Genomic DNA, 72,089 nt, shown 5'->3' with positions numbered 1-72,089 from the left:
TCTTTAAATTCTGACCCAAACAAATTTAAACTAATTTAAGCATTACTCTGTAGAAATGCTTTGGAGGGATGGTTCCAAGAAAAGAAGATGCTTGTTTTTATTGTGTTTACTTCACACCTTTCTTTCCAAAACTACTGTCTCTAGAAGAGCCTACCTGCTGCCCTTTGAAGTCAATGGCACAAACTTTTAAACTTTGATAAAGTTAAACAAGGAGTTATTTCATTTGCAAAACCAATTTTGCTGAGAAATGAGTAATTTGGTATATTTTTATCTGTGATACTTTAAGCATGTAAATACAGATGAGAGGAAATGAGTGTTTCCTTATTCACAGGAGATAGCATATGATAGAAAATACGAAGGGACATACATAACACAGTGATTTTTTTTTCTTTTCAGTTAAGATGTTTCAGGAAAAGTAGAGCTGGGGCTTAATAGCTTAAATGTGATTAATTTCTCTACCCTGATTTTCTTATAGAAAACATCCCTATTTTTGTTTCTAAGTGGTGAAGGATAACTCTCTCAACATTAGTTTTTTCTTAAAACTAATGGTGATTTTTCTCTGCTAATTTTCTAGTGTTATTATGCTCTGTGGGTAAGAGCTGTGGTAGTGCATTTGGTCTGTGTATATTAAGGCTTAGGCTTTATGTTTTAATTTATTCTCAGTTTGGTACACTATGAAATACAGATATCTTCACTGTTAATGTACATTATATTCTTAAGTCTTTGGTAGCAAGATTTTGCACTGCAATTTCAATAAATTTCAGGGGTTGAGTATGAACATGAAGATATGGTGATCCATGTTCTGGTCTTCCCAGGGAGACAAGAAGAGAACAGAATTTTTGTTTACCAAATATATGCCGTGCAGAAAATCTACCACATTTGTTTTTCAGCTTGAAAGGGGCAAATCGTAAGCATTAGAAAGCAAAAAAAGGAAAGGAAGAGGAGCAGCTGGAGGCCTAAACACTTGAAGGTGTCATGGAGTCTTGCAGCATGTTTAGATGTGCAGTGGAGTCTCGGAATGAATCTAAATCGATTTTAAAAAGGGTGTCCCTCTACTTCCACACCTGGAAAAAGAGTTAAACAAGCTAAACGAGTAAATGAGATTTGTTTTAAAAATGGTCTTTACACTTTAGGAGGGAAGTCTAAAGAAGGAAAATACAGGAGGATATAAATTCTGGTGGGATTGCATGTAAAGCCATAGTATGGGCAAAACAAATGGGAGCATTTTTTTCCTAAGCAAGTGGGAAACAGGAGTCCCACTTTAGCAAGAGCCTAGAGTTAATAGGGTGTTAAGGGATCACTGTGATTAGATAGGGCAAATGTTTTGAAAGAAACTGGGCTAGCATTTGAGGAGGGGAAAAATTCATCCTATCAATTAGTTGCTGGTTAAAAGATAAGAAACAAAAGTAAGAAGAAATCATGTGTTGGCTTGAAGGAGAATGGTTACTGAAATTTCTGAGGTGTCCCACAGAAATCAGAATGGGAGCAATGCTGTACAGTGTATTCCTGGGTGATGTACAGAAGGGAGTTGATAGTGAGCTGATAACATTTGTGGGTTATAAACAGTTAGGGAGGGCAGTCCAGCCTACAGCTAACTGTGAAGAAATACAGAAGGTTCTCACATTTCTAAGTTGGCAGATGATGATATAAAAAAGTTCAGATTGGGTGTGAATAATTACAAAGTGCTGCAGATGGCACATCTGAACATGAGGATATTCTCTAAATTGGCTGTAATCAAATGGAAAAAAACATCTTGGAGGCACAGTGGGAAGCTCTTCAATGACAAACACCAAAAATTATTAGGAGGGAAATAATCACACAGCATGTTGGAATGGCATGATAAACCACTGAATAAAATCTGCAATGAACACACATCTGGAGCATTGCATTTCAGTTCAGGTTCTCCTTGTCTTCAAGAAAAATAAACTTACCTCTGAAGTACTGAATATGTAGAAGAAGATAATAAGATAATCAAGGATATGAAGTTGTTTCCATAGGAGAAGACATATAACATCCCCAGTCATGGAGGTGAGATGCCATTAGAACTCATTATAGTAACTGGAGTAGTAAACAAAAGGGAAATTCAGAAGACCTGATCTCTGTTTCTTGCATCAGAAAACAGCAGTCTGGTAAGACAGTATCATGCAATGAATGCTGGGGGGTTTTTTAAACATTTTTGTAGAGTTCCTGCATTTAAATAATAAAGTACAGGTTACTGTAGAGAAGAAAACATATTCAAAGGTAAGACTCCACAAATTCTTGGAAGTTAAGCTTGTTAGCAGTTAACAATGCTAACATTCTATAGATACAATTCTCCACAAGGAAAGTCCTTGCTCATCCCAGGAAGCAGGGGTAGTTTCCCTAGGAAAGGCTTACAGGTTTGTGGTCCTCTTACTCTCTGAGGTGCTGCTGTGGGTGTTTGTTGAGGAAGGGAAGGTGAGCTTGATTTGTATGGCACTGATGCTCTCAATATGTCCGGCGGGATGCAAATCAAGCTGCCTCCCTGAGAAGCAGGAGAGGGCATTTGTAGTGCAGAGGAGGATATTTCCCATGCATGGAGTGGGAATGAAGTCCAGGAAAGGCAAAATCCCACTTAAATGTTGGTGTCTACTCACTGTGAATTGCAGCACTAGCTGCTGGACAAGGTTTGAGCACTCTGTGCTGAGTTGTGCCAAGACTGTTAACTAAAGGAGTGACAGCTTTCCACTGGGAATCTGTGGAAAAATTAATTCAAAGACCTTGCCTGACACATCAAGGCAAATTGATACTACTCTTACAGCTCACCTGGTGGTCCATCTAAAAAGGATCAGAATTTCTCTGCAGGTTCTTCATTAAAACAAGTCTAAGGACTTGTTTTTCATGAAGAAATCCCTTCATCGTTGTTTCAAGTGAAAACTGGTGTGATGTCTTCTTGAAAGTGTAAGTACTTCAACAGTGCCACTTAAGACAGGGAAATGCCCTGGAAGATTTGGTTTTGTTTTGCCCAAGTCAATCTGAGGAGTGAAACCCACGGAAAAGCCTCAAACACAGCATATCCACGCTGAACCATAGCAATATGTGCAGGAGGTGTTTTTTGCATGCCAGTACATCCATGAGTATGTACATGTGCACGGCATCCATACATCTCTCAAGTTCACTCATATTTCCCTGCGGTTAGTCGTGTGCATGACTGTGTCAGCTGTACATACACATGCATGCAAATAAAACAGGATCTCCCTTGGATGCTTTCATTTGCCCTATTTGATCATGAAAAAGGTTGCTTTGTTGCTTTGAAGCCATGATTCATGCTGCATTTAAGCCAAGTACACCTCCATCCTCAGCCTTTCACAATGCTTCCTGATCCCAGTACCAGCTACACAGAATGTGGAAGAAAATGAGCTAACACTGGCACAGCTCATCCTCTTTCTGAGATCCTTAGTCACATCCATTGGCTACCATATAAAGCTATTACAGACCTTTGTGAACAACCGTTTGTTTTCCTGATGACTCAGAAAGCAATACAACTTCCTAGAGAGCAAGATATTTAGGTGGATGATGTAATGCCTTCTAGCTTGTAAGGAACAGCCCCGTTTGTGAAAACCAGAGGGTGCAAGTGCAGCTCATGTTCCTGGATCAGTTCTCCTCTTCTGCACTTGTAAGTGAGTAGGTTCTTGGCAGTACAAGTGTGTTTGGCTGTGTTTTTCTCCTAGGAGATAGCTATGGCCCTTGGAGGAGATTCCTTGAGATGGCTGTGAGCCTGAATATGGCCGCTAATTCCAAAAGCAACTCCAGAATGAAAAATGAGATGGTTTTAAGCTTTCCCTGCTGCAAGGAAACTTGAGAAGCAGTTAAGTGTTTGGGAAATCAAACATCTGTATTATTTTTAATGCTGTTGTGAGGTTTTAAAAGTATGTCCTGAGCGTCCTGCTGCTTTGGTGGGGCAATCTGCAAGCATATTTCATAACAAAGCAGCAATCTCCATATCCTGTTAGTGGCAGATTAAACTGCACATTGAGGAAAAACCCCCAAAACCAAAACACAACAACACCACTAACCACAACAACAAAACCCAAATAAGCAAAAAAACCAACCAAACAAAAAGTCCATATGTTAAGCTGTCTGCTTAGGTATCTTCATCCTTCACAATTAGTAGTCACTGGCTCATAAACAAAGAGTTTGTGATCTCCTGAATTCTTCATAGCTCCATCTTAATTTGGAAGAATAGGTCTGCTTAAATACATCTGCCCTAACACTGGTAGTGTATGACCTGACACTACTCATATTTAAATGGAGGTGGAAGTTGAACATATTAGCTAAACCTTGTCTGCGCTGAGGTCTGTTTGTATGCCTGTCTGCACATCTGTAAAAAATCCCTTTAGGTATATATTAGAAAAATATACATTTTCTTTACATAGATGTGGTTATAAAATTATGCTCTTTCAGATATGATTTGGAAGTCTTTAATATATAAAAGCAAGGAAAAAATTGAGAAGGAAAAACAGACTCCAGAACTTTCAGGTTGTCTTCAGATATCAAAGCTGGACAAAAAGGAGAGAAAAAAAAGCCCTATCAAAACCTATTCTTTTTTTCTTCCTTTGAGGATTAGCTTTGTGCTCAATGCTGCATTTCATGGTTTACCAATTTTTTTTTTCTGTACCTAAGCCAGATTAACATTCACTTTCAGCAAAGTTTCTTATAAATGGAGTTCTTAGCTACAAAGAATACTGAGACGTCACGTTGTCTGAAAAAAAAGCTGTGACTGCAACAAATAAGCCCTCTAGGCAATACCTCTATACCCTGTTAATTAAATTTAGTGGCAAAGAAAAAGAATTGTTGAATTAAGGTAATACTAGAGAGATTTCAGGTTCTCGAGTAGATGCTGGCTTTTGTGTTCTTAATGTGACTGTATATGGGGCAACCAACACACCTTTTCATTATTCTGTTTCAGAAGTAATGGGTCTGGTTGCTGTTACAGAACACAAAACCCATTGTCCCTTTCTTCGCGTAGCCTCTAAGGACAAGAGCTTTGGGGAACGCCGTATCTGGGAAATGCCACCCTGAGAGCAGTTTGTTCAGAGTCTCACCTCAGCTGTGTTGGTTTAGGCCACCTGTAAAAGGAGGGATCCTGCTGTTTGGATGACATCTGTGAACCCTCTCCCTCCTGAAGTTACTTGGCTTACCACTAGTAGCAGATACATCACAGGTCAGGATCCCAGACTGCTCATCCTTTAAAACCATAGGGAGCTTGCTTTCCTTCAGAATGATACAAGTTCAGTTTGGTACATTGTAGTGGTTTGGTCCAAAATACTCATTACTGTTTATCTTCTGTGAGATAAGAATTAGGAGAAATGCAAAGCAGGCACCAAACTTGAAAGAATATAAAGAAGTTTATTAACAGACCTAAAAGAAGGGGAAAAAAAAAAAAAAATTATACCACCTTCAGAACTCTCCTCCTCCCCCCACCTTCCTCCCTTCTCCCACTGACAATGTAAAAAGACAACCCTTAAGATGTTCAGTCTGTTTACCACTGCCATAATAACCTTGTTTAGTCCATTTAGAAAGAGAAGTCTCTTCTTGCTCATGCTATGAAAACAGTATCACAACGAGACAGCCGCCCACTTCCAAATATTGTTCAGTCCATTTAGGAAGAGGAGTCTCTCTGCCTGCGTGTGAGTCCCTTCCCCTGACTTGCAGCTTGTTCAAGGTCACACACAGATAGCAATTGGTTTTCCCGCATTCGAGGGTCCACTCTTGAAGTTTTTTGGGGTACAATTTTAAGGTTGAGCCGTTCAGAAACAAAAACAGAGGCTCTTCTCCTTCCCTGCGAGCAAAGGGTCTTCCTCATCTTCATTGTTAGGACTATCTCTGGGAGCATCTCTAGGAACTGAGGTTTTCTCCTTTGCCATTTGGAGCAAAAGTCCTCATCAGGTTCATCTCTAGGGACTGAGGTTTTCTCCTTTCCCGTTTGGAGCAAAAGTCCTCATCTGGTCCGTCTCTCCCTGTCCAAACTTCTCATGAAATTACAGCTGCGTCAGCATCTGCCTATCTCAGCGCAGGTGCTTTTGCTCATGAGTTGAACACTCCACCCCCCATATCTTCATGAAATTACAACAGGATACTCTGATATATCATAGCTTCACAACAGACTTTCAGCTTTAAGCATCTCCTCTCTCTCTTCCCTCAGGTTTTCAGCTCTTCACGGCAGTAAAAGGGTTAATCTCACCTCGGCCTTGCAGCTTTGCAGCTGGAATGTTGAATTTTTCTTATCGCAGTGGAGAGGGGGGAGAGCCGAGCCGCTCCGGCTGCCCACGGCAAGGCAGTGGGGGGGGTTCCATGGCTGGAACAGGTCCATGGCTTCAGGATGGCCGTGGCCTGGCCCAGCCTGGCCCAAGCAGGGCCTGGCCGGGCCCGCTGGCCCCCACTCGGGGCCCGCAGCCACCTGTGCCAGCGCCGGAAACGAGAGAGAGAGCTTGGGGGGGAGTTTGTCTATTCTTAAATGTGGATCACAGAGGTGGTCACAACTTTAAGTGGCTTAGAGAATTGTCCATATTCAAACTGGCCAGCTGATAGGTTCTGTCAGGTCCCAGAGGAAACTGTAAGCACCCCTTAGCAAGGACATCCCTTCCGGGACTGTGCTTGCTAACCTATGACATACATCAAACTCTCCGGTGCTATAAACTGAAAACCACCAGCACAGCCCATTTGATTTTCAAGGCAGGGGTGTCTAACCACGTTGCAGCTGTACTCAAACTAGACTATTTTGCCCTGTCTTTAGTCTTTTTTTGTTTAGTATTACATTTGTGGTTGAATAAACTTCATGGCTCTTCAGATGGAATCTTCAAGCAAGCTTGTTTTCACTTATCAAAAATTACTTCCTTTTGCTATTAGTGGTCAACCTGACTGGGAAATGTATACACGGGCCAGCAGAGATTTGTTCTTTTCTCATGTTTTTTGCAAGATTCATGAACTGATTAATATATTTACAAAGTAAATGAGATAGGATATGTATGCACAAGCTTTTTGTTAAAAAAGGGGCTAATCAATAAATGAAAAAAGTGAAATTTACTGATTCTGTTCTGTGGATGCTAAAATGCTTCAGCAGCTGGAAAATTCCTCTGCTCCTGCCTTTTAGCATCCACACTGTTCTGAAGCTCTGAAGTAGAAAAAGACGATCTTTTTAGGAAAGCTGGGTAAAGTATAAAGGCATTCCTTCAAACAACAAGCCCTGAAGTACATGGAAACATCTATTTCTTTTCAAAAGCTGTGGCAACCCTGGAACAATAGTTGCACGATAGTAGATGCAGAATGCAATGCTGAAAATAATTTATTTTTAGATAATTAAATAAAATCAATCTCTCTCTTGAGTTCTCATGTTGTAATGTACCAAAGTTCCTGGCTGAACTTGAAATTGTGCTTCCTTCGTTAGCAGACTTTCTTCCCAAGTCCAGGAATGTACTTTGGACTGTATGTGAAACAGAAGTTTTGATACTGCCTTCAGTGGGATCAGCATTTCTGCAATCAGTGTTACTGATTCAGGGTGAACTGAGCGACCATACTGACAATTGCTTTTGTACTTTCGAAAGAGTCAATTTGGGTTTAACATCTAAGTAATGACATCACACAGCTCTGCAGTGGTGCACCCTCAGACTTCTAGCATGGCAATGAGGAATTAGCCTTTCCTTATCTTGGTGGCAGATAGCCATGACAATTGCCTTAATTTTTTATTGCTTATATGACAAAAGATAAGTAGTCTCTTTTTGTATTTGGCTGTACACAGACCTCTGGAATCTCTTAAGTACATGTGTATGAGGACAGCCTTTTAGAGTGAAGAAAAAAAGGTATTTAAGAGGGTTGACTGCATGCTATTAGCTTCCAGTAATGGGTCACAGTTCAGGCAGCATCACCCACAAAGTTACTTTATAGCAAAATCACTGGAGTCAGCAGGCTTCTGGAAAATACCCACCACTATTGTTTAAATGCTTGTGTTCTAGTATTTTTCCACAATCAGTTTTGTTTCTGCAGCATTGTGTTCTCTGTGAACACCACTGTGGAGGTGACTGTTTTGGGAGGAATGAGCTCTTAATTTCCAAGCTGTCCTGGGGGTGTGGAAGAAAGGTCTTTCATGGAAACTACCTCAGTTAAAAATATGACAGTATATAATTGTGGACCTGAGGAGACCTGACACACATTTCATGCCTGGCCCCTGACTGCCTGAGTAAATAGATGCCGTACTTAGCACAGAGAACAAATGGTTTGGGCTGAGAAGGGTGAGTCATTCAAAGCCGAGTTGCTTTTCCTGAAAGCACACAGAAATGCAATGATTAAATAGGCTTTACATTTGGAAAATCCTGCAGGCAAGTCTTTAATCAGTCTTGAAATGCTTTTCCTTGTGCTGCCAGTAGATTTGTTTTGACACAGTGTGGTGATGACTCTAGGTATGGCAGTCAGTTTTAGCTGGTAGAGGCGTATGGGTGACGACTGCTCACGTTACGTGAGCACAGTGTTGGGTGTCTGACGAGTGTGCTCCTTCTGCTGCAGGTGCTGGATTGAGCTCAACGGAGGACCAGCTTTTCCACACAAACTGAGAAGCCTGTGCTGCGTGGGCCGCCTGAATTCAGGGAGAGTGAGCAGATGGCATCCTCCACTGCAGGCCTGATGATGCTATTGCTGATGAACTTAGTTTGAAACACCAGTTCTCACCCCTTGTGGAAAACCACAGTGGTTCATGACACATGGACCTCAGCTGTCCCAGCTTCCTGCTCCCATACACAAGTGTGTGCACTTGCGTGGGTGCTGCAACATTTGACTCAGCTAGGTCTTGCTGGTGGTAGAGCAGGAATTTCTGTGCTGGATGTTGTGGATTACTGTGTATACAGATGATGAACTTGGGTGGCGACAATATCCCAGGGAAACTATCTGCACACTTGTTGGAGAGTGGGTGGGAGAGGGTCAGGGGGTGCTTGCCATGATCATGTGCTATTGCAGTATTCATATAAGTGGTTCGTGTTTATTTTGTTTTTTCTTACTGGTCTAATACTGGAACCTTTTCTGTAAAAATGAAAGGGTAATTAAATCATTACTTATTAGTAATGCCATAATGTTTCTGCCATAATGAAGAAGCGCTTAATTACTGTGTGCTACACGTCACATCAGAGCCTGTCATGTTGCTTTTCTCTGGGAGACTCCCCGGGGAAGGAGTCAGCCAAGTTCTTGGTACATCCCTGCCTGACTGCAAGGCACACGACTCTGAGCGAAAAACACCTTGTTCACCTGGCAGCTACACTCAGGGGGGTTCTCTGTGTCTGTCAGAGGCAAACTATCCACTTGTGTCTCTAACATTATGCATTTCCACATGTAAACTTAATTTTTTGTTGGAGAAAAGATGTCATTTAGAGGAGATGGGTGAAGGGTGATGAGAATCTTCGACTTGTGCTCCCAGGGAGAAAAGAATGGCTGGAGTGGATGAGTGGGGACCTGATTTGAGGCAAGGGGTTACAGGAGTGCCTGGAAAAGCCAATAAGCCCCAGAAATTTGGCAATCTATGTATGGGAGAAGCCCTGAAGCCCTCTCTGCAGAGAGGGGAGGAAGAGGAGAAAGAAGCTGAGGTAAGACACCTAGCTGGAGAGGATGCTCTTCATGGAGATATGCATTCATTCAGACAGGTGCTGGGGAGGGAGAGGGAGATGCAGAGAGAATTCCCCTGTTCAGTTGCCCCAATTCTTGCTGGTGACTTGTTTTCCACCTTCCATGACACCACTGATCCTGCTCTCTGCTCCAGAAAGGCTGTCTGGGGGCAAAGCTGAGCTAGGAGAGAGAGGTATTAGGATGTTTATGCTTCTGGTTGTCAGTTCCCCAGTCCCACCTGGGCTGGCCAGAGTGTTTCTCCCTGGCCACATGCAGCTACTGAGACCTGGATTGGTGGAGGACATCCCGCTGCTGGTGCTGCTCCTGCTGTGAGGCTGTTTCCCACTGAGTGGGGTGGGGGAGAAAAGGTTCCAGCCTCTGGTGGCTGCTGAGTTGATCTGCCTGTGCCATATTGCTACCCCACAACTTGGCTCTTCAAGCTGGTACTTAGCTCTTCTGGGCCCAGCCCTCATCAAGGGCTGAAGAGGAAAGATATTTTTCTTTATCGGAAGTGAATTATAAATAATGTCCATGCTCTGCTTTCCTACTGAAAGGTGTTTAACCCAGCTGCATGTGCCTTTTGAAACACAGGGAAGATGTAGTGTATGTAATCAAGTCATCCCTTGCATGCTTCTATCGGCTCTGTATGTATTTTTAAAAAATTTCTAAGTGGGACACCACCTATCCTGCTGTAATATTCTCCTGGGTGAAATCCGAAAATGTAGAGGATCAGAGCCTTACCTGCAGTAGTTTAATGTAATTCCATTAAAATCAAAGGAGCAGTTCTCATTTATCACAGTGAAGGTCCTCTTGCAGAAAGGATTTTTAACTGCTGGCATCCTCACTGAGCACAAGGGAAAGAAATCCATGGTAATTTGGGGGGAATCTTTAGCCAGTCTACTTTAAAGGTTCTCCCATTTCGGTTGTGCCTATCTGAGAAAAAGATACTGATAAAGGGGATGGTTTGGCACAAGTTTAACTCAACATTGACTTAAGCTGACAGGGCTAAGTAGATCAAGAAGAATAGCACTCAAATTACGACAGCTTCAAGGCTTTGTAGATAAGAAAGAGAATCTAATTTTAATTACGATCTTCACTGAATTTTGAAAAGATCATATTCTTTCATCAGTTCTTAGAAGGACAAGAAGCATATACATGAACTCTTCCACCTTAAGGGTAGGAGCAAACCTGTCTCTTGTTTTAGCCCAAAGCCTGTGAAGGCCAATGTAACTTTTGTTCCTTTTCCTGGAATTATATGGTATAATATTATTGTTGCAAGGTTTTTACTATACCGCAAATGTTGTTGCTATACTGCAAGGACAGTAAAGCAGACTTTGCTAAAAGCAAGTATTTTCTTCAGTTGACTCAAGATATGCCTCCTTCCCAGTTTAGAGGTACCTCCTTCACCCAGTAAGATTTAAAAAAATTAAACTACTTTTAAAATATCTGTCTCAGGCTTTGTCTATAGTGAAAAACTTATAAACCAGAGGTTTATTACGTTTAGTGGTTATAACGCTAGTATTATGTCCCCTGCTTCTATGAGGAATTTATGAAGACATATTTTACAAGCAGGCATCCTGCATTTAAAAATAACCTTGTTTTGCAGGTTTATATAACTCGTTTTAGATACAGTTGCTGTCTCTACCTAAGATCCTTATAATTGTCAAGGAAATGAGAATTTCTCAGGTCTATTATCACTCTTAATTCCATTAAAGATACTCAAGTACCATGAATGTAAACCCTTGTCTGCTGCCAGCCTTTCCTAGGACCTCACCATTCTTAGATGGGAATGGTATGGATGGGAGACCGGTCTGCTGGGGTGCTTGATATCAATGAAGGCTGAGAAACTCCAGTTGAAATAGAGGACTAGTGTTCAACTTTTAGACAAATATACCTGGGTGAAGGTCACCTGTGAAGGAAAGAATCTATGGAGCATGCATGGAAAGGTGTTCAGAAAACAGATGGTTCACTTTTGAAATTGAAGTCCTACCCGGCTTGTACAATTTTACAGTGATTGGAGAAATAGCACAGTAGTGAATTGCCACAGCCAAATGAGAGGATGTTTAATAGGACAAAGGAACAGGGTTTTTTAAGTCAGATTGCCTTAGACTCTGCTAGCATGTAATTTTTTTTTCAGTGGTTAATTAACTTCAGATAAAAGAGATTGTAAAGTCTTTAATATCAATTTCAGTTCTTCATGAAGATGCAAGAACTCAAACATCCTTGATGCGTCCTTTATCAAGCCATGGAAAGTGTGAAAGACTAAACTCTTGATCTTTCAAATAGATCTAAAGTAAAAGAAAACCAAGAAGGTTTTAGCTTTATTCTCTTCATCTGCCCTTCACCCAGAAGCTGTAATTTAGCCACCAAACTGATGGGGATGACAAGCTTCATACAAAATATATATGTTCTCTCATCAGTTGCAATGGAAGGAATATTTGGTGTAGAGGTTTTAATTTCTTTTAATTTCCCAAGGTTTCAAACAGCTCTGTGCAGCTCTAAGTATACAGATACTTCGAACCAAATTTGCAAAACTTCAAGCAAAAGTCTGATTGAGTTTATAAATCTGGTCTTAATGAGGAGACTTAAGGCTGGATTATTCAGATTGTTTTGAAAGTCAAGGTGATTAAAAATTTCTCTTAAAGAAGAAAGCTTCTTCAGCATCTTCTTAATGAAGACCCTAAGTTTGGAAATGCCTGTTTAGGGAGATGGTAAAAGTCAGAAACCAAAGCATCTTTCTCTAATAAAAACAGTTCTTCATTCAAAAGTGCAGGGTAGCCTGGGAGAACACAGTCAAGCCCAGGACCCCTCTTTTTGTGCTGAGCTATGGTATTCACAGATGCTGAGTGAGGGTGTGTGGAGATACTGCTGCCAGTGGGGTGGGAATCAAGCGGATAAGAGCTGTTCTTTCTGGCTCTACCTGGGGCGAGGGCAGGGTGTGGCTTAGCCAGTTTGGTGAGTTGTCAACCTGGTCATCAGCAAGAGTTTGCACTGCTCCTGCCTCCATGCCTTGAACGTTCCCTGCCATGCATGGCACTAGTATGGTGCTCACCCAGATAATCTCCCATATGACCCCCCAGGTGTGGGGATGTTTGTGACAAATGTTTCTTCCCTTTCCACTTTGCTTTTTTCCCTCCTGTCAATTACTGAAGGCAAGATTCAGTCCTCTGTGTCAGTACAGAACATGACATACCCCAGCAGGGCCTAAGGGCTGGGGAGTGATCTGCAGATATATCCAAATCCAAGCCCTGCAGAACAGTTTGTCTTCCCCACTCGTGATTCCCCATGATAATGGGAGGAAGTGTTTTTAGAAAAGGAGTTTCATGTTTTGAGAGTGCCGTTTTCTACGTGCAGTGTGCTAACTGTATCTCTTGAGCACAGGGTTAGAGGGGCTCTGGCATTGTGAGAACAAAGCCTAAAGACCTCCTCTAAAACACATGCAGCTTACTAATAACCACTTTTAAAGAGACGTCATTGCTTTTATATCCTGTTTTCTAAGACTGTCTCCAGAGGAAAACTACATTTACTTCAGTGTCTCGAATGAGGATGAAGGGCTCGGAGTATCCAAATTCCTGGCCACTTGTTAGAACTAAAGGTCTTGGTGTCAGACATCATATCCTAATGGAGTATGAATTAATCATCTGGCTGGGAAAGTCTGGCTTTAGAAGTACGTCACATACTGAAGTGCTTCCACTTTTACTCATCAAATTCAGCATGAAGATCAATTTGTGCATCTGTAACCTCTTCAAAAGTAGCTGACAACAGAATGGCTTGTTTGCTCAGGGACATGGTTTGCTCAGCTTGTTACATGGTATGGAGTATCTGAGTTTACCCTCCTGTCTTGTTTTTGCAGTTATGCTAGGAAAAGGGGTTGGGGAAACAACAGAAAACCTTTAGGCGGAGCAGGATTAAAAATATATACTCTGTGACAGAATTTTAGGATTGAAATAAGCTGTGTTTTATGTCATGCCCCCATCTGTCTAAACTATTTTTGCTCACCTGAGACCTGTTCCACTGCTGGTGTTGGATATGACATTCAGCAAAGCAGTTGCAAAATTTTATATATAGGGTAATGCAATATGTTTTCCCTGATCATCTCTATTTACCATTAAAACCACTGAAGTTCACACAAGGATTTCCAGTTGGCTGGTTTTGAATTAAATTAACAAAGACCTTACATTTCTCTTGAATTCTCAAGCACATTTGCACTTGCTCTCCCTTGCTTAATGTACTTGTTATAAAAGTGAAAAGGTACTGTCTTTTCTTAGACTTGTGAATATAGCTGAGAAAAATGGGGGTAACCCAACAGACAAGAGCTTTCAAACTGCAGAAACTGAAAAAATTCTTGTTTGGTTTTTTTTTCTCCCAATTATGTCAGTTGGCTACAAAAACATGTCAGCTTCTCCCACGTATCTTGCCAGAGGCCTTATGACAGCTAAAACAATGCTGTTGCTGTTTAAATGGATGCAGTGTTTTCAACTGTTGAGAACAAATAATATTCATCACCCCACTAATACTGATAGAATCCATAGAAGGGACCACTGGTTTACCAATTAACTGCTTATTTTACAAGCCTGTCTCAAAACAGCCCCAACACCACTGTCCACTTTCCAATATAATCTTGTTCTAGCCTGCTGACAACATTTGAGACTGAGTTTTCTGTCAAATTGGAGAAAACATGGACTGGTAAATATGGAATAAATGGGATTTCAAACAATCCAAATGTAATGATTTTCACTAGCTGATGAGAAAGAGTTTGCCTATTATTAAACAAAGTTTGGACAGATTTGCTAATCATATCTTGCATTGCTGCAGACTTGGTCTGCAATTTGTGTCACCACAGAGCCTCAGACACCCTCGTCTCTGCTGGAGGAGTATAAACACACAGTGAGGTTTCCTTAGCATTTCAGTGCCACTGCACCATCCTAAGCATATATCTCATGACCACTTGCAAGGCTAATGTCAGAATTTCCAGTGACGAATAAGAAGACTCTTGTGCACAGAAGGCAGAGTATACTCATGTACCTAATGCACAGACTCACTCTAGAAAAGACTTGAACAAAGTCTACATTAATAGGATGTAATAAAAGAGGAGTGGTGAAACAGTGTGTGACTGGTTGCATGGTTTCTGATATTTCAGAAGTGATTAAATATAAAAAATCATGAGAAAAATATAAAAACCATGAGAACATTTTTGCTGAACAGAGCACATCAGCAACAGATCAGTATTTCAAGCAAAACAGAACTAATGAAAAAAGAATCTTTGGGACACTTCTGGGCAAAAGAAACCAAGGGGAAAATATTAAGAGTACAAGAAGAGTTATATTATCCTACTGAACTGTATTTTGTGATGTTGCAGCACAGAATTGAAGTTGGTGCCAATTCTCTTCTTGTTTCTTAGAAGAGATTGCTAAGCATTTGAGAAGAGTTGGTTCAAACTGATTTGAAAAAGTTAACTTTTTCCTTTTCTGGAAGTTGTTGACGTTTTGTAAACAGGTCCCAGTAGTGTTTAAGTTTTCCTGCTTTTTTTTTGTTTGTTTTGTTATGTTTTGTTTTGTTGTTTTTATTCCTCTGTTTGAAAAAAGGTGTGTCTTACTTTACTACTCCATAGAAAAATTATCTTTTAACCTTGAGGTATATGTATTAGTTTTATTTAATTTTAGCCTATTCAGCTGCAAAGCAAGTAGAGTGAATCAAAGCTGTTGGTTTAGATGTTTTATAATTTGTTGGCTTCTTTCTAAAGCCAATAACCCTAACACTTCCATAACACTTTCTGGCTGTGCTAGTTCTCAAAGAAATAACACACTCATGCTGCTTTCATTGATCTTTGGGAAGGCTGCAATGATATTCTGTTAATTTTAAAAGCTATTAAAAGTTGTACTATCAAATTATGCCTTAACCTTATTGATACAGATAACAGAGCCCTTTCTGCCAGTTGTCATTCCTCTGTTGTGTTGAGGTGCACCATTCTGAAATGGTTCATAGGAGGCTGCTCAGCTACGAATGTGTGAAATGGATGCAATGACCCAGCAGGGCGTCTGGGGAGCTGGCTCTGCTACAGGGCTTTGCATTTAGCCACTGTGGGAGAAAACCGCTTCTGGATGCAATTATCCCGGTGCTGCGTGAAGTCTCAGCAGTCAGACAGTCCTGCTTCTACAGGAGCCACAGTCTCTGGAGGTTTAAATCAGTGTAGTACCATGCTACACTGATTTACAAAGACAAGGGTATTGCTCCTCACGAGCCTGGCAAGGGTACCGCTTGGCATCCTGGAGCCCAACAGCATTGGAAGGAGGCAATCTGGCCTCAGCTCTCCAGGAATGAAGTTGTTCCTTCAGTGGATGGGAACAGTTAAGCTCACTTGCACAAAACATATGTTGCTTGCATAAGATACATTTTGGGTGAAAACTCTGCTTTTAATTATAGACGGTTGCATAAAATGTCAGTGATTAAAGCCCAGATTTAGCAGTATTCTTGGCCTGAAGGATACCAGCCAGAAAGCGTGTTTCTCCTCCTGTTTACTCCTCTTGGAGCAGAATTTTTCCAACTTTATTAAAGTTTTCTATTGAAGTGAAAAAAAAATCAACCAAAGAGGAAAGTAGCATTTCCTCATCTATTCTGTCTCTCAAGTTTTCTCAACAGTGAAATTTTTCAGGAGCTGAGCAGGGCGGTTTTGAAACAGGGAAGACTGGAGATCTAATATCTCATTTCAGAGCAAGAAGTCTAGAAGTCAGGTTTATGTTGTCTGAGGCAATCTCAGCCTTTGGTTTCCTTTTGTCCACAGGCTGAATGGGAATGCCCATCCTTTAAAATCACCAGTTGCCTCTGATAAGTAAAATTCCTTCAGTAATTCTCCAGAGTCTGAGATAATTATATCCAAGGCAAAACTGGCAAGGTCTGAAATGTGATCAGATATATACCCAGCTGAGCAGGATCCACTTAAGTATTTGTTCTGACTTAGCCATTGTCATTCCAAAAATACTGCCATGGAGGAAAATATAAATATGATCCCTTCTTTTTTAGGATTGTTACCATCTGTATCATAGTTACCAAATGTTTATTGCTTAACTTGCATTTAAAATTAACCGAGTCTATGCATTGCCTGCCTTTACTGTAATCATAATATAGTAATCACAGCTCTGTTCACAGAATGTGGTCTACTTCGATAAGCATTTTGCTTCAGCTTTGAGTAACGTTTTTTGACAAGTGCTATTTTTGCCACTTCTTCTATAAATATATAGGTTATTATTATTCTGCTGTAGTGATTCACTTCTGCACTCATTTCTCTGGAAGTACATTGAATTACACCAGCTGAGATTATGGCCTCTACTGTGCTTTTCAGAATGTTTTCTTTTAGTCTCCTCTATTTTTAGGTCAATTACTGAGTTCAAATCACATTACATGACTGAAGATAGCACCTGTCCTTTTATTTATATCCTCATATTTTCTGAGTTCCTGTTGCTGCTTTTTTTGATCTCCCTTCTCCATATAACTGCTTCTCATTATGCTATTTCCTGACTTAACCTAGATTACACAATATCTGTGTAGATTCAATAATCCCTTTGAAAAAACTAATTGGGCAGAAAATGCTAACAGGAGACCTGTGGGTTAACCCCAACAAAGGCAAAATCCTCAAGCACATAAGGAGGATACTTTCCTTTTTAAATGAGGTGATTAATGCTAAGATCCTATTTTACCCTGAATGCTGCGCATGAATTACTTTGACAACCTTAATCGTGCTTTAAGGAGTACTTCCTGGAAAGCCAGGTTCTGGCAGATTCTAAGAAGGATCCTTATCACCAGGAGGGAACACAAAAGGCTGCCTTCCCTTCCTAACCTCCAGTTTCTGCATTTCTTGAAAAGTCTGACAGAAGTCATTTGATTCACAAGGTGGTTGCCAGCTAAGCGTTGCCAAATGTTGGGGAAGTGGGGAAGAGCCACGCATGTGGCTCTGGTCTCTGTCTGCAGTCAGACTCGCTGCTTCTGACAAATGTGGAAAGCGAACCAAAGCAGCAACCATCTGACCCTCAAAGAGCACTCACTTAGAGTTACCAAGTTTGTACTGTCAGATGTAATGGCCAAGAGCCAAGGCTCTTCTGTGTGAAGTGCCCAATTAATAGCTGAATGACTATTTGGAGATCTTGGCATACAGTTAGGCTTTGTTATCATCTGACCTTTTCAAATCTAATTTGTTATATGTCATACATAACTTTCTTTGTGTAGTGTATTTTTTGTCTTTAATAATTATACTTTATCCTTAAAAATAAGCAGTACTGATATATTTATGGCAATAAACTAGATAAACTATGGGTGAAACTGGAATTACTCACAAGTGTGGCAGGTTTTAAGCATATTTCTAACATGATTTATAGAGATAACTTCACATGCCCAAAGAAACTTAAATTTCAAGAAAGGACAGCTCTAACCAAAAATCTGCTCTTGCACTAGGATGGGCTGCATTTTGATTTAGGTAATTTCAGGCTACTCAAGCATCAGAGTTCTCCACATCAGTATTCAGTCTATATTTTAAAATGATCAAAATAAGGCTATCAGTTTCTTGTGCTCTATCTTTCATTCTGCATCACTCTACGTATAAAATGCCATTCCTATGGGTTTCGAGCTGGAATTTGAGCCGTGCCAGACTTAGCATAACTTCTTGGATCCCACAATGAAATGGCTATTTTCCCTGAGAGGAAAATAGGAACAAAACAGTAAGTAGTAGGTGAAGAATTTATCAGTAATAGGCGAAGTATTTTTCCCAAATATGGCACTGAATTTACACATTGGGAACATTGACTCCAATTGCCTATTTCTCAGCAACATTAGCAGCTACAGTTTTGGTTATGAAGATGTGTCTAAGATTATACATTAAGAGTAAGGTTGGAGGGAGTTATGTGGCAAGAGTTAACAGTTCAGTATGAGTTTCTGAAGAAGTGCACTGCTCTCATTTTCCAGTCAGTTTGAACTAAAACAGCACCTGAAGAACATTTATGATTATGGTGTTTTGAGCTCCCAGCTCTGGTATTGCTGGTACTGCTGTTAATTGTGTACTTGGGTTTCTTTTCACTTAGTGCTGATTCTTGGCCCTGGCAGACTGACTCACTGTAAATTTACTGAGAAAGAATTATTTCTTTGTCCTCAGCAAATCTGAATAATTAATTTTTATTTTAGTCATTATGCTCCTTAGCTGACAGCCTCTTCATGAAAGAAGGAAAGAAAGGGACATGTTTAATTAAAACAAGAAAGTGCTGAAGTTAAACAACATGTCAGTCACTCTGATAGTTGAATAACATGCTATTTTTTCAGGGTTACACACTTGCCTTATCAGCACTATTTACTGTACCGCTAATGCTCCCAGAACTTCTTTTTGCAGCAACGATCTGCCAAAAGCTAAATAATTTGCAATTAGCAGAGAGGAGGCTTTATATTTGCGCCTTGAAAATATTGGTAATAATTCCCTGGCCTGGGAAGTGCCAGGAATGGAAGCCAAGGGAACACCCAGAGCAGGGGTCAGAGCTGTGCCCTGGGCAGCCACGTTCCCCACACAGGTGTTCCCAGTGCAGGAGACTGAAATCTCCAGTTCAGCGAGGTGGTGCATTATCAGCACCTCATTAGCTGCTGTCCTGCAGGGGACCTGCAGTACTTGTGTGGGTGTTATGACCAGTGCCAAACAGGAGGTAGTTTGTAGTTGCTTCAAGGTGCAACAAAGATGTGTGTAGAGGAATTCACTGTGCTGCTTATGAATGAGCATATTTTTTCTCCCTGCTTGGCATTTCCTTGGTCTAACAGTTTGGCCTTTGTGACTAAGATGCTCCAGAATATTGTTGTCTTTATTGAAGATCTAACAAGCAAGAATTTAATCTGTACTGGCTCTTCATGCTCAGTCTCAGATTTATGTAAATCTCTTTGAAAGACACAAGGAAAGATGTTTCACATCCCAGGATGTCTGCTTCAAGAGCAAAACCGGAAGTGAATAAAGGAAGCATTAAAGGGGTTAAGCATTAAGCTAAATTGTTTAAAAGTTTCAATGTAAATTTGAATATTTATGCACTTTTAAGAAAACAACAACAAACCCCTCACCCAAAAAACCAAACCAAAACAAAAAAAATCCCAAAAAACCCCAACCAACAAACAAAAAAAAAACCCCACAAAAAAACCAAACCAAACCAAACACCAAAAACAACACTCCACATGATCTGTGCATAGAAATTTATTTAAAATGTATTTAAAATGTCTGTCCTGAGTAAACATGTTTCCTGGCCTGGCTTCATGTGAATAAAGCATTCTTTTAGACAAGTCACTTGATGTGCTGAAAAAGAGTCTAAACACTCCTTTTCAGTGCTTAGTATTGTTACAGTGGGGATACTGCAACACGTGTATAAGACAACGAGGCCTGTGGAAAAGAAATCTATACGTAGCGATTCTTGGTAGATGTTTCAGAGATGTTTATTTCTCCAGCCGCATGGCCGGAGCTCTGCTGAGGAACTGCGGCAATCACGGGACCCGAGGGTCCTTGCCCATGCAGGGGAACACAAACCAACCAATGGGGAACGAGGCTGACCAGGGGCAGGGAAACCCCATGCCTCCCGCCCAGGGCCCCTCTCCCAGGACCACATGGCAGGGGGGAAGGGACCCCGACATAGTATATATGTGTTTATATTTCCATCATGGATAACTGTACAGAGCTCATCACTCTGATCACAGAAATTACCCAAACTGGAAGCTGATCACTTTGAGCAGGTCCCGCTGCTTATGCAGAGCAATGCACATAGCAGCATCCTGTTTTCAGGACGGCATCCTCCCAGCCAGCAATGGTAGTTTGGTGTGCTTTCTCCTGTTTGGGGACAAAAAGCGGTATGTACAAAATTCTCATTGGTGCCAACATTAGATCATTTCTTCTAACTGACTGGGTAGTTAGAATGGCTGCAAAATCCATCTGTGCCAGGGTAACTGGATTGGGATAGAACAGGACTTGCCTAGGGCGGAAGTGCAGGGTGCATAATGATCTGTGCCAGTGGCTGGAGAGGACGTGTTTGGTACGGACATTAATGTGATGGATAGGTTGAAAGAATACTGAGAACCTTCAGGATTTCCAAATCAGGAAACCAAATTACAGTGTGATGTGGGTGAACTTAATAAAAAAATAATGATGCCAGTGAAACTGTAGACCTTCTTCATAGCGCTCCATCAGAACTGCAAAAAAAAGATCTTAAAAGGAACAGAGTATCAGTGTAATAAACTTTAGTGCACATTTCATTAGGCTTGTGCCAGAAAAAACAGCAGGATATGCTGTAGCAGTGATTCCGTTTCAGAATGGCAGCTGTGCTCCCATCTTGTACCAGTAGAAACTCTCCTATTCCACAAGTAAGGCAATAAAACCCATAACCATTAGTCTCTTGTCCAAATCTCTCTTCTGACCCTAAGCAGATTTCTGAAACAACCGTGGAGAAACCTGTATGACCAGCCCAGATTTTTCATCAAATCCAAGAGAATGCAGAGGAAGAAGACTCTGAATGGATCCTTTGGCCAAAGTGGAGTTATCTCCCAAGTGGGAGAAAAAGACACTCTTTAGAGCAAAATTCCTCCTCTTCTGAAGGTGATGCCTAAGTTTTTTCCATTGACTGGAGGGAGACTTATTGTTATAAATGTCTTTGCTTTAGATGTCTAAGATTGGATGAGACCACCCTACTTGAGGAGTATCCAGTAAATATGCTCAGTGAAGCCTCCTCTCTAATACCAGGATGAAGAGCCCACTATATATGCCTTGAAATATATATTGGTTGGGTGCTTCTGCAAAGTCTGTAGAAAGAATTCTAATGAGTTTCTAAAAACTGGACCTGATGCTTTTAAAATTATGTCATGTACCTTTTGCTGTTCAGTTTCAATGCATTAAATTTTTCAGTTATTTTGCACTGCTAAAAAAACAGTGAAAAAAATGGTGCAGTCATATGGTTCTTACCTACAATCAAGGGTACCTGAAGGAAATTAATTTGTGTTTGTTTGAATGCACTGAATCTTTCCTAAAAAGACAAAATTCACAATACATTTCCTGATATCCTATACATCAACATTTATGTTACACTCATTTTTCAGTGAAAACAGGCTTTATCAGTCCTGGTCATGCCTCTGTCTTAATTTGTAATGATGTTTTTCAAGGCACCATAATCTGAATAAATTGATGAAATGTCCCTGTGTACCTCAAAAGCACCTTTATCTTTTCATTACAATATAGGTGCTCTAGAGCATCCATCCACGCCAAATTAAGGTCCCGGATTGTAAAACTGACTTTACCATCTGCTTTGGGCATGGAGTTCAACCAAAAGCCTTCAGAGGCTACCCCCCATCAAAGAGTAGAATCTGTCTTCTAATACAGAAACTTGGCCCCCAGACTGGCACAGCAGATGAAAGCACAGGAATCAAAGGCAATTTGGGATTCAAACATATTAGCCAGAAGGAATAGATTGAAGAATACAAGAGCACATTTCTCTAAGGCTAACATGTGCTCTGATTTGTATCTTGCACTTTATCTCGGTGAGACTTCACAAGCAAGGTATGTGCAAGTACAGAATTTGTTGCTTTGCATTTTGAGCTGTACTTTTGATTCAGTTGGTGAGAAAGTCAGAAAACAATTAAGGAAGCAGTTGTTTGGGCTGGTGAAAAAGAACAAAGAAAATTATGGTGACAAACTAAATGCTCACATGTGAGCAGGGACAGATAGTCTCACCCAAATGTTCTTAAAGAGCAGGCAGAGATAATTACAGAGGCATTATCAATCATTTTTGACACCTCATTAAGAGCAGATGAATTGCTAGTGGACTGAAGGACAGAAGAGCCAAGAACAGCCAATAGTTAAGTAGGTAATAAACAGGAGAGACAGATGTGGACCTTTGAGGCAAGCTTCAATACCCAAAGAAACTATAAAAGGCTTTATTCCTATTGCTATGGCTTCCAAATGTACAGGTTTCTGTGCCTGTGGGAGAAAATACTCTTGGGTCCAAAGAGAGGCAGTAAGATGGGCAGGAATATGTCGAGCTCGTAGTTGCTGACTGAGAAGTAAGACAACCCCCACTCTCCCCCCAGCCATTCCTCATATGTCACCACCAAACATTACATTTTATATTTAGAATATATTCGGACAGAATACCGAACAAAGAAACAGTTATGATCAATAGAAGAATCCAGGTAAAGGATTAGACACATGGTTGCCCAGTGATGGTTAATCTAATTTAGGCAATCCTTGTACTGGGGAGTGATTTTGCATACTAGGACTGGATTTAGTTTAGTAGACAGAAGCACGCAAGCATAGAGGCTAGAGGTACAAGAATGGGCAGCCATATCCTGGCAGAAATAAATTAAACCATGCCCTGAATCTTCATTTTTCTTTCAAACAAATCCCAGGCTGAATTACTCGCATTGTTTTGGAGCCCTTGAATAGCATTCCAATATTTCTTTCCACTATGGGGTAAATTGTTTTGCTCCATTGATTTAACACAGCTCTTTTGGGTATTCTTTGTTAGGATATGTATGAATGTCCATTAAGAAAGAACAGCAACAGTACCATTAATAACCTGTGGCAGATGTTAAACTAATATAAAGGCAATGATGCTATGCTGATATATGCAAGCTAAAGATCTGTCCTACTGAATACTCTGAGAAGTCACTTGCCAAACCATATTATCTGTGCTTCATTGCCTTATTTTCTGTATGCCTGAGAAAAGCCAAAGAAAATTAGATCCTTCTTATACCACTCACAGCCAGGAAAGGATCTGTCATCATCAGTCATGAAAACACTTGAAATATGGATGCAGTGTCTTCATTGCCATGGTCTTCCACGTCTAGCTTATTACCTTGCTTTAGAGGACAGAGCATTTTTTTACTGTGCATGGGTTTCAGACATTTTTGTCAGCAGAGCATGGTGGGGTGGTGGAGAGGATAATGTGTTTTACTGCAATCTCTTCTTTGATTTAGAATTTTATTTACTTCATTTATTTTCAGGTACTTGATTTTTCTATGTATGTCTCACTATTATGCATAGACCATTAATCTATTCTGAGACCTCCAACTTTCAACTTTTGGTCATTCATAGCATTTTCAGTCATCTTTTGTAGCTATTGTAGTCTTTGAACTGTATGTTACTAGATTTTTTTAGAAATGTCAGGATATGACATTGGCAAGTGCCAAGTGATCCTCATTTCTTCCTCCAGAAGCCAGCAGACAACCAGGTCTGTGATGTGAAGTCTCACTCTTAGTTAGGACTGTTTTAAGCCCTTATTTCATTACAATTGTAGCTACTGTTTTCATTTTGTATCTAGGATGGGCATTAAACTAAAAAGTGCAGTTGCTTTCAATTATACTCTAATTTTCTGTTTCAAGATAGCTTTCATTTTTTGTGGCATCACTTAGTTGCCCTGCCCCCTTCCCCGCTGTTTTCTGCATTCAGAGCTTTTAACCACTAGAGAGTTATGCGGGGATAGGAATTAACAGACGTCATTTGCCTCTGCTTCTGGTAGCAAGACCAATTTCACTTAGTGAAAAAATTATGTTCTTACAAGTCAACTAAAAACTTCTGTCTATGGGGAAATTCTGGAAGAAGTTGCTGAAATTAATAGGACGCTCTTAGGGAGGTGCCACAGAGAAACCTTTTGTAGGCCTAGTCCTCCCTTCTCCTTCTGTATCTCTCAGTCTGGGGTTGGGGTTGCCTTAAGAGAGGGGGCCATTTGCTAGTGAGATGGAGGAAAGGCAGCAGACACAGACTGCACCAGCAAAGATAGCATTCCTGCGTGGAAGGGAAGGGTGTCCCAGCCCCATGAAGTCAGTACTAACAGGAGTCATGAAGACTCAAGTTAGGAGGGAGAGACAAGGACCCTGGCACCTCTGACACAAACCTGGCAGACACTGAAGGGTTCCTATGATGCCCTTTTCTAATGCCATGGTTAGGCTGAACTTGCCACAACTGTGGGAAGGTTGAGCAGCCTTGGGGTGAGACACCGTTGCGAAGGCAGCAGGGGAAACAACACAGATCCTGGGAATCACTGGTGTAGCTATAAGTGAGTGTGCCTTCATGGCAAGCAGGAGACAGGCTTTCCCAACCTCCCTTTAGTGAGGATGATCTCTGTGCTTGTTTGATGATGGGGTTTTGTTAGCTTCCATCAAAATGAATAGAAAGAAATGAAGAGCAATATGTGAAAGGCACGCTGGTTTATTGCGTGGTCATCCAAGATGCAGAGGTGAAGAACTATGAGCAAGGGCAGTGGGGGTGGTAGCCTCATTCTTCATTGTTTCCTCAAATTAGTTAGAAATCTTTCCTCTTTGTTAGCAGGAATTTCAAAGTGAGGGCAGCCTGCTCCCATACAAAGTATCCACATGAGCCAACAGGCACCCTTTTGGCAGATGAGGAGGTTTCCTCTTACTTAGCAGCTGAAAAATGGAATCTGATGAATTAAACTACCTCTTGTAATTAATCAACTGGCTTATTTATGCCTCCTAAACTCAAATTTGAAAGCTATCTGGAAACCTGAAGTACCTTGGGGATAAAATAATGGGCATTAAGGTTATTTTCTAGCAAATGAAACTTTGGGAGTCTGCCAGCAGTAGTCAGGCTTATTGGACCATACCTAATCGAAGCAGGGAAAGGCATGAGCTGAAGTCTTCGACTACCTGAAAGTTAATAGAGTGATGAGCAAGAGTGACCTCTCTCAAGATGTGAGATAAATAATAAATGGCCAGAAAAAGAGGTAAAGAGCTAAAAATAAAGTCCAACTACACTGTGGTCCCTAGTAGCAGTGGTGAGGATCATTTCGCATTTCAGTGTCTCCTCCACTTCATTGCAGGGAAAAATGTGTTCACAGAGCACCTCACTAAGCAGGTTTTTTGCCCCTTGCTGTTCAGCTCCAAGCTCTCTGTAATGAATGAATCAGCATTCTAGCAGAGCCAGGAGGGGAACTTGCACATCTTGGCTGGGAGCCATATGACACTGAGGAGTGTGGTTGGTCCTTCACATCCACACTGGGAAATTCCACTGACTCTGAGGAAGCAGTTGCCAAGCAAGGGCTGTGGTATTAGGAGGTGAAAATGTATTTGTAACATCTCCTTTTTAGAAGGGAAAAAAGAGATGTCTTCAATGAGAAATAGTCTGAAGAAGGTGTTGAAGGGGTTTATTTGACTCATGCTAACAAACTCTGGGACAGAACAAATTGGTTTTAAATGGAGGAGCTGGACACACAGTCCAACTGACCTGAAAGAAACCACAGGCAAGGAGTAGGTCTGTAGAAGAATGTGGGACTTTATGAAGCCTTGTGGTGAAAAGAGAGAGATGTGGGGGCAGGTTGCTGAATCCTCTGACTGCTGCCTTCAAGCTCGTACCTCAATGTGAATGGACACACACATATAGTCACATGAAAGGCATTTACTGAATTTGACCAATGTAGGGAATCCATTTTCCAGATTAAAGCAGTTGAGTTTGGTGACTGAGTGAAATGTGACAGAAATGTCCAAACCCCAGGGTCCAAATCTGAGCTGAGAAATAAAGAGCCCACCTCAAATTGCAAAGGAAGGAGTGACTTAAAAGGGAAGAAACACAGAATCACAGAATTGTTAGGGTTAGAAGAGATCTCTGGAGATCATCTAGTCCAACCTCAAAGAAAGAAAACATTCTGCACAAAGCTATTGCTTTTAAAAGAGAGTAATAAGATAAAGCTGTCCCCCTTGCTATGCACTGAGTAACAGCTCTGAAGGTACCTTCAGTCAAGGAGCAGGGGGAAACAGATTAGATTCATCAGAGAACTGAGACTGAGCAGCAGGGAGCTATGACAGGAACTGCAAAAAGGGAACAAGTCAGAGGCAACACACAGAGACAACGGTCTCTTCACAAATCCTCCTTCATATGAGAATTTCCTGTGAGTGGCTGTCAGGAAGAAAAGACAGACAGGATAATGTCGAGTATGATCATGCTGGGGATGTCAGAGCAATGATACTGCAAAACTTGGGGGAGAGAGAAGAACACTGAAGCAAATGGCAGAGTAGGGCTTTGGGAACATGAACTCGGAGGAAAGCAATTCCAGTACAAAGGGAAGCAGTGTTGTAGATGCACAAGCATCATCTTGGCTCCAGCAAATGCATTTGGGAATAAACACAAATGGTAAAGGCCATTCACCTTGGTTGCATTAGCAATCTCCACAGTTCACAATAGTGCAGTTTTGATTAATCAGTTGTGCTTGCATGTAACAAGGCCCAGGCCAACATCAACTTCCACTGGAACAGATCCTGCATGTCACTGCTGATTTGCCTGTGTGTTCCCTCCTTTGCCTGCTGACTTGGTCTTCACAGAGTGTGGGTTGAGACATACTGTGCTTGCCATACATATTTGTCCCTTTTTATTTGATACTACCACCAGGATGCTTCCCTCTGCTACTGCTATTGCAGGCTTTGTTTCACTGCAGAAATAATGCACGTCCTTGGGTTCTTTCCTCTTTCCATCACACGTCTTCTGTGTCTAGTCTCTGAAGGTGTTTTTAAGCACAGTGCTCACTCAGCATCTTCTGGCCTATGTGACATGTGAGAACAGAAAAAAGATATTTACTATTGACTCTTAATTTGGTCTTAGACAAGAGGTGAAAGCAAGAACCACAATGAAAGGCAGAAGACACATATTGGAAAGATAAAAATATTTAAGTTAGGCCATGTGTTACATGCATAGGAATCTAAGGTCCTCTTTTATGTAAAACTTCATGGCCATCTGGGTTTTTTGAAGTTGCTCAAATAACAGCTTCTGATGTCACCTACAGTGCCATTTTTTCACATGGCCACTTGTTAGCCTATTTCAAACATTGTTGGCATTTTAAGAGGCTTACTGGGCAGTTTCTAATTTATTTGAACTGTGTAAATCAACGAGTCAGAGGCTTCTCTTTGGTATCAGATTATTCTCTGTTAGTCTACTGCAAATTCCTCTCCTCTTTTCCATCACATTGTAACTACAGTCTTCCATTTGCAGGGAAATAATCTCACACAAGTAAAATTCTATCCAACTCCCAAAAATGCCAGGAATCTTGAACTAAGCTTTGCTTCTCTTACACTGCTTCACAGTCCATCTCTGACAGAGATGATATTTTTCCCAGTGAACGAAATAATGAGAGGCTTTCAAATCACTTGATTAATTTTACAGCTTTCAAAGCCAGCACTGCATCCCACAGCACACAGGAAGGAAGTCCCAGAGCTCTGTGCAAATTTTCCATTGATGCTGTTTTCACCTCCTAGCACTGAGCTGCAACAGGACCCAGCCCATTGCTCCTCCTGCAGCCCTCTGATAATGCCACTGGCGACACTTTTGTTCTGGAAATGTGACAGCCCCACCTTAACTTCAGATTGTAGTTTATAATCAGAAGACACAGAAAAACTGCGCCACCATATTTTCCATGTGTCACTGGTGCAAAGTTCAAACTGGCTTTTTTGGTTTGCCCTCGGTGTGTGGAATGAGCCTGTCACCTTTTGATATCAATCAAATGGATCAGTCCTCATTTGTAATGAGCAGGGAAAAAACTGAGAAATCACTTTCACTCATTTATAAGCAATATCCAAAGATTGCTAACAAAGACTGGATGAACAGAGCCTGGACTGCCTCCCTGCACTGCTTGCTCATCAGCCAGTGTGAATGTGTATTCTGTGCATGTGAAACACAATGAAAACACATCTGCTCCTTTTCATGTACACCACAAGTGTGACTGTGGCCCATGAGGGCCTTTTCCCAGTGCTGACAGGTGGCAGAAATTGAGTTGGTTGCAAGACCCTAAAAGTTAATGAAGGCAGACATCTGCAGCAGAGCAGTCTGTAGCTGAGCCACTTAGAAAACTCCCTGTGCAGCCAAGAAAGAGAGAAGACACTTCTGTGGAGCCTTAATTTAGATGTCTATTTTAGGGTGGGCTGAATCACACTTTGATGCCCATTCAGTCCTGGCCTCCCCTGGTCACCATTCAGCCCAGGTGACCTACATTCAGGTGAGTGATTCCCACCCCTGCTTTACCCAGGCAGATGAAGTGCCACTCCAGAAGAGCACTTTGGCTAGGTGATGTCTGTAGCGGAGCCGGCTCTGCCTTCCCTCTTGTAATCATGACTGCTTGAGAGGTTATTTTGGGGCACTTGGGAGCAGTTCAAATTTGCTCTCCCCAGTCACAGGCAGTTTCCTCTGTCTGGTTGTGAGCTCCATCAGCTACTGCTACTGGAAATGCAGTTTGCACCCCACTGCATCAATAAAGGTGAGTCAAGCACAGTAAGGGACTCTAAAGGCTCATTTCATTGATGTTTGCTATTATTGAGTACATACATAACATTCCTGCAAGCTGGAGACTGCTGTAATAAGGCCAATCTCAATAATATGGAAAGGCATCCTTCCAGGGAGAAAACACAATGGCTCACACCTCTTTCACAAATTGTTTCTTACTTGAAAGTTTCAGAAAACAAAGTTCTGTTTGCAGGATGTTTTCCTGGTGTTTCTTCCCTGCCTGGAGGGAACCTAGGGACAGACACAGACAGCTCTTCTCAGTTCAGAAAAAGAATACTGTGATAACTGTGATAACCGATTCAACATGCAACAAAAAGGATGAGTATGACCAGTGTTGTTAGAGCACAGACATCCCCACAGGTGGGGGTAAACCCTATAGGTAAACCAAAAACATAATCTCAAGTATAAAATCACCCTCACATGCCCATGCATTGGACATCTCCAAGAGACCCAAGTGGTAACAGGAGGGAAGATCTCAGAGTGACTCTTGTCTGTTTAATCAACTTAATGCTTAAGGAGTTTTTCTTCTACCACACCAAGCAACTTCTGTCTGACTAAAACCTATTTTTCAAGGCATTTTCTTCTTAACAGAGATGAAAATCAGAAACAGATTCACCATCCCTTTTTAAAAATTTGTTTCAAAGATTCATATCTCAGTGTTAAAAAAATGGTGGGTCTTCTTGTCCTACAACCCTTTCTGGCTTCCAAAATTTGAACTTGATAACCCCTGTTCTTGTTTCTTGCTGAACTCTTCTCAATAGATTAAGTATTCACTGTGCCCTACCTTTCTTTTTTCCCTACTTCAGCTGCTATCAAGCCACTTCACAATAAATAGCTCAAACCCTCTACGAATAAACCATTTTCTCATACTCATCAGGCTTCCAATCATCTCTGCACATTTTCATTTTCCAAAATGTTTTTCAAGATGCCTGCATCAGAGCTTCATGCAATAATTCAGTTTCAGTGAAATCACTTCCCTGCTCCTACTTGTTTATCTCATGTTTATGTAGCTGGGCATTACATTTGCTTGTATTGCCAGAGCATCACAGGGGGATTCTGCTTTCCCTCTGGCAACTCTGAGACTCTTCTCAGCATTGCTCCTTCCCCAGCTCTGCAGATACAGCCTACGGCCTGTGTAACTCAGCCATATTAAAAAGCTCTGTTTAATTACACTCCCTACACCTAAACTCCCTACATCATTTCATATAGTTATCATGTCCTTATCATAATTTCTATTCCAGCAGCACATGTGATATTAAGAGATTTGTTTTAAATTACAGGAAAGCTGCATTTAATTCCAGATCACTGATGAAATTGGTTGGTCAACACTGTTTCTAGTACATACCACCATGGGATGCCACTAGAAACACACTCATTCAGAGAAAATTTCATGTTAGCAACAGCTTTGCAATCTGCCATTTAGAGACTTCTAAATTAATCTTATCCAAGCTTTATTGACACTAATTGCTCATTTTTGCAACCTTGCCATGCAGTTGCTCATTTTTTAAAAACTCAGATTATCCTATGCCAGCAAATAGTACACATTAAACCATAGAAATTTTTTATGTCTATATGACAGTGTTTATCAGCCAAACACATAATTCATAGTAAAATCAGGCTGTATTGACAAGATTTTTTTTTTTTAACAGCATCATATTAACTGTCATGAAATGGTATTCACACATTTTACCTCTATTTACATCTTTGTTAATTAAATCTTGTTAATTTTTCTCTTATTTTGCAAGGGAATAAATCAGGATAGAAAGGTGATTGCCCATATTAACCCATTTTTATCTTTTTACTGTACCATCACCAAAGGATTGAAGCAATTGGCTGTATATTTTGATGCAAGTTACTCAGGTCTGATGATGTACAAACATTCCTCTTAAAGACATGCTAGAATTTTTCTTACTTTCCAGTGGACTGGAAAACATTTGAAGTGGCATAGGCTTATCACCTGCTTTTCTCCAAACACAGAATATTAATATCTATTGTCAACTTCTTTCTTTTTTTGTCTATTGAAGTTACGAACAGTCCTATTTTCACTTTGCAAAGGTGGTCTTTTATAACTTCATTTGTTTGTACTCTGACTCCAAGAGTCCTTCTTGTGCTAAACCTGGCAGACCTTTTTTTCTGTAATTTCTTTACTTTCCTTCATGTGTTTTCTACAGTGCTAAGTTCTAACTGGTAGCTGTGGTGTACCCCTCTCTAACACTGTTACAAAGCACCAACCCTGTGGTTTACATTTACTTCTTTACTTACATTAGGAGGTTTAAAGTAGAGAACAATTATACCTGTATAATAACAGCAACCCAGAGGGCATGAAAAGAAGATTAACACCATTTCCTCTGTCACAGTCTGGAAGAAAAGAACATCTTAAACTTCTCCTGGTACCCCAGTCTTTGACTTTGCTGGATGCCTAAGCCAGGTAGAGCACACAACACTAACTTACCCTTAAGAGGACCAATGGCCTGAGAGCAGGAGATTTCAGGCTTAATATAACACAAGTTGGGAACAAGTTTCTGAGTTGAAACCATCTTCATGCTCTCTGCAGCCCTGACCTGCTGTAACTCTACTGAAGACATTGAGGTCAACATTTTAGGTTTGTCTCCTAAGAAAATAAAAATATTGCAAGGATCCTGGAGCTTGGAGGCTTGAGCATTTTTTTCTTGTGGTTAAGAGTTCGTGTAGTGGCTGTTAGTTTTGGGTGACAACTGAGGTGTAGTGAGCTGTGCAGAGCAGCCATCATATTTAGTGGGATGGAGGGGTTGGTAGTCAGGATCACAGAGTAACTCAGGTGGGAAGGGTCAGGAGGTCTCTGGCTCAAACCCCTGTGTAAAGCAAGGTAAGCTTCAGACCACGTTGCTTGAGGGTTTATCCAGCTGTGTCTTGAAAATCCTCCCAGAGTGGAGACTGACTGCACAGCTTCCCTGGGAAGGATGATTTGCTGCCTGACTGTCCTTGCAGTGAAAAACTTTCTCCTTAAATCTAGTGAAAATCCAGCTGTCTGTGGACCACCTGTCATGCCCAAATATGAACAGCTTGGTTCCATCTTTTCAGTGACCTCCTTGTACTCACCAGGCAACTGCTGTTAAGTCATTCCAAAGCCATTGTATCCCCTGATGGAAGAAGCCCACCTCTCTCAGCCTCTCCTCACAAGGCAAGTGCTCCTGCCCTGATCATCTTGGACGTTCTCTGATGAACTTGCTCTGGGTAATCGGTGCCTTTCTTGTGTTGCAGGGGACAAAGCTGGACACAGTACTCTAGACGTGGTCTAACAAGTGCTGAGTAAAAGCTTTCTTCATCTAACAGCTGTTTTTCAGCCACAGTCCTTTTGTTTCCACAGTTTTTCCAGATCCCTTAAGTGGATTTCTCGTACCCTGCCTCCATTTTTCATGTCATTGCCACTTCAGTACAATTTGTTGCCCTGCTTTTGAAACTCTCATACCTCAGCCTTGCAGTTTGCCTGAATAATCAGTATTCAGAAACAACAGTGATATTTTGAACAGATGAGCATGGATCTGGTTTTGCTAATGCTGGCTGCTGTGGCAGACTATACAGCAGAAAGCAAAGAAAATCAAAAAGTTCTTCTGTCCCTTCCCAGAACAGAGAGTGACAATAATGGATCAGTTTCCTACAGCAGCCATGGGAGCCTTTTCTTTGCTAACAAAGTATGCCCTCTCTTCCCAGCCTACAGCAATTTGTATCAAGGAAAGCCTCTCAGCACTGCCTTGTTATTTATTCTGCCTGCATGGCCCCTCAGTGCAGTGGCTGCCGCCAAAGGCAGACTCAGGATGAGGCATTGCCAGAGAATGTTAAAAGCAGAAAAAGTCCCAGAAGCCACACAAATGGATGCAAAAATGTACGTTCTCTTCTCACTCCAGGAAAAAAAGCAGCAACTGTTAGTTGTACACAGGCTTCACGGGGCATTTAGGCTAAAGAGCCCTGAAAAGTCAGGGGAATCATTCCAGAAGTTGTGAAAATGGATGTGATTCTACACACAGAATATTGAACATTTCATTTTATGAGGGCTGCCTGCATCACTTGCTACAGTGGCCAGATAGACCCCTTTAAGATCCGACTTTTCTATTAGGCAAGGAGCAAACCTCAGCCATGGCCTCCAGGTTGGGGAGCTCTGAAGCAAATATGCACAGGAGCACCCAGTATGCTACAAAAACTGTAATTAATACAGGGATTAGGTACCCCTGCAAGGAGAGGACAGAGTACATAAAATTCAACAACTACAACAAGGCAAATTTTCATGGCATTCTAAGCTTGTTTGTTCTTAGAATTTCAAATTACCTTACCTGCCTTATTCCACATGCTCTGTCACAATCCCTTCTCAGACCCAGCCTTCTCTGTCCTTCCCAACTGGTGATCCTGGAAACCACCTTTCTTTCCCAGGGTCTCTCAGATTCTTCCTGGTAGCGTCCATCTTGGGTCTCTCCACCTGTGTGCTCTGAATCAAGAGCCACAGGGCAAACAAGGTTGAGATTCATCAAGCCAGTGGGAAGTTGTGCAAAGACGGAGGTTTTAGTGCTCTTTGACAGTGTGATTTGGAAAGTTTTCTGGGGGTAATTGGCAATCAGTTATGGCACTTAACAGCAAGACCACATATGACCATGTTGGGGTGCCTGTGGAATAGGTGCAATAAACACACGAAAATGAACCCATGTGATCAAAATCTGCAAGATATCCTGATGTGCAAATAGGAGGACAAGCAAAATTTTGGGGTTCTTATTTCTTATGAGCATGTTTTTCCCATCCTTCAGCTCAACTCATTCAACTATTTTCCAAAAACAACACTGTTCTCTCATCTATGATATCTCAAGGAAGTAGAACACAAAAAATAGAGAAGCTGGTGACATGGTGATTGGGATGCTCCATTTTAAATCAAGGCTGTTGGGCACTTTCAATACCATAATTAAGGATAATGCAAACCATTTTTGCCTACTGGTTTGCTGTGGTAGATCAGGATTTTCCTCAAAATCTGGAAGAATCAGTAATTGAAAAGATTATGTAAATCTGGTCAGCATATCACCAGCCTGGGAATGTATTTAATTTTAATCACTGAAACATGTATATTGACAGTTGTAGGAACAGACTGAAAGCTCATTAAGGTCTGTTCTAAACTGGGAGCTTAAAGAGGAATTTAGACCTGATCCTCATTTGCCTAAAGTAGCAATGAGGTATTTCAAGAAAATACTTTGTTGAGAACAGTGAGGAGAGAAACTCTGCTCAAATGAAATGGCTTTTTTATGTTATAAGATCTATTCCATACAATCCAGTGCACATAGAAGGTCATTCAAGCTCAGGGAAATATTTTTCCCATCACACTGTTGCTTGTATCCAATTTCTGGAATAGAGCAGTGTGCAGTGGTTGTGCCAACCACTGGGGAAAAATGTCTGCCCCAAACATGCACAGTTTGAATGCATCAGAACGCTAATAAACAGCAGGAGGCTGTAACCCTCGTGTTACAGAGGCTGACCCAGAGACACTGAGTGACTGTACTTGCCAAAGGTGACAATGGGAATCAACAGCAGCACCAGGCACTGTCTCACGGACTGGTTTATTGTCCCTGAAACTATCAGTCTCTGAAAGGACATCTTTCTCTCTGATTATTTTTTCTGAACATGCTTTGCTTTTTAACGGGTTGTGAAACATAATCAAAGAACATGTTCATTACTGATGTTTGTCCAAGAAGTTTCTACTAACATCAGCCTCTTTTCCTCCATACAATGCCAGTTTCACAGATCCATTTGCATCACATTGGGGAAGTCCTATTCATGCATCATTTGCAATATGAACCATCTGTTTTACTCAAAACAGAGATAACAGACAATGCTGTCTCAATACTGAAGGGATTCATTTTTTAATCTTTGTGCACATTTGTTAAAATAATCTACCTTTGAATTTCAAGCTAAAAAATACTGTCAGAACATACACTGGCCTGCAAAGATCATAGTGATTTAATTAAAAATGTATAAAATGTCAAAGTTGGCTTAATGCCCCTGTGGGAAGGAAATAGGGCCAAGTTTCCACCCGTCTTGAGTACATACTGGCTTATATGAATTGCACTGGAATGAAAACAATTTTTTCAATCAGAATTAATTATAAATTAAAGTTAATTAAGCTATTTACCTTTGATGGCAACACTGGCCCATACAAAACTATATACAATCTCTATTGTAATGCTGAAACTGTTCTATGGTCCATTCTCAGGATTTCATGTCAGAGGAACCAGTAGCTTCCTTTTCAGCTTCAGTAGAGTATTAATATATTCACATCTACAATAGTTATTCCATCTCAGCAGAGAAGTAGCCAATTTTTCCCTAATTAAAGCCTCATTATACCATCTTAATAGAAACACATAGCTCTCTTCCACCTCAAAACACTTGCTAAGTTTTAACAGTGCCCAAGGACACTCCATAAATCAGTAGTGGCAGTACAATTAGTACTGAGGATTTCTTGGCTCTTAGGTCTATATTCAGCTGCTAAGCCAGCTCTCAGTTTCCATCCCCTGCCCATTCTTTTTGGTCTATATCAAGTTTTGTAGGTCATAAATACATGCAATGTCAAATGAAGTACCCCTTATCACAGCCTGCCCACTCACTCAACAAAAAATATATGCAGAAAAGAAGGTGAATGAATATTCCTTGTCAAGGAATAAACCATTGTATATTTACCAAAAGATATAATGTGATATACTTACACCCTGAGGGTTCATGGGCTATTTTCTTCCCCTTTCTGACAGTATATTCCTTGTGGTATTCTGACAATATAAACTACTCTAAATAGAAAACAAGGAGCTAGTTGATTTTTTTTTATAAATGTGCCATATTTTTATTTAACATCCAAGCAACAGCTTCACAGATGGGGTTGAATTGCAAAGCAAGCTGTTCCCTAGCACCAGTGGAAAGACCTTCCCAGTAACATTAAAGGGAGATCTTCATGGACTTAAGCTTGTCCCTGGTTAACCTGGCACACAGTACAGCAGGATGGCTGCATCCCTCTTACTGTGTTGGTACCAGACAACAGGTTAAGGGATGGGAAGAACCACTCATGTCTTCTCTCTCTGCACCCAAACAGGCATAACCAGACAGATACATTTATTGGTATTAACTCTCAAGGTTTTCTTCCCTTAGATTTCTTTGCACCACCTGTTTCCACATTTTGTAAGGAACTATTTCACAAGGCAGTGTCGTACAACATGCTTGGTACTACTTCTCTTGGTGTCTAACCTAAACCTTTCTCTTACCTATTTTCTGCTATGACTGTGCATTTCTTTATCATTCTCTTCTCCAATTCTACAGCAAAATAAACTTTCCTTAGATATTGAAAGGCTCTCCTTCGTGAATGAACGGTGTGGGATGATCATGTCTCTGTCTCTGCTCATAATGTCCCTGAGCATGGAGCCCAGGATCCGATTTGCCTTTGTGACTGCAGCAGCACAATGGGGACTCGTGTTCAGCTTGTTGGCCAACAGGACCCCCACAGGAGAATCTACTTCTGCACCAGTCAACATTTCCTATAATTTTCTTCCAGGTCCAGCTACCTGACCTAACTCTAATAATGAGCAAATCTTCTTGTAGTCTCATCTTCATGTAATTTTAGATGCTCTTTCTTAACCTCACTTTCAAATCCTGATGCTAGGAAAATGCTTATTTTTAAATCTATTTTGCATTTAAAACCCCCCATATTAGTACCTCACTCCATCTGTCATCTCTATCAAAATTGGCATTTGACTACTGCATGTTTGATCTTGTTCTATAGTGTCCTTTGCTGTAATTTTCTTTCCAAAAGTCTTGGTGAATTCCAGGGGAGGAAATGCTCTCATCATCTGCACTGGGATTTTGTACAGAATCAAAATGAACAACTGTTCTCTCTTGTGTAGTGACACATTAATGCCAAATTTCTCTGCTTCATCTCCACAGATCTTCTTGGTTCTCAAATGACCCATAATCTGTGGAGCAGGAAGGATGAGCTGAAAGCCCTGGTACAGCAAAACTTTCCTGAACCCTACAGATTGCAGTGTCCCACTTGTGTAATCTGAAGATGTCACTGCTACATGGATAAAAGCAGCTTAGTTTAGAAGCATAGAAATGTTCAACTCATTAGATTTACCAGGCCTTCAACTGCCTTTCAGATGTGGTTCAAAGTGCTAGCTCGAATCAATGTCTGTTGGTAATTGCTCTGACATCCAAAATTTTTACTGAACCAGATATTATTTTGAGTCAAAAGAACAATTTTCTTTTTTTTTTTTCCCACAGGCACAGAAATGAGACAGATGCCCACCTACCCACTGACTCTTTCCCTTTTATTAATTTGGTGTTTTAAGGAGTGAGAGTCGGGGTGAGGGTGTGTGTTGGGCTTCTTCTCTTCTTTATCCATCTGGGTGTCTCACTGAGAGAAACTGTGTTTTTCTCCTCTAGTATATAACTGAATAAGTTCTACCTTCTGTATTGTTTTCTTTCAGTTCAATAAAAAGGATTGAATAAAATATGACATAAAAGTCTTATGATTATCTCATATGGTTTTTCAGACAACTAAATGACTGGTAAGACGTAGAAGTGAATGAGGAGAGAGCTCACTTTTATACCACAGCCCTCAGAAAAGTTTATTTTTCTGACAGAAGTTAAATCTGCATTTTTCTGTAAGGCTACCTTAAGCATAACCATCTTAAAGGGCTTATATCATGTTGTAGCTTCTGGGTATTTCTGTATTGTTGTCAGAATAAAGGTAATTCTGATGTCATGAAATGCCAGTAGCACCATGCCCAGCATAATGCAGGTAAACTAAAAGCAATGTAACCTTTAAAAAAACATCAAGCTGCTATTTAGCTACTGCACATATTAGCTATCTGGCACCTCAGGCTAGAAAAGTGGATGATGCAAGTGTCTAACCTTTAGTGCAAATATATTTGTTTGTGAATTTTCCAGGCTTTGTGACCTGTGGCTTCCTAACCAAACTTACCTTCCAGCACAGAACAACATGGATGGGATATTTTTCAAATCACGGGGAGGAAAAAAAGAAGGAGGTTTGGCTAGAGAATGGGAAACAGAAAAACCACATAGCAGGGAACAGGGAAAGTGATTCAGTCACTGCTTAATGAGAATGGGAGACATGCAAGGAGCTGATGCAAAGCATGACAGCAAGAAATATAAGGGAAATATAATGGAAAGTTGTTACATCAATTTAGACCTAGTCAGGCACCATGGACCCCATGCTTTTAAACAGCCTGTGAGTCCACATCCCCCTTCCTAATGTCCAGTCACCTGTAAGTTGAATATTGTAGGTTAAATAAATACGATTGTAAATGACAGCGTTTAGCTGTCTAATTACCTGTTTGTCCGTGTAATTTATTTGGCTTGCAAATCTATCTCCAGGAAGGTGGGAATAATTTAATTACTCATCAAATGCAGGAAAACTTGGCAGGCACAGGTGCTGAAAGTGTTTTCAAGCATAGTATAATGAGGTATTTTATTCAGGTAGTATTCTGACTGGGGGTTCCTTGATGGATTCTCAGTTGAAATTACAATGTATTGTTCTGCTCCATATTTGTTCAGCTCCATATTCACACACAAAACATATACTTGTTTCAGCTTTTAAAAACAACCTTTTTAACCAAAGAAGCATGCAAGATACTGCATGCTTGTTTCACTTGAATGTTTGTGCACACCGTGCTTTTTTTTGAGTCTGAGCAGAAGGCAACAGCCTATAATTAGTAATGATGAGAGATCTATAAATATGTTTAATATTCTTTTTGTTTTCCAGGAGATTGTGTGACTTTTGGTTTTCTTTAGCAGGAGAACAGCACATGATTCTAGTAAATGATATTAATGACAGACTCAGCCCTGCTCTTCAATAGCAAGAGATACTCTCCTTAAGACAAGGTAGGATAAATAGGAAAGGCATGTAGCTATGTCCAAGGGAGATTGTGATTGTGGAAAGTCAACTGTCTTTGGGCTTTGAAGTGTTTCTTTATAGGAGTGAAAAACTGAAAATATGAAAATGGAAAGTCTCTGCAGACTAGTGGGATGTAGGCAATGGTTGTTGTGCAATTCATTTAGTACTGGCAGCTGCCTTCCAGACCCTCTCCTGCCAGAACAGAGATGAGTTTATAGGGGAAAGGAACTTAATTCCCACAGTGGCATGTAGAGGTGTGGAGAAGCATTACACACACTTAACTGCATTATATCCTGCTTTCCTTATGTGATAATCCTCACACTATGCATATACGTAAATAGGTATTTGTTTTTAGCACAGCCTCCTTATCAGAAAACTATTTTGAAAGTCCCTCCAAATAATTTTCTAACTAGCAATTTATCTTCTTTTGATATAATGATGATTGTTCATGCAAATGCAACGCGAGCTGAACAGCGATATCTCTCCAGGATTAGAGCTGCTGAGTGTCCAGCCTGGGAGACCAGCTACAGTAATACCAACACATCCCTAAGCAGAAGGATAGCACCTGGCAATGCACAGAACACATGGTAACTCTAAACCCAAGATTACAGCCTTCTGCACCCTCCTTGTTCACCGTGTACACATTGGTGGCTCTCTCAAAAACAAGCCTGAAGCAACCTGACACACAGATTAGGAACCCACTACCTCCATCACAAACCTCCATTTCAGATGTAGGCAACCTGCAAGGCTTGTCCTTCTGTTCACATCTGTAGAAAAACACTTAATGGATTTGAAAAATGGAGGAGTTCTTTAAGACCTCTGTCTTAAGTATTCATAGTCCTTGGGACATTAGTTTGGAAAAAGTTCATTGCCACCAGTCTAAAAACAGTTCAGTTATTTTAAAGTTTTAAGTAGTCCTTTCTCCTGTGCCTTTGTAATTAACTGTTTATTTTATATAATTCACCTTACATCATTTCAGTTATATTTGGCAGGTGACCAGCTCACAATTGTTCCAGACTTTCTCTGCAATTTATGGAAATAAGTAAAGATTTCATTATCCACACACAGAGCCCAGTGGAGTAGCTCAGGCACGTACCAGAGAGAGGTAAAGATGCTGCAATTATCCTGCTACAAGGCATGAGGGCTGAAAATCTTGAGGTTGGGGACCTGCAGACACCTCCCCCCGCCCCCCCCCCCCCCCCCTTTCCCTGCCTGTGCTTTCAAAGCCTGCTTAGGATGGGCATCAGCCGTGCTGCCTTACACTGGGAATGGGACAGTGTCATTGAGAGCATCCAGGATGAAGTGCCAAGTTTCAGCTAGTTTTGGAGTGACACCAACTGCACTCAGACACAGTTCTCTCATTGCAGCCTGTCTGGTGCCTGGCTATAACCTGTTAGAGTATCCTTTCCAGCTTGGGTCCCAGAAGGAACCTGTACACGCTGCTCTTGTGCATCTCCATGACAGATATACTCAGCATGGGCTGGGTTTTTTTAATTCCAAACTGCTTCCAAGCTGCTGTGTAAAGCTGCTATGTGTAACACAGTCTGTCTGTCACTGATACCCAAGAGCATCCTGATCCAATATTGGAGGGGGCCGTGAAGCTTCAAAGAGGTTGACCAGAGAGGTTGTGGAGTCTCTCTCAGTGGAGACACACAAGAAACATCTGGACACAATCCTGTGCCATCTGCTCTGGGACAACCCTACCTGAGCAGGGAGGCTGGACCAAATGACCCCACTTTGGTCCTTTCCAACCTGACCCACTCTGTGATTCTGTGATTCAGTGAAGTCAGTGTTTGTTTGAAAAAATTCCAGGCAAGTAAAAGACATCACACTGCAGCTCACTTAGCATGACTATATACCATTACCATGACCAGGGACATTTTTTGCCATGATCTCAGTGATGATCACCTGCCAGTGTCACTGGGAATATGGTACTGTCGTGGAAGTGAGAAAGACACAGCAGAAAAAGAACATTTGAAGGAAATTACGGTAAGAGAGGAGCATAGGTTATAACATGTAGTGCATAAACGTGAAGTACTTGGCACTGTCTGCTGGCACGCACAGAGACTTACTGTCCCCAGTCCAGTGCAGGTCTGGCTGCTGGTGGTGGAGCAAGAATTCTCCTCCCACTGGCACTGGCTGCTGGCACCTGGTGAACTGGTCAATCTGACATCAGGAAATGGCAGTGACAGATCAGTGTTTGTGCCTGATATGCTTACAGCCACACCAAGCCAGCTGTTTTCCACATGTCTCTGATATTTGCTCTCTCCAGCTCATTAGCTGGTGGTCAACACAAACAGCAGTGGTATGAGGCACAGCTCTGTGTGACACTGCTGGTCTCATGTCTCACCTGCTGCAGGTGAGGTCTCATGTCTCACCTTCCACTGATGCCAGCCCTGCCCATAAGGGAGCTGTCCTGCCTTCCTTGGCTCCCAGGCAGCGCAAAGCCCAGGGAGGTGGGGCAGAGTCATCTCTCTCCCCATCTGTGTGAGGCTGAATACGCTTACCATAGCCTGAAACTTCACTCTAGGGACACCAGGAGCTGCACAACAAGCTTGTTACATGCAGATAAGGCAAAAGTCACATTTAATTGTGCATGAAATAAAAATGGACCCCCAGGTGGAGGTGGCAGGGTCAGGCAGCTGAGCCAGCCTTAGTGGGGCTCTGGCACTGCATCCTAATGCCAGTGCAATTTCCACAGCCTCCAGCTCCACAATCACTCCTTTGATGTGACTCAGTGATCTTTTCAGGTGGGTAATTCCACAACCTGATCTGCTTTAGCACTGGAAAAGGTTTTTATACCTGACCTGAATCTCTGCTTCTTTACACAGAGTTGATGAGCCTTCATTTTATCCCTCACAGCTTTGTGTAAGGGAAACTGCTTTTCTCTCACGTCTTTTCACATTTCAGATGTTTTTACAGCATTATTATATTCGTGTGGATTTTGGCTTTTTATTGAAGTGATATGACAGAGGGGAAGAGAGGGCATACCAAGAAAAGACTAGATAGAGATCTCCATATTAAATTATGGGGGAAAGTGAGCAAATATTTAGTGTGTGTATATGCATATGTTGAAGTAAATACTTATAGGAGGATGCTGTATTTTTGTATTCATAACAGAATACATAAACATACATAAGTAAAAATTGATTTTCATCATAAAAATGTTTCCTTAGTTAGCTGCTCTTTTAATGCTACATGAAAATTCTTCCCCCCTTAAAAAAATGGAATTCTGAATGCAGCCAAGCTCAATTAAAACAAAGTCTCTGTGAGAGAGGACCAGGGAGAAGTTTACTCATTTATATGTCACTTACTGAGTTTTGTGAGCATTTTTTTCAGAGCAGCTGATCCCAGAGCAGGATACTGGCACAGATGCCTCAGTGGCCTGATCCTATACAGCAGGCTTTATCTCTCTGCTTTTAATCTAATTTATAGATCATCAAGAATACAAACATTATCTGAATACACGGTAAAGGAGTCACAGAGCACAGCAGTGTGGGCCAGTGCATGAGCAGAAGCCCTGTAATCTCCAGTGCCCATTTGTCATAATGTCTTTAGCTCATCTCTGTGCTTCTGCAGCCAGTAAAGCTGGCTATCTCTAGGCACCCTACCAGACACCAGATACCCAGTGCTTCCCACAGGCGTGGGATAAGTGATGACAGCTTTGGCAGTGGCTCATATCCTGATCACGCAGAGGTAGGGGATGGCACAGCCCTGGGCTTTACTCATCCTGACCCTGCATCTCTGCTCTGCACAGAGGACTTGTGCCCAGATACTTCTTAATGGGTGAATAGAGCTCAGACCCACACTAAAAATGGCTCAGGCATACACTGGACAGGTGCTAATGCTGCTGTGTTGGGCTTGTGCAGGCTACACATTTTGTGTGGCCAAGCAGGGCTTTGGGTCGCAGATAGCCAAAAGTCCACCACCTCCCTCGGGGGGCCAACTGCTGACCCATGAGACTGCTGACCACTTTCCCCTCCCCTTGCAGAGTTTACCAACAGAGCCTCTCTCCGAGGCAACTCATCTCTATGCTCTTAGCTGATCTTCTCAGGGTTTACACTGCAAAAAAAGGTCACAATTGCGCCATTCCCTGGGTATGAAGAAAACTCAGTGGTTTTCTTTCTGTGAAGCCTGAAAGGCATTTCAGATCTTGAGCTGCTGGAGAGCCAACAACCCTCCCCATGATTTAATTTACAAAGGCACTGACTTAATTCCCAGAAGGCAGTGATAATGCTGGCTTTAATCAAGAGGGCTGTGCCTAAGAAGAATAAGAATTCCCCTCCAACTAATTTTTACTGCCTAGTTACATGAGAGCAGAAAGCCCTGCTGAGAGAGGGTAGGAATGGTCTCTCCCCCCCGCCCCTGGTACAGCCAGATCTGTCCTAGTGGGACAGATCCATGACTGCTTCCCACCAGCTTTACTTCAGTGTAAATGTACTGACCAAAAGAGCTCATCTCTTCAGTCTCAATAAGCTTATTTTACCTGTACTTCCTGCAGCTAGTTCGTGTTTTAATGCTACAATGCTAAGCCTAAATGACAAAATGATCAGAGGGGAAACCTGGGGGAAAAGTAATGATTTCTAGCTACTCAGAGTCTCCATTCTGAGGGAATCATTTGCTGTGTTTGGAGGTGCAGGTTTCCCATATGGCAGGGAGATAGGGGAGAGCTGGCATTTCCAATCATCAGCTTCTGAAAGGCAAACTGAGTGCAGCCTGTCTGCTAAAATCTGGCGAGGACTGAATTATGCAGAGAAGAAAGGAGGACTGTATCATTTGCACAGCATGCTATATATTTTCTTTCTCTGTGTTCTCGTTATGCCTCAGCAGTCTTCTCCACCAAAATACTGAAATACAATCCTTCCTTCTGAGAAAACAGTGAATAATTCTTTTCTAGATAAATTCAATCCCAGGAAAGCCACGGATCTTAATGGCAGAGTAGCTGATTGAGCTAAGTCTCAATCCACTTAATGGCCAAATAATCCAAAGTCTGCTATTAAAATTTTCATCAAATGATGCTGGCAGGGAGAGACAGACTTTTTATAACAGTTATTGCATGAGACCATTCCCTTAAAAACAATGCTTTTCCATAGCCAGCATGCCTCTCTGGCTGATTGGACCTTGCATATTGCTGCAAGTGCCCCTCCTGTTAGCACTGTGGCAAGTGAGAGCTGCTGGCAGCGTGTGGGCCGGCCAGCAGCGTGTGGTGTGTGCAGGGCAGACGGCTGCTGTTGTCAGCCACCTCCAACGCCTCTCCCACAGCAAATGTCACATAAGGGAGAACTGGAAAACACATTTGACTTACAAAACTATTCCCATTCGCCTTCTGTAGAGCCTGGTGCTCTACCTCCTCTCTGCTAGTGGCCTGTATTTACTTTTTCTGCCTTCCATTCCCACCCCACACCAAGAGGAAGGTGACCATTCAGGCCTGGGCTGACACTACACCTACTTTATTACCTGTTTTCTGCATTGACAAATGTATCTATATTAAGGCATCTTAAATACTATACAAATATAATACATCCATTATGTTTTGTATTTACTATTTTAAGTTTTAAATTTGTCTATATTAAATATTTATTTTCCCTAAGGTTGATGTATTCCTCTGTGATTTTATCATCCTACCTGCATTTCTCTTGTTTCTCCAATAATAAAAATTGTCAGAACTGAAGGGAGAGTTTGGCCACTTAAGGAATGGCTTCAGTATTTCTAAGAGAGCTGCTGAGAAACAAATTTGTATTTGATATGATTCCATATTAACAGAAGTTGACCTTATCTGAGCACAGCCTTAAAAGGAAAGTCTGTTCAGTCTCAGGCTTGAGAGTACACAGACATGTGGACCTTATGTAAGTAGTAATAAGTGTTTACAACATTGGTCAGATATCTTCATTGTTCTTAGCTGTACTTTTGCAATACTTTTGTTTGTTCAATTTCCTTTCTCTACTGTAATCTTAATGTAGTCATAATGGATTTGATTATATGTTGTTGTTCTTTCTTGGCTTATTACAAACTGCTGGCAAACAATCCATGGCTCAAATGGACTCCTGCAAAATTGGCTGCTTAATAATGCCAAATAACAAACAGGTCCTTGGTGAAGAATCTGTAAACTGAACAAAAGGACACATCTCTGCAGTATGCTAAACAAGCCTCTGCCTGCAGTTAGCAGCATGACTGACAGGTGAAGATAAAGGGCAGCAGTAGAGAAAACAGTTCTTTGAAGCTTACACAAAATCCCTCTTTCTACAGAGCATGCATCACAAATGTAGCAGAAATGCTAGGGACTAGCACACAGGATGCATGAAAACTTCTTTGGCATGACCTGGATGTCTGATTTCAGCCCCTCTTAAGAATAACACCCTTATCCCAAACTTAAAACTATACAAAGCCTCATAGTCTGTTTGTGCTCTTCTCCTTCTGGGAGCCAACAGTCTCGACACAAGATGCCTATTTGTGAGTCATTGGATAAAAGAGACACCAACGGGTATCTGTCTGGGATTTATAACAGCTCTGTGAAAAATCCAGATCCTCATTTCCTTTCCATTTTTTCAGGCACTTATAACAAGCTCACTTTTGGGTCAGATGCAATACTACATTCAATCCTGGGATTTTATTTCCTTTAAAAAAAAATTTTAACAAAAAAGTTAAAATAAAGCATCTATTTATTAATTTCACTTCTGAGACAAGTTTGACACCTCCATCACTTTCATCTGCCATCTCTTGCGTTATGCTTGGCTTGTAAACACTTTGGGCCAAAGACAGGTGTGCTCTATAGTGTTTTCGATTGCCACAGTAATAGGAATAGAAAATAGTAATTATAATCTGCTGGTGTTTGTTCATAATAACAAATAAATGCTGAATGTTTCCTCAAGTGAAAAAAACCACCATGTCTTGCTTTATAAATCCTTAGATTTGAACTAATCACTCATGGAGTCATTTTCTCTGCATCTATGTGATTTAGACTTGCATCCCTGTGGAGGACACCTTGCAAGCACAGACCAAAGTTTATTTGGCAAAACAGAAGCATGTGTACTCCTAGTGCTGGACTGGGCCTCCAGGGAGCAAGTGATGGTTGCCCAGACACAGCTGGGTGACTCTGCGCTGATTAAATTGAGGGGTATTAATGCTAACTGTTTCTTTAATCTGCTCTCATTCATACTGAGTCTGAGCAATGGTCTGAAACATCACTGCACTCCCTGGAGCAGAGAGCCCTCTGTTAAAGGACTGGATTATAGGTCCAAAGAGGAATTTCTTCAGCCTTACCTCTCTGAACCAGCCAACACCAAATCACGCATCAACATAAAACCACAGCACACTGATTTTACAGACACTGATACATTTCCCAAACAAATCCATGCAACCTTTTCAGTTTTCTCCAAGTCTTAACTGAGTTGTGTTATTGTGGCTGTAAGCAGCACAATGTGTAAATATTAAAATGTCACCTCACAGGAAGCGGAACTCTGTGAGACACCTGGCCATCAGTAGGACAGAGAGAAAATCATAGAATGGTTTAGGTTGGAAGGAACTTTTCAGGTCATCTCATACAAACCCCCTGCAGTGAACAGGGACATCTTCAACTAGTCAGATTGCTCAGAGCCCCATCCAACCTGACCATGAATTTTTCCACAGATGGGGCTTCCACCACCTCCTGGGCAATCTGTTCCAGTGTTTTATCAACTTCATTGTAACAGACTTGTTCCTTGTAGCTAGTCTAAATCGACCGTCCTTCAGTTTGAAACCATTGCCCCCTGTTCTATCACAGCAGGCCCAGCTAAAGTTTTTCACCCATCTTTCTTGCAGGCCCCCTTTAGGTACTGGAAGGGGCTGTCACATCTCCCTGGAGCTTTCCCTTCTCCATACTGAACAACACTAACTCTCTCAGCCTGTCTTCCTAGCAGAGGTGCTCCAGCCACTTGATAATCTTTGTGGTCCTCCTCTGGACCTGCTCTAACAGGCTCATGTCTTTCCCACACTGAGGCAATGTAGACATGTAGAAGGTCATTGTGACATGTAGAAGGTCAGAAGACTCAGGTAGTTTCTTCCTATTTAAAATATTTTGGAATAGAGGTCAGGTATACAGTCACTTTGAAAAGAAAATCACCCAGATCCCGGGATCTGAACACACTATCCACTGCCATACAATGCTGGCACAAATGCTGGCATGTTCCTGTATCGCTAGAGTTTAGCACATAGAAACAGCAAATGTGCCATGACCAATTTTATTCAGCAGCATTTACAATCCCTGATGCTTTTTCGCCACACACAGTAATTTCTTACCAAGGCTGTCACTGGAACCTGCAGAAGCTGAGTTTACCTGGCTGCTGAAAACACTGGAAACAGACCAAAAGAACCTTTTCTTCTTACAGGGATGCTGGAGACCCATCTGAAACACAGAACTTACCTTTTTAGGCGTGTCTGTCTGGATAGTGTGTTCCATCCTCCCTGTGTGTGCACAGTCTTGTTCTTCACATAATCAAGGGTAGGTAAAGAGCAGATGACCCATGTGGCTGATCTTTGCCCAGCATAGCAGCTCATGGTCCTTCAGCCTGTATGGGGTAAAGTTATACTCACTGACACTCAGTGGGAAAATTTAAGCTTCTTTCCATGAGATTGTTACTCCTTCACCGTATTTTCCTAAAATCACAACCAAGAAATCGTACACAGTGTTCTACGTATATACAGCAATGCCTAAAAAATGCAGTACTGAAAAAAAATGAAGATCTTCTGTCTCAGAAAATTTTCTGCAAACTTTGCCTGTTCTATTATTTTCAGCAACTGTCATCTGATCAGAAGTACAGCTTTACAGACTAAAATGTATAGAATTGAAGGAAGCCAGCATATGCTATTTTAGTGATTGTATTATCTAAAGTAGGACTTCCATCTGTTTCAGACCTAATTATTACATCATCTTTATGTAGCTCAATTTACAATGAGTGAATTAAATGCTTATGTGAGTGGTTCATACAATGTGAAACACAGCTGTGTCATTTTTATAGACAGAACAGGGCAAAATGTTCTAGACACACTGAATTTCATTTTTCTACTGTGTATACAAAAAAACCCCTTTTGTAGCAAATATTTTTCTCACTCTCTTAGCAATACACAATTGTATTTTGGAGAACCATACAGCATATACTCTTACTGCAATAAAATCCTGGATATTTTCATCTGCCAAAGAAAAGACCATGAGCTTAGTGATCAAAACAGCAGTCTCTTTGAAAAGCATTCAGCTGGTTCTTCCTAACCTAGTTGTTGCCAAACAAAGACAGATTAAGATTAATTGCAGTAATTAAGCAAAGAGACAGGCTACAGCATTAGTAGAAGCAATGTATCACGTTCATTGTTCCCAGATACTTTATTCAACAGGAAAACAGAAAATCACATGAGCTCTAGTCAACGTAATGCAAATTTTCTATAAGGATTAACTCTTCAGCTGATACCAGTTACAAGGCATGTGCATGCATAGTTTCGTATAGCATGTCACTCTTCAAAAATCCCCTTAGCTAGTAAAAGTGAGCTAGATTTAGAACATATTTTTTGACTAGATTAGAACCCTCTAAAATACTTTAATGGGAGCAATTTTTTTTAAACTACCTATTTTTTACTTGCATTTCAAATTTCATCTGACACACTGTAGTGAAAAGAGAGGTAGACTATAGTTTAGGGTCTAGAAAAAGCTCTTGTTTCAAACCAGATAAGGAATAGCCACCATTTTATCTTTGCTTTGCTTATCCAAGATTTTTGCTTGCTTTTCAGTTGGGGTTGGGTTTGGGTTTTGTTATTGCTTTTTGTGTGTTTACTTCAGAAGACATGCACTCTGCCTGAGGCCAGTTTTGGTCACATCAAGGGTTCAGGTTACAGTGTCACCAGGCTCCCAGCAGGACACTGCAAATTAGCCATATTGCAATCACAAGGCTTGGCTGTATATCCATTCTGAAAGCCAGGGTATTGGTTGTTGTTTCCTCAGAATGAAAAATGAAGGACTGCTGGATCTCTCAAATACACACCCTATCAGGGTAGAAAGCTAGATTTAGAAACTACGTTCATATTTAGGACATTCTAAGGTATATAAATAGTTTTTGACCAATAGTTTACACACTCAGCATAAATTCCATGTGCCTCCAAAGCTGCTCTCCCAGGACTTTTCCCATCCATTTTGTCCCCACAGATCTGGACATAAAAGCAGTCTCTGCTTAGAAAGACACAATCAGAGATTATTTCAATTAAATAAAAAAATTCCTCTTACGTCCACTTCAGTGTGGCACAGACACAACCTGTTTTGCCAGGGTTGGCACAGCTTAAGGCTTAGTCATTAGTCATTAGGACAGAAATACACACGTTAAGAAATCAATAGGCAGTTTTGCAAGCAGAAAGGTAGAAGAAAATAAACAGAGCTGTACTCTAGGAAGCAGTGATATGTTTTTGTCATTTAAGCTTTGAATTGGAGAGTGAATCTGATGGTGGGAAGAAAACATTAAGCACAACTGAGGACGGGAGAATGTGTCCCTTGCAAATAACTTCCCATGAATAGCTGCCTGCTCTGACATCTTTTGATTGAGCTATTCTAGAGCTAACCCTCTGCTTGTAAATACTGATGCTAATCTTGTTTCAGAAATGTTTCATCTTGGCAAGGCATTAATAAACACTGTACCAGAAATGTTTGGAGTCCAGCCAAGCACAAGGCCTTGCTACAACAGATCAATCAACAGTGGAGGTAGGTGAAGACCAGAAGGATGTTCAAATGTGGTCTTTGAGAACATTTTGATTCAGCCAAGCCCTGGCTTGGCTTTCCCTTTGCACGAGAAAACTTCACCTTGTGTAAATGCTCACAGAAAACAACTGCTAGTTCACAGGCTGAAGTTTGCTTGTTGAGAAAAGAAAATTTGATTTGGTGGAGAGAACAAGACCCCTATAGTGCAGTCATCCATCAGGACAGTACAGGTAAAGCAAGGGGATACCTACTCTCATTCCAGCTACAAATTACAGGAGTAACCATTACAGACCGCTTACTAATCACATATGGAAAGGGGGTCCATTGTATAGGCCAAAAATGATTCATGTTTGCAGATTTATAAGTCTCCTTCAAGGAGTCAGGTTTTCAGGAACCAAGATCTTCAAGACAATCTCATTCTTCTATTGTTTCAGAAAGCCATTATGTATATATTACAGTCTGTTAAATAACAACAGAACTACAGGAAGTTGGCTCTTATTGCAGTGAATTATTACTACTATTACTTGCATTGCTGTTGACAAAGATTGGCAGCCTGGGCTAAGCAACTGGAGACAGGTCCCCTCTTTGTAGACAAACTCAGCTCTAAGTATCTTCCACTCTCAATGATGTATTAACAGGAGAGAGAGAAATAGTACTTTTCCTTATTCAGTGCATAGATACCATTGAACTTTCACCACTTATCTGAGGCTAAAGGCTGTCCTCATTTATGCCAGATGAAGGGTATTAATAGCAACAAGTGTCACTGGATGAAAGCAGTGAGTGAGTCTTTGGTACAGCCTGTTATTGATAAGACTCTGATCCCCTGCCCAGCTGAAGAACGAGACTACAGCTGCCAAACAAAATGCTTTTGTTTGATGTGGTAGCTGCAACCATGGAGGGAAAGGTGCCAAGTATGATTCTGAAGTAGCCTTTTAATAGCAGATAGCTAAAATGAGAGGTTGCTCTGAGTGGGAACATAACACACATGGGGGGAGGCAGTTTTGCTTGATGTGTGAAAGCTTACTGTTTATACAAGCTGATGCACATGGCATTACATAATTGTAATTGGATGCTTTTTTGTCTCAGAAGACATCTGAATTGGAGCCTAATCATTTGCATGTGACATCCTGCAACCCTTATTAACAAAACAAAAGTTCTGAATTGTACAAAGATATCAAAAATCCCAAAGAGAATTTAGTAGGAACCATGTTCACCTTTTCTTTCCATAGCTTTGCCTTAGACCCCTATAACCAGCAGGATGTTTACAGAAATATCCTTCAGAGTAAATTATTAACCATGCAGACAGTAATGTTGTGATTCTGTTTCATTCCAATAAAAAGAGAAATGTGCTGCAGGATAAAAGTCAACAACTCATTACACAAGTCACCATCTAGTGGTATGTAAGAACATGAACTACTATTCTTTAAGTTTAGATGTTAAATAAACCTTGGGGTCTTAGGGACTTAACATCTTCGGTGCTGCTCCAAATGAATTTGTGAATATATATATGGTACATATGTGAGTATATATTATTTTACATACATGTGCAGTATTTTAGAGGTATGTATTAGTATAGAGAGATATTTTAAGCAAATTTGGTGTTACTCTATGGAAAGTTTAGTTGAAACAAAGTTTTATGTCATGTATTTAAAATGTTGGACCATAATGTTGGAGGTTGTAGGGTACATGTTTTTTTAGCCTTTTTCTCTTCTCTGTGTGCATTTATATGTGTGCTTTTCTTTATGTGCATCTGTAGCCGTATTCATGTGCCTGTAAGTGATGCTCCAGAGCATACCACGGAAGGGGTCTGTATTTCTTACTACCCAGCCGAGTTGCAGTGGCAAACTTGTGGTTTACTAGTGCTATTTGATAACTGCAGGAAGAAGTGACATCTCCCCCACTGCAGCTATCTGTTCAGAGGGAAAGCTATTAGGACTGACAGAGAAGCTCATTCTTGCTCATTATATTCCCAGCCCTTACAGATGAGGCAATTTTTCACTCTTCTCAGTTGTGATAAAAGCTGAGGACAAATACAGCATTATACTCTATTCAGCCTGTATCTAAAAATGTTCTGAATTTATTTATCTCTGAAGAAAAGCTGTATGCAATCCAGCACTTTTTCTCTCCCCCAGTCTACCTTTCCTATTTGCATTTATATTTAGCATTATTTCACTTGGGGCCAAATCTTTGAGACACTATTTGACTTTTACCAAATCTTTCTTCCTGCATTTGTCACCATATGAGGTTTGTCCAACAAGGGACTAAATTAAAAGTTTCAGAGAGAATGTCCACTAGAACTTCCTGATGAACCAAAACCACACAGCAAACACGATATGACATCAGATAACAAAGGTGCAGTGATGGCGAGCCATAACATTTCTGTTCCTGGACTTCCAAAATGTCAGAGGATACATGGGGTGGAGCCGGAGGCAGAGAAATGAGACGGGCTTGGTGTAAGGAAGGATGATCTGCAAATAAACAGCTAAGATTAGTACTTGGCCATGTGCAGCACTTGTTGCTTGGACTCCCACAGAAAGAGCAGTATGACCTGTCACAGAAGCCAGTACCAGGTGCTAACAAAGGCCAACTCACCCTTTTCCCCACAAGGCTGCTAAGAGCAAGAATTTGACCATACCATGCTATTCCAACTATCCTCTACTTTGGGGAGATATTTATTACGGAGATCTCTAAAGTTAAGGCATTGTGGTGAGAGATCTTTCACTGGTGAGCACTGCAGTAATTGAGCCAGACTTCATTAAAGACAAGAGCACAAATAAATGACATGAAACTATCTTATAAAACACCAGGTGAGCTTTGGGAATGAGTCTTTCTAAACCCTAGTCTGCAAAGGAGGGACTTTTAAACACTTTTACAAGTTTTCAGTTCCTGCCTCCTTGTATAGAACTTGGAATAAGGGGAAGATAGAGTACTTTCTATGTGGACTCATGCACTGGATTTGGTTCCCTCAGTGGCAGGATACTACACATCAGCTTAGTCACAAGACCTGCCTATACCACTTATACTGCTTTAAATGCAAATAAAATATTTTACCTTAAATTGCTCCATTTAGGTAATGCATTTTAGCTCATGTTTATTTTAGCTTAGGAGCAGGCATATGGCCACTTACTTCAGCTCAGCTCAAAAGGGGCTACTGCTTAGATCTTGGTTGTCTTCTTCAATTTTAAAGTCTGCCTGCGTAGTTCTCTGTGGAGTCTGGGAAGGGGAAGAAAACTGAAAGGATAGGGTCTTGGACTCAGTAATGTCCTTGCCTCAGATATCCTAAGAGCCCTGATTCCAGTAGGAAAAATGCAGTTTCATACTTCCCCAGGTTATGTACTAACCTTAAAAATTCAATTCAGTTCTCTCCTGAAGGAATTTCCTGACTTCCTGTACTATTTTCTTTTTAAAGCCATGCACCATTACAAGTGGCCAAAGGCACCTCTTGCCTGATGCCTACTTTTTACCCGTGCTTTTAAAAAATGGCTTTTTGCAGATGGCACCTAAAAGGCAAGTTAGAACATTTGAAGTTGGGGCTTTGTAGCACAAACATAGAAGAATTAGGAACCAAAACACTCCAGAAGAATAGGAAAGAACAAAGTGGATTTCGGAAATGCTAAGGCCCCACTTCAATTACCGGAACAATGAGGAAGACAAATAACGAGGATAAGCCGTCAGAACTCACGTGGTGCAAACTGGCATTGATGAGGTAAATTCAGGGGCACTACATTGGTTTTCACCACCAAGGACTGAGGACTGTTACTAGGAGGGAATATGTAACAGCTTTGTGAGGCACAGATTTTACTTTCTGTGGAGAATATTGTTTCAGTCTCTCCCACGGTTTGTCAGTGACTTCTCCATGGTGAGAACATGAAGAAATTGTCAGGTCTATTAACCTTAACAAATGTAAATATGAACCCAAAATGTGGAAAAAATGCTTGAATCTGAGATGAATTTCATTCTAACAGACTGCACAGCTAAACAGTCACTTATGCAGCCAACCCAACAACAGCAGCCACTGAGAAAGAAAATTGTTCACCCCGTTGCTTTCAGGTTGTCCTTCCTTCCTGTTTCTTATTTTGGTGGCACCCCATGTAACCAGCTGCACTGAAGGTGGTTGGAGTCACTCATGCAATTTATCCCAAATAAATTACCTTGCAAATGCAGATCTTTCTTCTCCAGTCAAGAATGTTGCTCACAATTTTTCTATACAACTGCAAACAAATCTTACCCACCAATTCACTCATAAAGCTGCTGCTAGAAACAAGACATATGCTCAGTTCTTGCAGCATCTGACTGGAACCAGGAGCTGTATCCCCTTATTTCTGTTCCCTGAAGGAATGGCATGTCCCATGTCCCCTGTCCCACAGGGAAAGAGGTATTCTTTTGCCTGATAGAGACTATTCCTGATCATGGGGAAGTGTATGGCATCAGAATAACACAAGTGCTGCAAGACTGTTTGGAGCATGACTTAGTTTGGGATGGAGTCCATAGTGTTTGCATTTCCCATGAAAACTGTTGCAATAAAAACAAGTAGCCAGAAAGAGACTTAGCCCACATTTCCATGTCTGGACTTATACAGGAGGGCCTGAGGGATCCCCTTATACTGGGTTGGGATGCCAGGAGCTGTGTGAAATGGCCTATTTCTCCACATTGTGAAAAATCTTCTACAAAATTTCTTCCTGCAGAGGACCATTACCCTGGAGAGGTTGGGATGGGGCTAGAGAGAGAATTCGACTAGGGAATTCTTTACTTGGCAGATCCCTTGCATTTCCTGCCAATGTACACAGACATGCCTGCAAGAAACACAGGAAAAACTCCCGCTAAGTTTCAGTCTGTGCTTTAGGATTGGGCAATACTTGCAAAGCAACTCTGCAGCCCATCTGCAGCTTAAGGAAGAGAGAAGCCAGTGTTTGGTTAATGCTCTCAGATTCACTTCTCCAAGGTCCAAATTCATACAGAGACAGAAAGCTGTGCACTGCAATTTTTAAGGAGTCAGAGGCTGGGTTCTGCTTGGTGTTCCCATGGCCCAACTATGTACTGAATAGGAGGACTTTCAGGTTCAGGCCTACAGGCTGTACAAGCTGAAAGTGTTCCAGCCCAGGGCTGTCCACCTATGTCGCTGCATCTCCAGCTGTGCCTCTGCTGTCTCATCAGCAGCATGGCACTCACTTCTGCATCTCAGCAGCTTCAGTACCAACCTGATGTCCCAGGTTAAGCTGCTGGGCAGAGAGGATGGAGTTAATCTGAAGGACTGGGTACTTGTGCTCTCTCGGCTCTGTTAGACAGGTAATGCCTTCCAGCCAGGGGTAAAAGTTTGTCTGTCAAACCCTCTAAGTGCTGGGGCTGTGGCTGAGAGCTGGGGTCCAAACCTGGAGACAGTAGATGCTGAAAGCAGGTAGAGAGACTAAAATTTTGTCTTTCCCTTGGCTGGATCATCAGTTACCTGTGAAGGTGGGTTTCAGCCTCCAAGGTCTCATTAAGGGTTCAGGCACAGGTGTTGAGCATTCAGGCACTGGCAGGAACACATCTTCCTCATAATGCAGGGTAGCAAGAGAAAACAGGATTCCCTTTGCTTAACAACTAAGTGTACTAGGATACTTGCCCAGACAGCAGACTTTGAACTTCTGAGTGAGAAAATAAAATAAATAAGAGAGAACTTGCCTTTATATGCAAGAATATTGATAAATATTTTCCATACCATAGTGGCACAAATCTCAATGGGACAAAGATAAAAAACAGGGCTAGATTTGCCAGAATAACTTTAAAGCATACACAGACATTAGGTTCTTCTATCTCCATTTGCATTTGGATCCAAAAAAATGTATATTTACTGTTCTTTTCTTCCCTTAAAATAAGTCATTTAAACATCAATGGAGATTTTGTTTCGTTTTGGAGCTTTCTTGTGTTTTTCAGTTTCCAAGTCAGAGGTAAAATGAGTAGCCCTTCATTTTATTCAGCATGAAATGAATTACAGGAAAGTGGGACCTGTAGGAATAAACCGTCTTCAGTCTGTATGTTCATGTAAGTGTAAAATGTATTGCAAGGCAGATTGCTTCTCCAATTTCACTACACATTTGTAATAATAAAAAAGTGGACTCTCAGGAGAAGTAAGCCATGAGCTGTGTGATTTGAACAGCTACATTAACACACAAAGCAAAAAAGGTGCAAAAGTTCAAGACAGTTCTCTATTAATAGAAAAATAAAACAGCACCCAGAAATGCATAAAAGGGTAGTAAATGAAAGATTGGATGATATACATGGTAAGAGCAAATCTAGACAGATTTCCACTTGAAAATTAATAAAGGCTCCCAGTTGCAACTAAATCAGGGGAAGGGAAGCAGAAATAAATGAGCAGAGAGAGGAAGGGAGGAGGGATCATACACATTGCAATGTACAGTTATTGATACTTGGCTGAAATACAGTGTTGGAATGAATGAGAACCGATACCAAGGTTCTGATTTACAATACAGAGGTACAGAGAACATTCCATTGGTGTTTGGTAGGAGGGAAAACTAATGCCTGAGTCATTCAGGAAGCACTGATAGTCTGTTTATAATACTCACATCTGTCACACCACTCTCTGCTGTAATTACACTCCCCTTGATGGGAAAGAAGAAGATTATGTACATTCCCAGGGAAGGATGTACTCATGAATCTGCAGACAACATTCAAAGAACAATCTACTCAGAACTTGCCTAATTCAAGGAGCAATAGAGCATACCGAGCCACTGAGCCACATTTCATCATAATAAAGCTAAAAAAAAGAAGAGACATACTTAACACTGAGTAGACCTTTGATAGTAAAGGAAAGGAGATGGAAACTGGAGGAAAATACCTAACTAATACGTAAATAACTCCTTCTGGCCTGTCTGCAAGTAATCGAGGCTGGGTCTTAAGGACAGAATAGAATAAAACATCTTAGAAAGAAGTCTTGCTTGTTGAATGCCTAGCAGAAAAAAACCCAAACAACTGTATATCTGTAACTCCCACTTGAAAACACCAATCTGAAAATGTGTATCCACCGTGGAGCAAAAAAATAACTTTTAGCACTCAAACATACAGAATATTTGCAAATATTTCCTGCTATTTACTCTACTTTGAGACAACTGAAAACAAGCTATAGCACTTCCAACTTAAACTTGATACTCAATGATTATATTATAGGTTGTCCATGTAGCTCAGCCTTAGAAAAAGGATATAGAGAACCAATAGGATTCTATGCTAACGATGAATCTGTAATAGCTTAGAGTAGCTTGTTCTCTTCCACTGATACCATCGGTGTAACAGCAGTGCCAAGGAAATGACAGACTTGAGCCTTTGCAAGATAATGATCACATTTACCCACGTTAAGAAAGAAAAAAAAGGATTAAGGACACATGGTTTTAGCAGTACAAGCAAAATATCATGTTACTAAAGCTCTACTAAAAAAAAGGCGGTGGTGTGGGAATGAAACTGGAAACAAATATTACTGCTGAACTAAAACCATGGCGATTTGGGCGATCTGTGACTTGGTCCCTTGAGACTTCCTCTGGCCTCCACACCTTCCTGCAGATACCTTTGCAAAAAACAGCTTAGAGGTGCAGCTACACGGCTCCACATTTTCCTGTTTCAAGGAGAAAATCAGACAGTACCACCTCTTTGCTGTTCCACCTTTGTCTCTCTGTGGAAGCATAAAAATCCACCACACACCAGAAACTGCTCACACATCTTCCCAAAACAGACAGGTGAGCTATGCGGGTGCAAGGGCAAAGCTGGAAATCAGTATTTTCCTCTAGATGAAGGTGATGTGACCAACTCTGCAGTGTGTGGTTAGGGCATGAGTCAAGACCTTGAAATGATGTATGTTTAGTTTCCAGTGGTAAAGCGCTAGGCCTTTCCCTATCACCACATGACCATGTAATGTGATTGTCAGAGTCCTGCGCCTTGAAAAATTAGGGAATTGGCCAGCAAAATGGGGATATGCAGACAGGCACCTGCCACATGTGCCTTCAGGACTGCAGATGCACAAGTACGACATTTTACAGCATTGTTTTTAATTTTCATGCCAGATCCCCAGCATCCCATATGGAAAGGGTTCATTGTAATTAAAGAGTACTCCAGCTGTTTCCAAGAGAAACTCCAGCTTTGCGGATTTGCTCTGGTTTATGCATACTGCATCTGAATTAATGTACACTTAAACTAATAGGGGATCTTATGTGTAAAGCATCACAGAGAAGCTCATACATCCTCTTTGCATCCTGGGAGAATAACCTATTTACATCCCTCAGTCTTTTTTGTTTCAGACATACCTGCACAGGAGTTTTACTTCTCTCAGGCTTCCATTTGCGCTTTGGCCCTTATTGTTCCTCTTCTCTCCTGCAGCTGGCAAAAGAAATCTGTGGCATCTTTGTACTTTGTGCCTTGCCTATAAGATCTGTGACAGTGTACCATGTTTAAAGAATTTTAGGCCAGAGGGGGTCTTTAGCTCATCAGCTATTGTTCTTCAAACTGCTCTCTGAGTAACTTGCCACTGGCAAAAAATGTCACATCTTCAGAGAACATGCCTGCTCTGGAAGTCAATGAAAGATGGAGAATCTATCATTTCACCAGATAGTTCATTTCAATCACTCCTACCAGAACAATCTATGTCTTGTTTTTTGAATTTGCTGTCCTTTACCTTCACATTCATGTTTTTTTCTGTACCCTTACTAGCTAGATTAAATACACAATTCACTCACAGTATTTTCTCCCTAGTATGTGAGTATTCTGTGACCAAGGAGTTACTTTTCTTATAAATTCATTCTGTAGTTCCCAGCACCAAATGCATGATCAGCCTTTATACTGTTCCTTGGAGAGAAACAAGTTAGATCACTTCTACTCTCTTTTTAAAATTCATTTAAACATGTTTGTTACCAAAATAAAATCAGCTAATTACTCCCTGGCTAACTATCCTTCTTGACTGCTTTTATAGTTTCACTGACGTGTCACAGTGTGCTGCTACCTGGAACAATATGCCAGTAGTTAAATCAAGTATTAACCAGCAGAGACTGACGTTAAATAATGTAAAAGTATTCCTAATTTCAGCTACTATCAAGGAGAATTCTGGACTGCTGGTAACAGTAGTTACCAGAAAAGTTTAAATCTGCCGGCCATTTTTAGTACTTACACTGAATGACATGCTCACTGTGATGGCTTAGTTGAAAAAATATGTTGTCTAAAGCACAATTGTGCACTTTTGGCATAGCAGCATTCCAGAGCTAGCAACTGGGTGGAAATATGAAAGCACCCACGTGACCCTTTTAGGTTTCCCTGTAAAAGTCAACAGCCAGAGACAGCTTCAGAGGCATTCTCATCTCCCTGTCAAAGTCAAGGGAGGAGAAGTCTGCATGGTCTGAGTAAAGCTGAGGGTGCTGGGAATACCAGCTGTTTCCTCCATCACTGGAGCTCCAGGGACACTGGTCTATGCTGAATCTTGTCTCTCATAACAGCCCTCAGCCTTGCCAGGTGCCTGCAGGCAGGTCTAGCTCTGGAGGGCAAGGCTGTCATTCCCCCAGAGAACGTGTTTGTAGTTTGTTGTTTTTTTTTTAAACCAGCTTCATTTCGTTGATCCTGCTTAAGGGCAGGTCACTACCCACAGTTACATCAAGAAAACTGGGAAGGCAGAAAAATGAAAGTGAGAATGTGGGAGATGGTGGAAGTACCTTTAACAAAAGAGCAAAAAGTTATGTTAGATGAGACTCAGTTATCTACACAAAGTGGTCGGGTTTACCAGCTGTACCATGAGTCACTTTTAACATCAGAACACCTTAAATTCGCTATGGGCTTATTCTAGTACGACAAATGGTTTCATTCCTGATGATAATGTTGAAAGCAAGAGTGTATAGACAAAGACAACACAAAGTCATCCTGAGCAGCATTTATATTTGAAATCTCTCTTAACTGCTGCCTGGATTATTTGAAGAATATTACACTGTCATTCTGAACTTCTAGTTCTTAGATTTCAATGATAGTTTAAAGATTTACAAAGTTAGTCCTAGCCCCAGGGACAACCACCTGAAAAAAAAAAACAAAAACAACAAAAAAACAACCCAAAAAAAGCCCCAAAAACCCAGTAAGGAACATTTACAAAAACACTGTTTCATACCACCTAATTTTTCTCCAATGTACATTTGATGCCCTCATCTAAATAGTTCCATTGCCATAAAATTCAATTTTTAAATTTAAAAATTATATTTATATTTTCTTCAGTTCATTAATATCTGTTTGTGCACAACTGAAACTAACTTATTTGAAGTGCTGTCTTAAGAGAATTGATATTCAGCACCTTTTTTGTAAAATGTCCAAGTTTGTTCACAAAAGAAAAATGTTTTTTCTAGTCCTGCATTTCTGGTTGGATTGAAAAAAATAAACTTCAGAGATATGAAACAACTATGAAGGGAAGGCAGAATGTTAGTTTATTCCAGAACACAGTTTTCCACACATGGCACTGAAGTGATGACAAGTTGTTCTGTTTGCAAGCAATTTGCATCTGGATTTTTCTTCGGTCTTTCAGAAATGCTTAGTATTTTCTGAACATTATTTTAAGGAAAAAACTTTCTATATTTCATCAACTACAGCATTAAATCTTTTGTTATTCTAGTTTTAAGACATTGTAAAAGTCATCATTATAATAGAAGAGTACAGAATGAAGTATCAGTTATTCAAAATGTCTTTTCATCATCCCTATCTTAGCCAAGTAAGTAGCTGAAGCCTAAAATACGAAAACAGCTTCTAATATAAGATCAAGATTTTCAGGCTCTTAATTTGTAAGGTTTTGGAGATAAACACTTTGCAGAGAAATTCCTCATTTCTGTGCACTCAAGGACAACAAAATGAAAACTGCCACCTAATTCAAAAATGCATTTGGCAAAAGTGGAAGAGATAATTTAAATTTTCATCATATACATTCAAGGCTGTATAATGAGGCATATACAGCTTCCCTTTTTGTATTATTCAGTATGTGGACTAGGAGATTATTTAGAATAATATTTATTTTCATGCTCTAATAATATGCACTGCTTTATGGCTAAATATTTTTTGTATCTTCCAACATTCCTGGTGTGATTCCACGTTGCCTTCAAAGTAAGCAACAAAGTAGACAACAATTAAGGGACTGTGCACCTACACATACAGCTAGAAACAGCTATTGGAACATTCTAATATCTCCGTGTATTGGGATATCAGTGGCCTTTTTAATTAGAAAAAAATTGAGAAACCCTTTTGTGCTTACAAATTACAGCCTAATTCTAAGTGGACCTTGGGAAAATTATTCACAGTGCAATCACGATGAAGTGACCTGACATTCTGCACTTCATTGCTTCTGAAGCAGTCACTTCATCACTTTCTGCACTCTCGTGTTTTTTAGCAATAAAAAAGTCGTTCTTATAAACTATGCTGCACTTATGTTTGTTATGGATTCCATTTTTATGGTGTTTTTACTTCTGATAATGTATGTTGAACAACTGAGGTTCTTTGCATAAACTACAATAAGCCTTATAACAATTATTGCTACCTTTACTGATCCTGCAAAATTATTTTTCCATTCATTTGGGAAATTGCAAAGCCCTTTCCACTTAGGGAGTGTATTGTGATTTACTGAAGAAATTACTATGGCCATCAGTGCCAAAATTACGATCTCTATAAGAATGTAGTTCAGCCAATGAAAAATGCTATGGTAGTTAAACTCAGACTTAATCTGCCTCGTCTGTACTGAGACAGATATTAGGTACTGTGTTCTATATATAACAAGCATTTTTTGGTTATAATAAATATAGGTGATAAAATGTTCTTTATCTTCTGGGAGCTTGAATACACAGGCTAATCTTAGCAGTAATTCTTCAAGGTAGATTTCAACACTACTGAAAATACATGTCTTTTTTTTTGTGAGGGTTAAAATTCTCTTCATATAAAATAAAGATGGAAATAGACGATTCTGCAGTTTAAAAAGTTTTAAACAAATATAAAATTATTATTGGATGGAGATAATACCTAAGAGCTATCTAGGGAAAAATGAAGCTTCATCAAAGCAGGTTTGACTCAGTAGTTCAGAAGGTCCCCCATGTCAGAGTGCTCTGCCGTCCCCAGAGGAGGGGATGGAGTTTGCAATAAGCCCTGCTATAATACCTGTCTGGAAGCTTCCAAGACCTGTCTGAAAAATCTGTGCTTCACAGCTCTGTTATGCACACAGTAGGTACTAAAATTCAGCAATAAAATACCCTTATGTCTCTTTGTGTCAAGTATTTGATTTTTCCATAGCTATTAAAAGCACTTCACGAAAGATGGCTTTTTTTCTTCTTGTGAATTGATCCTCATCTGTGTTACAAGTAGAAGAAACAGCAGAAGATATTTATGCAGTGCCGTATCTGTGGCTTTACTTCAAGGTAGTCTTGGGAAAACTTAAAAAAAATAAAAAGTAATGTCTTTGCTTTGTAAGCTTTGTCGATAGGTTTTGTTGAAAGACCTGATTTCTGCAGGCTGAATCCTACAATGCAAACAAGGCTTTATTGAACAGTTGATTCCTTAGTGTAGTTCTGCAGAGGTTTGATAGACTGGCATCAAGGCTTCTGCTTATGCCTGTAGAAGACCAAAATGGGAGGTGGTCTTTTAATCCAAGAAAGAGCCTTGGGTACACCACCTGGCACTACATATCTCTCTTTTATTCAGGAGTTCACTTTCCTTACCTTTCTTGGCTCCTTACTCCATAACAAGGGGGTTTTGATAATAGAGAACTCTTTCTTAAACATATGTCTAATTATTAACATCCTTGTCCTACTACCTCACTTTCTGGAGTTGCACTCTTAAGTGTCAAGTGCAAAATGCCTCTATTGCCACTCTGGGAATGTCCTGAACTCATAGTCTAGGCATGTTCTTGAAATAGTATGTTTTCTCTGCTTAAAATGCCCTTCCTGGAGGTCAGAACCATTCAAGACAACTTCAAGAGACAACATTCCCACAATGCTTCATAAAGTCTATATCATAAATCATGTTCATTGCATGCATACCTTACCCAATGCAGACATGGTGCGCTAGAAACGCAGATGACCGAGCACTTTGTCAAAACTGCCGTTCCTCTCTCACTATCTTTTCTAGATGTTCACGGCATCATAGAGACCAAACCAGACACAGCAGGATTTAGGAATTTTTTTCACACAGAAAACATGAAATTCTGTGGGGCTTGGTGAAATATCCATTCTTCTGGTTTTGTTGCTTTTTATTTCTTTTGGAAGAGATGTTTTTCTACCATGTGTAAGGAATTTATATTAGTTATGTTTTCTTTTCAAAGCTGAAATATGCTTCCCTCAAGAGGATTTCCTTTGAGTAATTGCCTAACTGGTGGCCATTGAGCTGTAATTACTCCAGATGAAACCAATTGTCATCATTCCTTACAGTGCAAACTGCACTCCAAACACTCCAAATAGCATTCCCATTAGTCATATCTCCTGCACATTTTTCCTGTTGAAAACAAATATTGATTTGACACAGTGCTGAGATGATATGATGTATAACTGATTGTACATTTCTGTATAGTATTGGATTAGACTAATGCACCCAGGTTTTCAATCTAGTTACGTCTGCTTAGCAGATGGAGAAAGTTGTACCCTGTGCAATTGACTTGGAAATTGCCAATATCACTTTATGATAATCTACTTAGAGTAAAAGAATCCTAGCAAAACAGGAATAGGCTGAGTTTCTTTCAGAGCTTTTCTAATGTTGCTTGCATTTTAAAGAAACATTAGATTTTTCTGAATTGATAAATAAACATTTGAATGCTACACATGAAAAATCACAGAAAAAAGCAATCAGCATTTCCATGGTCTTTGAAAGAGTGTATCACATTGGCTGTCTATCACTCTTCCATAAATGCACTCTGGTATGATTTGGTCTTGGAAATTTATATTGATAAATACTTTAATTGTGCAGCTGGCCCTGGATCTAGACTCAAGATTTCCCCCAGTGTAATATAAGCTAATATATCTCTTTTTACTCCCTGAACAGTACCTGCTTGGCAAGTCATACAGTCACAGTCAGTCATCTTAAGTTCGGCAGGAAAACTGAGTGGTAAACATTTCTTTAACATCCAGCTGGACAAAGAGAGGAACAAAAGCAAAATGAGCAGGAGACAAAAAGTGCAAATGGTCTTTGATCATTAGTAGCTCAATTTTTAAGAAGTGAGGAATTTCCAAAACACCACAGAGCATTTTTTTAATGTTTTCTATTATCCATTACTTCTCATGGACATCTAAGTCCTATCACTTTGCTCTGCTAGTTCTTGTCAAAAGGACAATAATATAACCTGGAGCATGTCAGGGAAACAGGCTCACTTGAGAGTCTTTTGAGTCTGTGAATGATCAGGATATGAAAAGAATGCTCAGATTCCATGAGGCGATTGCCAAGAAGCTAAACAGCACCTTAGCATCAACACACAAACCAGAAAAAATAAGAACAATTCCTCTGCTCAGACTCTTTTTTTGTGGGAAACCTCATTACAAAATCTGTGTGATACTGAAGTGACTGTAAAACAGATGAGGGTTTTTTTGTCCTTGAGAAAATTGACAGAAGTAGCAAATTTTCAGGATGAAGATGGTGTTCAGCCAATAGCTCAAAGAGCTCACCAATGAAATGGTTTGATTACTAAAAGTGGTGGATAAGATTCTTAAATCTGCCTCACACATCTGAAGAAGTCAGATATGATACTAACTGAAGAAAAATCAGTTTCAGGAAGGACCAATTGAAGTCCAAATGTGGAATCCTGATGCCTGTCCCTGGCTTCAATAGAATGTCAATATCACAAAGAACAGACACCTGCATAAGTATGATCAACTAGGAAAGAGTCCATGTGTTTTTCTTTAAGACTATGCCTTACCTTGCAGGCTCAGTGAAGTTATTTGAAGAAGTCAGTAAGGAGTTGAATTGGGTAAACTGGCTGGTATGGTGTATCTGTCCTTCTAAATCTACTTTCAGTAGATTTTCTCACATTTAATTTCCTGAGCATTCCTAATAAACATTAAAAAATGAGAGGAGTGAACAAACATGATGGTGGGCAGAAACTAGAGGGATGTGTGCAGGAGTCTGTTCTGGTTAGAGTATTGATAAATGAGCTGTCTGTGAAAAACTGCACAACTTACAAGACTGACGGCCTGTGTAGATCACAGCAGCTGATAGCTTTCAGTACAGATAAATACAAAGGCATGAGCACTGGACAATAGTACATCTAGTGTCACATCTTAAATGATGGGCTCTAAGCTAAGCACTAATATTCAGAAGTGAGATTGTTCCATGAATACATCAGTGTATTGGTCAGTAGCAGTTAGGGGGAAATAAAAGCTAAAATTGCAGGCATCAGTAAGAAAAATAGCGCAATATACAGTGTTACTGTGTACGGATCCACGATTTGCCTACAATTCGGAAAATATGCAGTTTGCATCTGCCTGTGCCAGAAAATTTATATTAGAAATAGAAAAGATCCCAAGAAAAGCTGGAAGGATAATCTGAAATGGAAAACACCTTCTATACAAGAGGCAATTGAGCAGGCTACGACTTGTGAGTTGGGAAAAATTATCCAGAAAAATGATGATTGGTATGACAATGGTAAGTAGAAAGCAACTATGAGCACTGTTGTCTACCACAAGAACTGAAGATCTCCAAATGGGGCTGGTGGGAGCCAGATTCAGAACAAACAACAAAGGGAATGGTTCTTTGTGCGTCACATACCTGACAAGTTGAAATATTTGCCAAAGGATGCAGTGGAATTATGGAGCTTTTATATGATATTCTTTTGTTCAGCAAGCACTTAGTAAGTCAGAATTTGATCTTGGGTTAGGACAATCATATGAATCCATATGTCCAGACCTGCTTTTTGATGACTACACATTTGGTGCGTTGATTAGGACCTGGAAAAAGGAAACACAAAGCCATAGCAAAATGACTATTGAGAAAGAAATAATGCTGCAGATAAATCATATACAGTATGCTATTTTTCTTTTTCTTTAATGGCATGAGTATTTTCTGAAGAGGTGGGAGTCCTATTGTCACACTCATCACCAAGACCATCTGCATGAGAGGGCTGTGTATCAGAGTAGGAACCTGCAGTCTGGAAGCCAGTGAATCACTGATGTTGTGTTCCAGGTGGTTTAAAGTGGTAGAATAAGAAGTTCAGGGCCCTGGAGAATTGGTACAACCAATTGCCTGCTGTGCACTGTAAATCAGGGAAAGCAGCTTACAATTAACAAGGAGTGTTGCAGGTCTTGTCAATATACTCTGTTTTACTGATTATCAGAAAGGTCCAAAACCTCTGGATCAGATTGTTAATGAATGTAAATCTCAGTCAGTTAAAATTAGACATTTAAAGTTTCAGAATTAGGTAAAAAAAAAATCCTATAAAAAGGGGAAAAGCAGTCACAAAACCTGGTTGAAAAGAACAATTCCCCCTCTACCTCTCCTGACTACCACATATGACTGCTCCAGCTTCACAGAAAGGGTGAAACCTCTCCATCCAGTGAAACAGTCATTGACTACATAGTAATCTGCTCTACTGTCTTGCATTTTTACAAAAAATTGTCCATCATTTTTACCAAAAAAAAAAAAAAATTGATCTTTTACCTTTATCTCATCACATCTAAGAACTGGAACCTCATCTGAAACCCCTTGAAGTCAGTGCAGGCTGTCATTGACTTCAGCTGGCATTGGAACAGACTCTGAGAATGTAAATTGCCTGCTAGCAAACTAAATAAAGATCTGGGTTCAATTCAAGTTGAACATAGATAAAAATAATAGTACTGGCACCAGTGAAGTTATACAGGTCTACAAGCACACCAGCCTTCATTCTGTTTGTTGCTGTTTAGTTGACTTCTATAATTCATTGCATGAGGTAACACATCAAAATGGCATTTGATAATGATTTTCACTATCAGTGGAGGCATGAAGCAGAAGATTAAGTAGAAATCAAAGTTTCCAAGGGTTAGTAATAATATCTTACAAATGGAAAAGGATACTTTGCACTGATTATGCCATGCATAACGTTTCAAAAATCGAAGCCAATCACTTTTTCAAGACAGCATGATGTCAAGACCTATCTAGAAAATGGCACATATATTAGGATTTCAAGAAAAAGCGTTCTTGCTATTATCTCTGGGATGAGGTAGACTTTGCAGGAATGACATAAAAAATACTCTTGCTTCCAGTGTTTGATTGGCATAATCTGTCCACAACACCTACAGAATGTGATACTATGTTGCAGGAATGTGGCATCAGTCTTTTCTAGGAGGAAATATTTGGAACATCTTGAAATATTTCATTGTCATATATGTGTCTGTGTGTATGATAGAAAATAAATTCCGCTGCTGGTCTCTTGGGATGTGTCTTCTTGCACACAGAAATACTAATTGTAGTTGTCGTCATAGCATAGAGACATAACTTATTGTGGCATCTGGACTGGAGAAGACAAGGAGATGTAAAACAGAAAGGAAAAAAAATTATTGTAAGAATTCATGTCATCTGAATAATTGCTTTGAAGGGAAGAAAACAGGACCTGCTTACAAGTTTTCATTCTAATCTTTTCTATTGCTATACAACAACAGTGTCACAAATTCACACAATTTACTACTGAGTTTTGGTTCGGTTTTTTTGTTGTGTTTTTTTGACTGACAACATTTTTTTTCCCTGTATCTCAAGGAAAACCCACCAGTGTTGTTCTTTGCAAAGATTACATTAACCATTCCATATTGGTGGGAAAGAAGACAACCCTCAAGAAAACCACTTGCAACTGACCAGTTCTTGCTCAACTCTTTCATTCTTAATCGCACAATGAGAACCTCGAATGGGTTCTGAGAAGCACTCACACAACATTGCATCTACTCACTGAGATATTTTGCATAATATCTCATGCATAAATATTCTTGGTCATGTGGGGAATCAAATCTCTCAAAGAGGATGGTCAGTTGCTGTCTGGATGGGAGTCTCCATCGCAAGCGTTCTTGCAAGAGCAGCTTCTACAGGATCAAGATGGGATACCACAATTTGTTCTGACAATTTCTTACAGTCCAGCTGCTCTGTGGTCCTACGTGATGGCTACAGTACATCAATGATCCATTTCTACTTATTATTTTAGAACCATGCACAGAACTTCTTCTAGTTTTCCTACTATGTACAAAGTGTCCTACCTATTACCATAGAATTAGAGAATGATTTAGGTTGTAAGGGACTTATGAAGGTCATCTAATCCAACCTCCCACTGCTCCCCATCCTGCCCTTAATTAGTTCAGGCTGCTTAGGTAGTTATATGTTGCTGATTAGTTAAGTCTAGAACATTTCCAAAGACATTTCTGCACCTGCATTTTGCAGACTGTTTAAATTTATCCCTGTGGAGTTTGGCCAGTTCCCTCACCTGTCACTGGAACTAGCAGTGTCACTGGGACTGCCCAGGATTCCTCCACCCAGGGACTTCACCAACGCACTGAAGCACACAAATAGTGCCTAACTGGTCTAGGCACAACACGCAGTTTTCTGAAATCTCCACCTAGACTGTTGCTAGTCCATGAAACAGCACAGATATCCAATCTATTGCCTGTCTCAAGCCAGTCCACTGCCATATCTACTCAGAGATCACCAGGAGACTTACTGGATAGCCGTGGAGCTGAAGACAAAATGCACTGGCTGTTTACACAGACAGAGTGCTGGTACCCATCTACATCAAACTTGAATTTAATAATTTTATCACAGCAATAGTTTAAATCAAAGCTTGTCAAAAATGCTTCATTCTTGGGTCTAACCAGGCCTACCACTTCACTGAATGTAATACTAACACACACATAATTATGGGGTAGGAGAAATTTTTCCCACTTCAGCACTTCCATGCATTCAGCCATGTGATACTGTCACATTTATAAAGCATGATTCTATTTATATGTTTAAGTAGCTGTCATAACAGCCTCAGCATCAAATAGCTGCCTCTGCTGGAGTGAGCAGATAGCTGCTAATGGGAAATGTTGCAGAGCTCCTGTGGACAAACCTCATGCTAAGCAGTACTGCTTACTGTAGGGGTAAATTTAGAACAATTTTGCATCCCTAAAAAATTGTCCCCACATAAATGGGTGTTTTTAGCTCAGGGTGGTGCCATCAGGGAATTATCTAGATACATGTTCTTCAGCAATTAATTTTAGAGAAATCATTAGGAATGGATGTCCATCTCAGACATACAGCTACCTCACAGTTTTCACCTTGCGTTAAAATAACTAACTAACTAACCACCTAACAAAACAGTCATGACAGAGCACCAGCATGATCTTTTGATTCTCCCTGAGACATACTGGTGATTATTTCATCAACAAAGAAAACTGAATGTGAGACTGAAATGGGAAACCAAATCACATAAACTAATCTAGAATGGATTTGTGTGTCCCATATTTCCATTTCCATGTAATTCTAATATACTAATACAGTACTTGCTGGTACTGAGCAAAATACAGTTATATGTATTGTGCTTAGGCATTCCTCTTACACAGTTCAGAGGAGGAATCATTTTTCAATTTCATGTGGTGTTTTTCTTTATTGCGTTCTGCTGACTTTTTATAAAAAAAATTATAGTTCCATTCTAGCCATGGATATTTTATTGAAAAATACTGCCTTCAGTAATCTTATAATTGACCATGATTTGGAACAGAACAGTGTTTACAATGCTTATTGTTTTGAATGGGAAATGTTTACCGTCTTAAGGCAAGAGATGCAATCAGGCACGACTTTGGCTTACAGGGTCAGATCTCCACTGCCTCATGTATAATTCAGAATTAAATTAACTAAAATTTATTAGATTTTATTCTCTATTTTTTCATAAGAAGATATAAAATATTTTCTATATTTATACATATACTACATATAGCAAACCCAAATTATTAATTATTAAGTGTATTTCTTTATCTAAAATTAATTAGAAATAAAAATCCATAATTTTATTATTTTGGAATTATGACCTTATAGCCAAAAACATTAACAACTTTTAGACCAAATCTGTGAACTCACAGGATCATTTGCAATGAAATTTCCATATTTCCCTTGAGACTTCCCTTGAGGGAAAGGCTTCTGCAGCTGCCCAAGCAGGATGGCTCAGTGAGATGAGGGATGAGCATGGCAGCAATTCCAGTGGAAAAGCGCCACTGGTATCTTAGACCCATATGCCTTTTTTTTAGGGTATCAGGGTACACAGAACACCAAGGCATGTTCTGTACACACATACCTGCCTCAGAGCTGCTCTCTGCTCCTTACAGATCTTGTCATCCACTCTCCTCCTCTGTCAGCACAGATTGTGCAGGAGTGCCCATGTCACTTGTAGCACTGCCAAGCTTAATCTGCCTGCAGAGGTCGCTGGAAAAACAATTGATATACACACAAAAGTACCTGAGGAGTTTGAACACACTACATGTCTTAACACTTCTACTTCAGTTGAGGCAAGCAATATCAGCAAATAAAGGTCATGGAAAGGAAATGTATTCAGGTAGTCAAAGTTATCAGAAGAGCCCAGTCAAGATTTGAGTCTTCAGGTAGCCATGAACCCACATGCTGACTTTACCTGGAGTTCCTTGCTGAGAATGAAGCACTAGTTGGATGTGCCATGGGAGCCTTGGCACTGAGGATGTGCCAAGCTGTGGTCTATATCACTAGGATTTACTTGCCAAAGGGTGAGTGCTCCAGGATGTCAAATTGCCATTTGAGAAGTGATTAACTAGAGATACGTCACCATTCATCAAAAAGGAGTGGAGACTTCGGGACAAATTGAGATGTTATAAAACATTATTCATTAATTATACCACATGAGACTCTACCTCCAACAAGGGAATGCCATGCTGGCCAGCTTACTGTGGATGCCTACCAGATTTTCTCTTTCAGAGTCCTTTTGACTCCTTTGTCTTTCTTCACAGATTGACCTTATGCAGGCCTTGGGACACCTTCACGGTCCTCTACCTGCATATTGCTGGCTCATGGTCTGTACTGGCTCACCAATTCACAGTGTGACCCATTTCTACCTTTCAAGGAAAACAAAGAAATAGTTCTAAAAGAAGTCTAAGGACTGTTGCAACTCAATGGGCAGCTCCCACCCATAACAAGCTGTCATTACAAGAGCACATTTTAGCACCCCTGAGTGAGAGAGCAGCATCTCATGGTGACACAGATAAGATATCAACAGGGGCTCTAAGGAAAGAGATCACTCTGTACCGATTAATGCCAGATCATCTGCTAGTATTGCAACATGACTTTATATCCTGCCTGGAGTCCAGGCTTTGTTACAATTAGCCTATTAGCTTCAATTATGTGAGCCTGCAGCTGGCTTTTAGCTAGTATCTGTAATTTACCTTGGGAAGAAGTTTGATTTTGTCTGTCTTGTTCCTGATGTAGCTTGATCGAGAGTGAATTTTATGCAGAATATTTCTTCTCTGGCTAACATGCTGCCTATTTCTAGAAGCTTTGAAGTCAAGATCCTATTTCACATCTCAGGAAATCTGGCATGGGTTTCCCTGTGTACACAGCCTGGGTGCCGGTTGTTTGAAGATGCCCAAAACATCCAGAAAAAGCCTTAAGTTTATATCTCATTCCAAGGTAAGTTTCAGAAGGGACTCAACATAGAAGAGTCATGCCAAGCCTTTCAGTGTGCATATCCTGTTTGGGAAAAGCAGATCCCCATGAGACAAACCACTGCGAGAATTGGGAGAATGGTGTCGTATTAAAGTACTGGCTGGTTACTCAGACTTGAAACAACTTCTCTGCTTGATTGTAAACTCAAGGGACATGATCTGGGAAAATTTAATTAATATTTTGCATATTTTTATGGGGGGGGATTTAGCAGCAATGACTTACGAAGCTGACTGTAGCACAGTAAGAATAAATTCACAGGTAGTTGTGAGGCACTTAAACGCTGCAGTGGAAAAAGGGCATGGATGTGCCTGGCCAAAACTGTCAGGTCTTTGCTTTATGTTAATATATTAACCTTCCCTCAGCAGAATAGAGGCCTAAAGATAAATTCATTCTCTCTCCTTAAAATTGCCTAGACATAGCTAAAGCAACTAAGGAACAAAAGGCTAAAAAACAGTTGGAAAGCTGAGAGCTGTTTAAACTAAAAAGGAAATTGTTATGAAGGATTAAAAAGAAGTGTAGTGGCCCTCCTGGGCCTTCAGTTTAGCAGAGCATAACCATGATCAGCTCTTTTGATGACCCTGAGAGATTAGGAGGGGAGCAGCAGGTCTAGGATTTGTGTTCTTACATCAAGTAAGACAAAGAACATTACATTAACTCATGGCAATGTGGGAAAATGAAAGGGCAAAAATTGACTGCTTTTTTAAAGTGAGATATGAAATGAAACACTTATCACCAGAACAATCTCTGATAGATGAGATCAGAGAAGAGGTGCCCCAGCTAAAGAGAATTTCTGGGACTTTATCTGTGGATAATCCACATCACTCTTTTCAAAGAGCTATGATTTGATAACTAATTTTTCCACCACATTGTGTTTTTGGCAGGATGTTTTTACTATCTCCATAAGAACCAAATTGTTTTGTAGCTTTAAGATGACAAACTCAAACTCTTCTTGGGGTAACACT

General features: G+C 40.5%; 1 long non-coding RNA gene across 1 annotated transcript; it reads right to left on the bottom strand.

The window, feature by feature from the left end:
• Positions 1-20,177: 20,177 nt before the first annotated feature.
• LOC125325013 lies at positions 20,178-47,384 on the bottom strand. Its single transcript, XR_007203170.1, has 4 exons — positions 47,179-47,384; positions 33,181-33,332; positions 29,033-29,104; positions 20,178-27,142 (listed from the first exon to the last, which is right to left on the bottom strand). It is a non-coding gene; the product is annotated as an uncharacterized LOC125325013 (long non-coding RNA).
• Between the last annotated feature and the right edge of the window lie 24,705 nt (positions 47,385-72,089).

The sequence above is a fragment of the Corvus hawaiiensis genome, chromosome 1, assembly GCF_020740725.1.
Source record: "Corvus hawaiiensis isolate bCorHaw1 chromosome 1, bCorHaw1.pri.cur, whole genome shotgun sequence".
NCBI lineage: Eukaryota > Metazoa > Chordata > Aves > Passeriformes > Corvidae > Corvus > Corvus hawaiiensis.
The sequence above is the reverse complement of the archived record's forward strand: the minus strand, read 5'-3'. Positions and strand labels throughout refer to the sequence as shown.